The sequence below is a fragment of the Lygodium microphyllum genome, chromosome 1 (genome assembly GCF_053477565.2).
Source record: "Lygodium microphyllum isolate KBCC chromosome 1, Lygodium_microphyllum_v1.1.10, whole genome shotgun sequence".
Classification (NCBI taxonomy): domain Eukaryota; kingdom Viridiplantae; phylum Streptophyta; class Polypodiopsida; order Schizaeales; family Lygodiaceae; genus Lygodium; species Lygodium microphyllum.
In genome coordinates this window covers 44,349,028-44,421,116 of record NC_141135.1, presented here as the reverse complement: position 1 = coordinate 44,421,116, position 72,089 = coordinate 44,349,028, and the positions used below count along the sequence as shown (strand labels likewise).

The 72,089-nt window shown below is 41.1% G+C and overlaps 1 protein-coding gene and 1 non-coding gene across 34 annotated transcripts; one reads left to right on the top strand and one right to left on the bottom strand.

The window, feature by feature from the left end:
• Positions 1-22,253: 22,253 nt before the first annotated feature.
• On the bottom strand, positions 22,254-37,623 carry LOC148041055 (uncharacterized). Of its 33 annotated transcripts, none has more exons than XR_015690602.1 (17): positions 36,552-37,621; positions 34,663-36,395; positions 34,411-34,580; positions 34,100-34,317; positions 33,944-34,012; positions 33,661-33,733; positions 33,362-33,518; positions 32,980-33,271; positions 32,780-32,894; positions 32,517-32,680; positions 32,261-32,335; positions 31,109-31,424; positions 30,895-30,974; positions 30,300-30,555; positions 23,081-30,214; positions 22,847-22,974; positions 22,254-22,740 (listed from the first exon to the last, which is right to left on the bottom strand). XR_015690602.1 is itself a non-coding variant. In XM_087676165.1 (13 exons), the coding sequence occupies exons 1-13, from the start codon at positions 37,344-37,346 to the stop codon at positions 31,418-31,420; spliced, it is 3,957 nt and encodes a 1,318-aa protein (XP_087532291.1). In that variant the 5' UTR covers positions 37,347-37,622; the 3' UTR covers positions 31,283-31,417. The 33 variants fall into 33 exon arrangements, 3 of the variants coding, with proteins under 3 accessions (XP_087532291.1, XP_087532300.1, XP_087532308.1); XR_015690607.1 differs by having other exon boundaries at positions 22,847-22,968; XR_015690610.1 differs by having other exon boundaries at positions 22,847-22,922.
• A 20,093-nt stretch (positions 37,624-57,716) lies between these two features.
• Positions 57,717-57,788, top strand: TRNAG-UCC (transfer RNA glycine (anticodon UCC)). The gene has a single exon. It is a non-coding gene; the product is annotated as a tRNA-Gly (tRNA).
• The last annotated feature ends 14,301 nt before the right edge of the window (positions 57,789-72,089 follow it).

The window sequence follows — 72,089 nt, the reverse complement described above, 5'->3', positions numbered from 1 at the left end:
CTGATGCAAGTCAGCCATATTTGGGCACTTTTGGCTATATATAGCCTGCTCCTCCCATCATTCATTCATCTTCCTCCTTCCTTGGCAGGTGTACACTCCAAATCCGTCATCTTCCTCTGTCTTCGGTGCTGCAGTCATCATTAGCCTGATCCGGTGCCCTCGCTGATGCTGTGGGCTGCGTGTAAGGACTGATCAGTCTCCTTCCGCTTTCCCATTTGTATCAACATTCTTTCTTATTCAATGCAAATTTCATTCTTCTTTTCTTGCAATCTCTCTCTGTTCCTTTGTCTCTATATTTCCATTCCTTTCCATTGCGCTCTCTCGCATGGTATCAAAGCATGGTATCATTGTGTAAGAGAGACATAGAGCTGATTTCTTGCGGGGGAGACCACCCTGGACTGCAAGGCAACCTTGCCACATCAGCATTTTGCTGAAAATGCAGCTTTCTTCTTAAAGGCAACAGCTTCTTTGTATAGGCGACAGTGTTTCTCCCCCAAGCGGACCCCTCTACATCAACTTGTGATCCTATAGCCGTTTCCTCTTGTTTCAAGGATGCCTACTACCAAAACACAAATTTCTTATGGGCGTCTTGTAAGATTTTGAAGATGTCTTACCACCAATTCGCGGCTTTGGTGATACAAATGAGGAGCTTTCTCAACAGTCTTTTGAACGGCGATGAGATTATCGCACAGATCGTGAAGAACCAAGGTCATCTAGCCCGGTTGTTCGAGAACCCTCTCCTCCCCGTTCTCTCCATGTCTCACAGAAGGCCCATTCTATTGGCCTTCATATGACATTCATGACACCCTCTATACAAGTGCCCGTACTCCCTTCTTTACCCAAAGAGGACTAGCTTGATGGTTCAAACTACTCGCTTTGGTTGTATAAGGTGGAGTTGTTAGAGTGCAGCGATGCAGAAGCGTAGGATATAGACTGAGAGAGAGTGAACACAGAGAGAAGAGAGAGAGAGAGAAAAGGAGTGTAAACGCAGAAAATCTGCAGTGTAGTATGCTGTATAAGAGTGCAGAAATATACACGGGGGCAAAGGAAATATTTTGAGTGTGCCACCAACTGGCTATTTATATCCAGAAAATAGGAAATACACGCACCAAGTCTGCAGCCGACTGCAGTAAAAAACAATAAAAATTTTGTCCGACTGCAGACAGTCCAACTACAGTTGCTGACGCGGCATCGTGCTACTAACGTGTCCTCTGCCATATGCTGTATACTATTGTACTGTGCAAAAACCCTAACATAGCCTATCCAGGGGATGACTCTACCTCTTAACACCCCCTCTCAGATCTTGGACGAGGCATCAAACTGAGGAACCTAGAATGCTGACGAAGTAAAGCCTAGGGAAGCGCCTTCGTGAACAAATCTGCAAGATTATCCTCCGTCTTGCAATACTCCACATCAATGGTCCCATCTAGAAGCTTCTCCCGAATGAAGTGATACTAGATCTCAATGTGCTTCGTCTGGGCATGGAATACACGATTCCGCACCGAGGCAATGCAACTCTTATTGTCGCACCACAGAAGAGTAGGACGAGTTTGGGGGCATGGAAGCTCCTCCAACAATCTCCGAAGCCACACAACCTCACATGTGGTAGAAAACACAACACGATACTCCGCCTCAGTAGAAGAAAGGGCTAGCATGGGCTGCTTCTTGCTGCTCCAAGAGATAACACTTGTACTCAAGGTAAAACAATAGCATGTAGTAGACCGTCGGTGGTCCACATCACCAGCCCCATCCGAGTCCCTCCAACCTGCAAGAACAAGATCAGAAGCATTTGTACCTACGAGATAAGAAATCCCTAAGTCAAAAATCCCCCTCAACTACCGAAGAATCCTCAGGGCAGCCTACCAATGCACCTGTTTGGGTTCAATCATGAACCCTGCCAAAAGACCCACAGCAAAACAAAGATCAGCACGAGGGTTGAGAAGCCAAATCAAGGATCCAATCAACTGACGGTAGCATGAAGCATCCATCAAGGAGAATCTGAGTGTGAAGCGGCCTTCCAATTCCGATCCATAGGAGTAGTAATGGGCCAACAAGTCTCCATCTCAAAAGGCACCAAGAGCTCCTGAATGTACCTCTGTTGAGAGATGAAAATCCCCCTCCAAGACTGATAAATCTCGTGACCCAAGAAGAAATGAAGAAGCCCCAAATCCATCATCTCAAATGCCTGATGTAAAGCTGTCTTGGTCTCTCGGACCTTCTGTGCATGATCCTTGTCAAAATCAAATCATCAACATACAACACACGACCAACCTCGGAAGTGTGCACATAAAGCTGCGGATCAGTCTTGGAGCGCCGATATCCCAACTTCGACTGAAGAAACGAGTCAATCTTCTCGTTCCATGCGCGCGGAGCCTGCTTAAGGCCATACAAGGCCTTCTTTAACCTGTAAACTTTCCATCCGAGGATCCAAAGCCAAGAGGTTGCTCAACATAGATCTCCTCCTGCAAGTCACCATTCAGAAAGGCCGACTTCACATCCAACTGATAGACAGGCCATCTCCGATGACCAACCAAGGAAAGAACAGCTCAAATAGTCACCATACGAGCAGTGGGGGCAAAAGTATCATGGAAATCAATGCCTGGTCATTAAGCCAAACCTTTAGCAACAAGGCGAGCCTTGTGCTTGTCCAAAGAACCATCGCTAAGGTACTTGGTCTTGAAGACCCACTTGACACCAATCACCTTCTTGTGAGAGGGACGAGGCACAAGAGACCAAGTGCCATTCCTCTCAATAGCCTCCAACTTGGCTTCCATGGCCTTCCGCCAATGATCAGACTGCAAAGCCTCCTTCACTAAGTGGGCTCTCGATCCTGCATAATACAGGTCAACAAACAAGAGTTGGAGCAAACAAGCTCTGAAGAATGTGTCTGGTTGCTCCGTGACCTCCACATCCATCCTCCGGTTCCCACTCCTCAGGGACCCCTCGATCCTTGAATCTCGGAGTGTGTCATGAGCCCAACGAGGAGGAGGACGAATCTCTCCCCGTCGCTCTCTATCTGCTGAAGACTCGGGTACATCCACCGGCGGAAGCTCCTGGGGGGTGACCGGTGGAAGATAAGACTCTGAATCAGAAGAAAAATCTCCATCAAAAGGCTCGGGCTCCAAAGGAACTGTCTCGGGAGCCCAACTCTCCCCTGTATCTCCAAGAACGCAGTGCTCCTCACCCCCCTTTGTGGCCGGAACTTCCACAAACCGCACCTCGCCACTTCTGTAGACATCCCGCTTGACGGGATCGAACAGACAATAACCTTGTGACTAGGAGCTATAGCCAACAACAACCTATCGTCGAGAAGCCGGCTCGAACTTGTCACGCTGTGTCTTCAGGATGTGCGCATAAGCGTCACACCCAAAGATCCTGAAATAAGAGACATCAGGCTTAGTCTCAAAGTAAGCCTCAAAAGGTGTCATCCTATCAACGGCCGAAGTGGAAGATCAATTGAGGAAATGAACTGCGGTAGCCACTACCTCGGCCCACAGAAACTGAGGTGTCTGTCGGTGCTCCATCATGGTGCATGCCATCTCGATCACACGGTTCTTCCACTCCAAAATTCCATTCTCCCGGGGAGTGTTGGTGTTAGCAAACTCCCAGTGAATGCCCCTATCTGCACAAAAACGAGCAAACTCATTAGACATAAATTCACCTCCCTTGTCTGAATGCAAGGTCTTCAGTCGCCAGTCAAAACGGTTCTCTTCAAAGAGAAGCCAATCCTTGAAGTGAGAGAAAGCCTTTGACTTCAAAGTCAAGAAATAGGCCCAAGTCATCCTGCTGTAGTCATCTACGATCAAGATGAAGTACAAGCTTCCCTTCACCGACTCGGTCCTCATCAGGCCACAAAGATCCATAGATACAAGCTCCATAGATGAAGCAAACCGCCTAGTAGCTTTGTTGGGAATCGCATCATCCCGATGCAGTTTCCCACGAATGTAGGAGACACATGGCTGATGGCTCACCACCGTATCCAGCAATCCTTGAACAAACGACCCTCACGGCACCTTTCAAAGGTACTCATAGTTCAAGTGGCCAAACCGAGTATGCCATAGCTCGGACTATGTTGGAGAAGTAAAAAGAAGAGAAGTAAGAGTTGAAGAAGACTCCAATTTGTAGACGTCATTCTCCTCATACCCTGCAGAGAGAACTTTTCTCGATCCACGATCAAGGACTCGAACAATATCATTGTCAAACTCCATCAACAAGCCAAGAGCACAAATCTTATGGACCAAAAGTAAATGATACCCCAAACCTGGCACATGCAACACCTCAAAAGTGTGGGTACCACCACGTCCATCTGGAATAGGTTGCATCTCACCCCGCGCAGCAATAGACACAGAAGAGCTGTCTCCAATGAGAATTTGCCCACGTGAAGGTCACAAATGGGCAACACCAACGGGAGGAGTAATGTGTCGGGAAGCACCACTATCCATGATCCACTCACGAGCCTGGGGAGCTACATCGCAGCATCAGAAGTCTTCGATGTAGAGTCCTCAATGACTGCTAAGTGTAGAAAACCAGTTGATGAGCATACAGCCACCGCTCCAGAATCCTTCGTGTCCTTCTTAGTATCCTTCTTGTCTTTGTCGGGGCAATGCTTCTTCCAATGACTGGTCTTTCCACAAATATTGCAAGTCGATTCCTTCTCCTTGTCCTTCTTGGATTTGTTGTCCTCCTTTTTCTTTTGGTCCTTGCCCTTCTTCTGAGAGGCTTAACCAACCTAAGCCTCCGATTTGAAACAATTATGTCTCTTCAACTGTTCCTCCTGTTCTAAGACCATAGGAACCAACTCTTCCCACCGAAGAGTCGACTCCCGCCCTGATGCAATATGAGCAGAATAAAAGGTACCGAATCATGGCGGTAACTAGGACAATAAAGTGATCGCCATGTCTTCGAAGCAAATAGGCTTCCCGCATTTTGAACCTACATCTGAAGCTACCGAAGCTTGTTGATGTGTTCCCGAAGCGAAGAAGACTTATTTACGGACAATGTCCATATCTGCACCTCCAAAGAAACCCTCTTCATCAGGGTCATCCGGTTGTACATCTGATCAACCTCCAGTCATATCTCTTGAGCCACCATCAAGTGCTCGATGTGAGCTATCATGGCTCTAGTGCAAGACAGAAACTCAAAAGATCGAATCCTAGCATTCAATTTGTCCCAATGAGACTGGGCCTTGTTCAACTCCACACGAGCATTGGAAGAGAGTTTCGATTCATCCCTCATCAAGGGCTTGTTAATCTCCTCCGTCACCAGTTCCGCCAAATCATAAGACCCCAAAATGGCCAACATCATCACTCGCCAGATGCAGTAATTGTCACCATCAAGCTTTAGATCTGATGGAAGATCCGGTAGGACAGGCACCTTCCTGTCCATGATCACCTGGAACTCCAAATCAGTCTCTATAGACATGTTAACCTGCACAAACGCCAAATCAGCCCCCTCTGACAGTGAAAACGCAGCCTTCAAGGGCCGGTTCCTCCGTTGCCCAAACCTTCTTCACCCGCTGGAGGCGATGAAAGGTAAAATCTGCGATGAAAGGCCTCAAACGCAGCCTTCCTCCCCTTCAAACAGCAATAACCTGCAGCAAATTCACCGATTGGACTCCTTTCCCGCACGCCCACGCTCGCTTCAACCTTGATCTGATGCATAGCCCTCCCGCTCGCCCTCGAATCTTGGAAACGCAACCTTGTGTCGCGCTGAAATCTCCTCTTTAGATAGGTTCAACCCTCAATCACTCCATCTTCACTGCTTAGATACCATGTCAGAGTGCAGCAATGCAGAAGCGTAGGACATAGACTGAGAGAGAGTGAACACAGAGAGAGGAGAGAGAGAAAAGGAGACAGTGTAAACGCAAAAAATCTGTAGTGTAGTATTCTATATAAGAGTGCAGAAATATACATGGGGGCAGAGGAAATATTTGCGTGTGTCTCCGACTTGATGACCTCGATCTCCCTCAGCCCGAGCACAGTCTATCTCAACCAACAGATCTCAAGACCATAATCTGAAATGAATGAATGACTGAGTGTGCCACCAACTGGCTATTTAAAGCTAGAAAATAGGAATAACAGCACTAGGTTGGGTGCATTAAATGCACTCGACTGCAATTAAAAAACGATAAAAAAAACTATCCGACTGCAGACCAATCCAACTGTAGCTGCTGATGTGGCATACGTACTTTGCTCGGGCTGACGGAGATCGAGGTCATCAAGTTGGAGACACACGCAGATATTTCCTCTGCCCCCGTGTATACTTCTGCACTCTTATACAGCATACTACACTGCAGATTTTCTGTGTTTACACTGTCTCCTTTTCTCTCTCTCTCTTCTCTCTATGTTCACTCTCTCTCAATCTATGTCCTACACTTCCGCATCGCTGCACTCTGACAGGAGTGTATCCTTGATACCTTCAATCTTTGGGAGTTTGTTACCCACCCTATTCATCAACCACTGGAGCATCCCCCTCCTAGATCATCCATGGATGGTGCAACCTTATGGGATCGGCTCACCTCCAGAGCCTGATCTTTCTTCTTTATGAACTTACAAGATTCTATCCTAGTACATGTGCACATGTTACAAAAAGAAGCAAAGTGCGGACAAAGCTTGGTTCTGTGTACCATCAAAAAACATTTGCCCACAGAATTACTCTCGACAAGAAATTATGGATGCTAGCTCTTGATGATTCTCCTTCCATAAAGGATCATATTAACAGGTCGGAGGATAGGAGAGATGAGCTTGCGTCCCTTGGCAAGATAATCTCTTCAAAGGATATAGCTATGATTCTTTTGACTCAACTCCCATCACGCCAGTTTGATGTCTTCTACACCAACCTTTTTACATCAAGGACCCGTGATAAGCTTCTATGGAAGAAGCTTACCTCACTTGTTTTGGAGCGTGACGAGCACACCAAAGAGGTTGTCAGAGGATGCACCTTCATTAAAGCTTTTGTTGCAAGTTCGAGACGGAAAAAGAAGAAGAAAGGGTAGTCAAAGGCTAAAAGACAGGAAAGTTGTTCAAGCTCTCTGACTCGGACTTGGAGAAGCCTAAATGCTCATCTTGGGGGAAGGAGACACATCCAGAGGAGAAATGTTGGAAGAAGTATCCTCATCTTCGTCCAAGAGCGAAGGATGGAGCTAAAACATCTGAGCCTTCTACCTCTACTCTGGCTGTTACCCATGAGTCAACTTTCCTTCATATTGTTGAGTTGGAGGAGCCTTCTTCAATGGTTGCCTCGTCTTCTGAGAAGCCTTGGCTAGTTGATAGTGGAGCTTCTAGTCATAGAACTCCACAAGGTGATTTGTTGCAGGATCCCTACCCTTCTAAGGGTCCAGTCACTGTTGGTCACATTGTATCTATGCCTATTTGTGGTATTGGCACTTTGCCTTTGCTTCCCGACAATACCCCCTTCCATAGGCCCTTTATATTTTGGACTTGGGCTTTCCAATCCTCTCATTTCATGGCCCTACTAGACTTGGTACCCAAGTTGTCTTCACTGAGCAGACCGTTTGTATTGAGGATTCTTACAAGGACTGTTATCACAACAGGTTGGTAGGAGAACGGACTTTACACGCTCCATTCCCCTCCTCTTATGTAGGGTCCTCCAAAACAATTGTCTATTGCTACACCCCTTCCTGCTTGTGCACTATCTATTCCACACGTTCCGTCCCGTTCCCCATCCCCCCCCCCCCCCCTTCCAATGGTTTCCTCATACCCCCCATTCCTTTTAGAGGGGGACGATCTCAGTAATGCGGTTGTGGATTTCCTAGTCCCTACTGTTTCAGAGGGGGTTTCCCATGATCGTGAGGAGCTTCTTCATCAACAATCTACATCGACACACTTCATCAACATTGGCATTCTTCTTGCCACCCTAGGATCCGTTTCTTCCTTGGCCTTTCACCACATCCAGGATTTCAGAGGGGATGTTAGCAATCATGTTTGTCATGCCTTGTCATCTCTTGCCTATGAGCCTCAATCTGAGTCAAATAAGGACTTTAGGAGCTTTGACATGTCTATCACTTGTTTTGACGGAGAAGGTAGCTCATCCTGCAACACTTAGTTTATTATCTTTCAATGCATTTTCTCCTCCAATCAAGATTTTGTGTGCATTTCTCGAGCAGTTACTAATTTCCACAATCTCCCTACACTTGCCAAACATTGTCATTGTCAATTGGGATTTTTCCAAGGTCACCCCTATTTTTTGGTATTTTATTCGTCATTGACGAGAATTTATTGCAGATTGGCCAGCATTTAAGCTTTCCTCTCATGCAATTTGGCCACATTTGGACATTTTTGACTGTATATAGCCTACCCCTCCCATCATTCATTCATATTTCTCTTTCCCTAGTAGGTGCTGCCGTCATCATCAGCCTGATGTAGTGCCCTCCCCGATGCTGTTGACTACGTGCAGGGACTAATCGGTCTCCTTCCGCTTTCCCATTTGTATTAGCATTTTTTCATGTTCAATGTAGATTCCATTCTTCTTTTCTTGCAATCTCTCTCTGTTCCTTTGTTTGTATGTTTCTACACCTTTCCATTGCGCACTCACACTATGAGAGTCATCCTTGCTCCCTTCCCAATGAGCAACATATTACATCCTATCATACCCATTTGATGGAGCTTGTGATAGATTACTCATCACTCAACATGATTGTACACTTATAGCATGCCACATAGGACTAGACACAAGATGCACTAGACTATGTTAAATCTATTTTCACTTGTACATTAAACTTGAGACTTGGATTGCTTGCACTTTTTTCAGCCCAACCATGCATCTACTTAAGTATATACTTTACCGTTTGCTATTGGCTGGTTTCAATGATTTCTTGCACTTCAAAGAAACAATGGATTGCCCAAAGCCTCAACCTTTAAATTGAACATTTGAGTGTTCAAAGCCAAAGGAGGGGACCCTACTTGCAAGGGTACATGTACAACAAAGTGGGCAATAGCTTCGAATTTCGAATGGCTACGAATAACCAAGGAGTTTAAGACAAAGCAAAAAGGTAGTATGGAAAATGTTGGCGTTGTTTGATGTATACTACAATAAGGATCCTTTACGACATGAGGATCTTAATGGAAGAGTTGATACGGTGAGTTTGCTGAAATAGTTCAACTATGAAGCTGCATTTTGCAACGTGGGCAAAGGATTCCGATTTAAATGGTGTTCCAATTTGTGTGATAACTCTCGGGCATGATAAATTTTAGCACATAAACACAATGTGCACGCTTATGGCTTAAAGTGGCTACCATCCACAAGATATTGGCAGTCTTGACATAGGATCCAAAGTCATTTCAACTGATTTGAGCTGATGCAGTCGGTTTGGCACTTCATCACCATCCCTAAGAAAGTATGGAACCCTGTCCGACCCAAAAGAATGTATTGTGTAACCCAACTAAAATCAGGAGAGTTGTGTTTTAACTTTTGGCTACGCAAGGCACCTAGTGCTTGTTTTTATCTGCGCTGATTTGGGAGACTGCTTCAGTATTTTGGGGCAGCAGGTGCAGGTGTATCTAGACCAGTAGCCAGTGAGGGAAGAATCGAATTTTCTTCTCCAAATTGTCAGAGAAGGTCTTTCTCCAAGCAATCATATGCATCCCGCAATCCCATAAGAACATGATGGCTGATCACATACATTAAACGCCCACTAGTCAAAAAACAAATGAACGCTCAAAGAAAAGAAAGTTACAATTGGCAAGCCACAATAGCCCTCAGTCACCACAACCCTGCTGCAGCCCAAAACACAAGTGTTGCTGCTGCTCCTACTGCTCCACATCGTTCATGCTGCTGTCCCAATCTAGAACATAGGTATCCACTGCCCATGAATTGGTTGCTTCCTTATATATTGCTACATGTCGTCATCATGCTGCCAATATTACAAAATGTAGCCCATGCTGCCTGGTGTTTGGACCTTGCTGCCAAAATTTTGAGTCTTCAGGCTGCCATGCAGCCTTCTCTGACCCAACACTGTTGAGCAACCAAGTCATTATGTGCATTGTATTATATTAACTCCTATTTTAGTTTCCATTTACATCCCCAAAAAGGTTTTATTTGTACCAATTATGTGTGTCAGCATGCCACCCTAGACAGTTCAGTGCCACATGCCTTAAATAGGGCATGGGCATTCATTGATCTACACAACTCTCTCCCATTTTTCAGGCAGTCTCCTTCACAACTGTTGTTCCCTTTCTGCACCAGCAGCTGTGCAATGCTGCATTTTGGTATTTCCAGCTGGGCAGCAGCTCCACATGTGGGTCCTACCAGTTGTCCCCAGACTCAACAGTGCTGTGTTTGCAGTTTCAGACCTGTTCACACTCTGCTGCTGCTGCATTTCCGACATCCGCAGGCTGCCCAGCTGGTTTTCTACCCCAAAAGAGCACTCGGACTGCTAGCTTATCATCTTCTTCATCTCCAACAGCTCTAAGGACTGCACTTCACTCCCCCTACTGCTGTCTATCTTCTTCTAGCACATACTCCAACATTCTACTTCCCGAAGGCCTGCGTTTCACTCCCTCAATAGAGGAGCTCTTTTCCTCCTCATCGACAGTTCAACCCAAAAGACTGTCTTTTGCTCCCTTCTCCGCTCAATTGAATCAACATGATTCAATGTTCACATCATTGTTCATTCTTCTTCTGTGTCTTGAGTTTTCTTTGTCATAGTGTTGATGTACATACTATGTTTCCCCTCACAAACCCTCCCGTTACTCGACATGGTATCAAACCAAAGGTGCTCCAAGAGCTAAAGCTCCTCATTCTTCAAGGAGGTGAAGACAAAATAGTGGGATCGGCACCTCTCTCAAATTCTAGACTTTTTGAATGCACCATCAGCAGGGGAGATAAACATTATCTTCTCCCTCCCAACCTCCCTTTAAAGGTTTGACACACTGGTGTTATGGCTTCCCCAAACACAAAAGCACGGACTACTCATTGCTCCTACTATGGCAAGAATGAACAACCCATTGAAGACTATCATCATCAACCTTTGCTCCCTATGCCACTGAAGTATATGTGCCTTCTCCCCAACACTTCTTGCGCCATCTCGCCATACTAGGTGACAAATATAATTCTGCATCACCTATCACAGATTTATGTTAAAGGCAATTAGATTGTACAGCACACATTAGGCCCCTTGCAAGCAAAAGGAGGCTCTAAGACTTCACAAGGGCGATAAGCCCTCTTGGAGGCCCCTCCAACAAAGGCTTCTTCCATCTATTTTCAGAGAGACGTCGTTGCATACCACCTTTTCTGTGGTCAGCTTTACTGAGAGATAGAGGCTGTTCCACTCCCTTGGCTTTGCAATCCACTCCATTGCATGATAGTGGTTGTTTGCCACCAACTTCAACTTTGCAATCTACTCCATCAAGAGACAATGGTTGTCACCCACCCATGGTTCCATAGGAGCTCTCCATTCCCCCTCTCTTGTATGGCTCCACAGACACCAACTTCAATGAGGGCAAGGAGGAGATTATCTATGATACCCGACCCTCCCATCCCTCTTCTTAGTTTCAAGAGGCTACCTCTGGGAGTTGTCTAGCCTCTATTCTGTTGCAGCCTCACTAACATCAAGGATCTACAAGTTCTACCTAGTTCAAGGCCTTGGATGTTTCAGCCATGACTTGGTGGCTCTACCTTCACATTCTTACTAGCATAAAAACACAGAGCTAGTGGCTTCTCTCCTAAGGTCAAGTTTCAAGTATTGTCCGCACACTTTATTTATCGTTCTTCCTCGTAGGTTTCCTTTCAAGGCAAGTTTCAAACTACCAACACCCCTTATCTATTGTTCTTCCTTGCACATTTCCTTTCAAGTGGAATAATTGGATTACCAGGTGGAGAATGTCTCTTTCACTCCTAGGGCACCTTTTGGGCTTGAGAGAGGTTGTTGAGCAACCAGAGTCATTAATTGCATTGTATTGTATTAATATCTATTTCGGTTTCCATTAACAGCCCCAAAAAGGCTTTCTTTGTACCATTTACTAGTGGGGAGGCACCACCATAGACAATTCACTAGCTCATGTTCTTATAAATAGGGCATGGGTATTCATCCATTTAGACAACACACTTTCTCCCATTTTTCAGCCAGTCTCCTACACCGACTGGTGTTCCCTTCCTCCCTCCCTCATGTGCTAGTTGCTGCCCACTAGTGATGTTCCCTTCCTCCCTCATGCTGGTTGCTGTCCACTAGTGCTACCGCCCATGACAACTAGCTGCTGCCCAATTAGAGGCTGCCAAACACCAGCTTTTTCAGTCTTTTGTGACTGCCCAGCTCCACTAGTAGATTCAGCAATCTTTGCCACATATGGGAGGCCTTGCGTTTGCTGCCTGCAGATCCTATCTGTCCACAAATACCTGCTGCTTTTGCACCAGCAGCTGTGCAACCCTAATTTTGGTGTTCCAGCTCCCACCCTGCTCCCAGCCAACTCCATGTGGCTCCTACCAGCAATCTTTGGCCTCGCCATGTTGCTGTTGTGTCTCTAACTTTAGCAAGCCACCCAGCTGATTTTCTATCCCCCAAAGCACACTTGACTGCCAATTATCATCTTCTTCATCTCCATAGTCTCCATAGCTCTAAGGACTGCATTTCACTCCCTCTACTACTGTTCCTCATCTTCCAATGCAAGCAGCTCTTTTCATCATCATTGATAGCTCTGCCCAAAGGTCTGCATTTCTCTCCCTTCACAGTTCAAATCCCTTCCAAGTGATGCCGCCTGATCAGCCAAGGCAATGCAATCATCTCCAAACTCTGCTACATTGTATTAGCATGATTCAATGTCCATCATTCTTGATTCTTCTTCTATGTTTTGAGTTTTCTTTGTCACAGCATTTGCTGCACACTCTATGTTTCTCCTTGCAAACCCTACCCTTTCTTGACAAACACATCATCTTACTAGCCAAAGATTTCAGAATTTGCTACAGCCACATGCAGATTGCCTTCTTCACTGGCTTCCATACACGCCAATTACATGCCTCCTTAAGAGTGCTAGTTGGCTGCTCTTCCTCAGGATCCTTGTAAGTGATGCCACGCTACATGTGGGCTTCTTCAAGAATAATTCTGATTCAGTTTTTGGGGCTGTGAATAAATTGGCCATAATTTTGTAACTGATAAACTATAATTTTGACCTGATTTTTCATTACTTATAACTAAGGTGTTTCCTCGCCCACTCGTCAAAATTCAAGAGTCCTAACTACTCCACTTACATCATAAGCCATCTCAGCTCCAGAAACCACATCTGGACTTTAAGACCCTTGTTATCAAGCGACACTAAGAAGCTGGTTCTTCTTAAAGCATGAGGATTCATCCCAAAAGGACGTGGCAAGGGTGGACAGTAGTTGCAGCCATACAAAGCTGGTAGCTCCTAGAGAGCTAGAGATAATTCCCAATCCATTTCCCTTAATAAAAAGCTTTTTCTCTCTTCTAATCTAGCTGTCGTAGTACCTAGAAACCCTTCTAGCTAGAGATTTACCGAACTCTTTGTAAACAAAGGACAAGCAAGTAATTGATCTCCAATTGGGTAAGGATGCATAATCTAAATAACCCCGTTTTTTGTGTTGTAGGCATGGGCATTATATTATTTCTTCCCTTATCCCTAGCAATTATGGCTTGCGCTTATCTATCAGTTATAGCAACCCTTCTAGTCATTAGAACATCATCTTGATAATTGAAGAAGTAATATTATCACTGATATATGTGGCTAGAAAATGCTCTTCTCTAATTTGCAATCTAACTACAATGATGGAAAGCTGCCTTCTCTCTCCACAGCTCCCAATTCTTGAACATCAAAGGCCAACACAAAAATGTCCAAAAACTGTCACTATGTGCTAGAAAATGATATGCTCTATCTTGCAGTCTGACTGATCCAGATCTCACATAAATATGTGGAAACTAAAACCCCCTCTAAAAGACAAAACACTCTTCAAAGCCACCTTGGAAGCTCTTTTCTAACATGCCAAACTCCTTTTCTTTGACAAGCTTCCACAACTTACGTGCAAGCTGATTCTTGATTTTGTTTCAAAGGTTTCAACCAGCAAGCAATTGTTAAAGGACTGCTCCCTCCAACAATATAAGAGATATGAAGCAACACAATGGCCCTTGTACTCCATAACAATGAGGACCTACAAATGTAGCACTCCTCTATCTTTAATATATCTTGTTAGCTCCATATCTCAACTATGCTTGCAAGTATACAAGGATTCAAAAAGTCATATTGGGCCTATGTTACATTTTTTACCAGTGTCATATGCATGTCCATGTATGCCTAGTCTAATGTGAGCCTTCCTCAAATGGCCTTTGTAGATATTTCCTAAGATGATCCTTGTAGAGGGGCATGGGCAAGTTTGTGCCCAACGTTCCTGATGAGATCTAGATGATATACATCCTCATGACTAAGTTTAACTCAGCATAGCTGAGCCACTCGGTAGGTGCATCTAGGTTGCATTTCGAAAATCATCTAAAGGGCAATGAGCATAAACTAACTTACACACATGAAACTGATCAGCAAATCAACAAAAGACTCATTAAATAAGAGAGCTAAAATGCTCTCACGATAGCATTCAAACCCAATTTTGAGAAGCATTTCCTCTCAACTTTAGTGTGTTTAAGATACATACAAACACTTTGGCTTGCCAAACCCAAAAAATGATAGCATTTGAACCCAATTTTGAGAAGCATTTGCTCTAACAATTGTCCTACATGCAATATCACACTATTTCAATCACAAAGAGAGCATAATGGAACTATGAAAAAATCACATTTTTTGCAACAAAGTTATCCAAAAGCACACAACAATCAAGATCTCAAATGGAGAAGTGAGGATCTCAACACATGTTGTGGTAATCTATCTTAATGAAATTTAGATCAAAAACAACAATATAGCTTGTTGTAAACGGAGTTACCAAGTTGCCCAATTTTCAAGAGCATTTGCTCTAACCATTGTCCTACATCTATTTCAAAGAGAAATTTCTCACAATAAAACTATGAAAAAATCACCTTTTTCAAAACAAAGTTATCCAAAAAGCACACAGCATTGAAGATCTCGATGGAAAATTGCGGATCTCAACACATGTTATAGTAACCTATCTTAATGAAATCTAGATCAAAAACAATAGCATAACTTGTTGTAAACAAAGTTACAAAGTTGCCCAATAGATTTCCCATGCCTAGAGAAGAAGATTGATTGCTATCCTCACTCCATAGATAATGTCAACTCATATTCCATCGCTGAAACCCGCAATTTTTGCAACAAAGAAGAAAACAATAGCCATTTTCAAACTTCAGCTTCTCAAATGAAAGAAAGAAAGAGACCTTGAAATAGTCTTGTCTTTGATTAAGAGCTTGTTAATCCTTAGGTCCTTAACCATAAGTGAGCTGCTCACTAGAGCACACTTAAGCTCAAGATCACTTTGCTTAAGTGAGCTACTTACTAGGCAAGACTTCTAATGTAACTCAATTCTAGAGTATCACATTGCACTTTGTTTCTTTTGCATTGTACGAGTATTGCATAGCATATACACTTGTCCATTGCATGTCCTAGTGTCAAATCCTTTACACTCGCTGCAATGGTCACCATGGCACGCACTAGGGCACCAAAATTAGTGTTCATTTGATAAAACTTTTGAATCAATTTCTTATTCTCATGATAGCATTGTAATGGCCATTATGCATTCCATCTAGCATAGTTTAAGTGCCACATATGACACATATACCTAATAATAAGATTATTCATTTTTTTTCATGCCTACATGATAATAGAAAATTGAAATAACGAATAAGTAACACTAAATATAATAATTATTCAAGATTGATTACAACATAGATGCAAAGAAGAGATGAAGACAAACTAGGGGTTGAAGATAGGCTACCCTCCCAACAAAGAAAATGTATTACTCCTCAACCCAAGCTCCTTAGGGCTATCCTCAATCAAAACAACCTAACATTGAGAAGTATTTACTCACTCTCACAAATCACACAAGAACATAGGGTAATCACGAAACTTTTCAGCCTTGGAATGTTCACCCCTAAAATGCTCGACATGAAATGTTTTCCTCCTAGACAGGTTCCACGTGAAATGCTAATGGATCAACTAAGTAGTAAAATTAAACACATACAAATTTAAGGGTGAGTTACATATATCTTAAAGTGAAATGGCCATACATTTCACCTATAGACTGAAATGTTACAGTCACGCATATATATTACTATGCAACAAATCAGCTCATTCTTTACAAACTGAACAGTAGGAGAAAGAAAAAAATCAGCCTTTCTTCAAAGTTGCTGAGTAGTATATCAATGGCTTCCCCAACAATTCGCAAGCCAAAAAAGAGAAGCACAAATGCTTTGAAAAAGGTATTGTAATTCAATTCACAAGTCTATTATTTTAGAAAACAATAGAGAGAGAGAAAGAGAGACAGAAGAGAGCAATTGAGAGATTTGATGATGAAAATATTGAAGATAAAAAAGGTGATGGTTTTGACAAACTTAGAGGTTTTCTTCACCTGTTTTACACAAGATCAGAGTCAATAGGATGATTGAATGACAAGTCCTGATGCTTGTCACTCTTTGGCTAAAACTTGTCGAGAACAAAAATAGCTAGCTTTAGTATCAACTGGCACAACCCAAGTGTACTATTTTTAAAACATCATTTCCATGCAAGCAGCAGCAACCAATCAAATTGAGATATCCATGACTTAAAACAACCAATATCCAACAGTCTCAGCTTTTCCAACTGCAATCATAATTGTGTCAGTTAATGCCGCATGTCAAATAGCAAGAAAATGATCAATCCAATGAATAAATATAAGCAGTTCGGTTGTATGCATCTGCAAAAATTCGTGGCAGCACCAACTTCGACCCCTCTTGGTGACTTTTGGTATCAGACAGGCGAATCACACTTCTACTCTTCGAATGTTACATCCGACTAATCGAGTCTTCAACAATCGATTTTAGAACTGGACAGCAGTTCAAAACGAAGTGTAGACAACAGCTGAAGCAAAGTCTTCTACAGGTGCTGTTGGGGAAGTGTGCTTTGGTAAATCCATTGTGTGAATTTGTGAATTCATTAATACATACTATACTTTAAGCAATTGGTTTTCTTTCTTTTTAAGATTGCAATGAAGTAGAAATAAAGGGAAGATAACAATGCAAGAAAGGGAAGGGAATAAACAAATTACAAAGGATCAGTCTATGACTGATCCAGAGATAGAAATTGAAGGGGCTTTGGAACATTCAGATGACCACCTAGCTACCATGAGCAAATTGAATTGTTCATGGTTTGTGTGAATAGCATGGAAATGCAAATGCAGGTTTTCAAACATTGGACACCATGAAATTGCAACTGACTCATTTTGTGTAAATGGCTGAAAATGAGAAGGGCAAACGACAAGAAGTTCAAGATATATATGTCAAAAGATGAAGGTGGTGGTAGTTAAGATTCAATAGTCGTGTCATCAAAGGGTCTGTCTAAACAATCTCAACCACCAAGATTATTATCCTGCGCATAAAGATACAAAACCTTCCTAATTTGATGGTGAACAAAAGGATAAGGAAAAAGATACAATATTCACCTTTCACCAAAAATGGCAAGATTGGCAAAAGTTAAAGACACTACCAAAATGTCAAGTATCTGAGGGCAGTTGTCTTTAGAACCAAAAGCATATAGGAGAACTTTAAAGAAGGCCAATACAGATCCTAAATTTTGGATTCAATTTAATTCTGTCCTTTTAAAAGGATTTTTTCCAAAAGGATGAAAAGAAATTGGGAGGATTGGGATAAGTTCATGCAAAGGGGTCAACCCTTGCTAAGTACCACCAATTAATGCTCAAGTTGGAAAATATTGATGATTTTCAAAGACTAAGGATTTTTTAGGGGCTCGAATAAGACCTCTAAAAGGGCAGTAAAGAGGAGTGCACTAAGACTCTTGGGAAGGCAATTAAATTTACCACAACTTAGCAGGTCCTGCACTTGCAAGGATCAACACAGGCCAATTCTTGCTAAGCACCTTGTTCAAGAAACTAAGAGTAGGCAATCATCAAACAAAGGAGACAAGACATCACCATTGCCATCATTGCATGCTAAGAGGAGACAATCATCAAGAGCAAGAAGGCTGGCAAGCACCATCGCATCATCCACACATAGCGTTTTATTTTTTGCTTTTAATTTGATTTTGATGGTCTTGTAGGTAGCGATTAGGCTTAGGCCTGCTCGTCTCTTGTAGACACCCACTCAAATTTAGGGTCACATAAACCTGTAGTCAGACTAGGGCATCACCATCAGATGTGGTCACAACTGTTGCATGTGTGGCATCACCCAATCACAATCATTGCACTTGTAGTGCAATTGTTGTTTCTTGGCACTTGCCCACATAGTTGGCACACAAGGTCTCATGGGCATCAAGATAATACACACTTTCGGTGCATTCAAGAAAATTGCCTTTCACCACCAATAACAAACCATCACCCTTTGTTAAAAAACAGAAGTGTAGGGCCTTAATTAAGTCAACAACATTATGATAATGCCAAGAAAAAAACTTTGTTTACAATGTCTATCACCAAATCACTCTGCATGGAACAGTACTAAAAAGTAAAAGGGAAAAGATAATAAAAAGGATTAGATAAGGGCAAGAAACACAAACAAATCCATATAATGCAAACCTTGGAAATCAAGGACCACAAAAAGTACAAGTCTTTAGACAAACAACACACACAAGTGCAAAATGTCAACATCCACGTGGTATGAGCCTACTTTTGCACTAGATGAGTAGGTTAGGATGCACGGATTTGTTGGAGGTCACAATGTTAGAATCGTGATAGATGATCCAACTAGCTATAATTCTATAAGTTATGCTCTAGCCAAAAATTCAAATGTTCCCCAACTATATATTCAGTATCATATGCAGTAAAGATGATGCAAAGACAAGATACTATGGTATGGGCCAGTACAATGCCCGATTTGGCAATTGAAATTCAATAATACTAAGATAGACTCAATTTCCAAATAATGAACATAAATTAGGCACATATAGGTTTAGGTGAAGAGTGGCTTTGGAGTTTAAAGCCATCAAAAACCACTATCACCATGAAATGAATCAAAATGTAAAAAAGACAAAAGGGCTATTGTAATTCAAGGTGAACGTGATGTATCAAATTCTCCTATTATTAGCTCACTCAAGTTACCAAAACTTGTGGACAATCTGCAAACGTATGTGAGATATATATGATTTAGAGTTTGCATGGTTTTTTTTGAAAAATAAATATTATTGTGAACAATGAAATAGTTGCAGTATTGAACAAATTTCATTGTATTTTTCAATCTCATTTGCCAAACTGGTCTACCACAATAGAGAGGGGATGTATTTGAACTTTATCTAGTGTTAGGACTCTAGAATTAGCTACAAATAGCCCAACTGATTAATCAGTGTTATTATAATTTATTTCTTACAGGGTCTTGAAATTTGATCATCATTTCTTCGAGTTGAATTTAGGAAGCTTGACGCTAAACTTAGCATAAGAAACCAGACCATCTACAAATCGATGGGCAAACAAAAAGGGTTAACCAAATCCCAAAGGATATGCTTTGCATATACGTAAGTAAAGGATAGTAGAGTTGGCATATAACAATGCCAAGTGCTCTTCCACTGAACAATAGTCCATTTATGTTCATGTACAGGTTTCAGCCTATAGCTCCTAATGAAATAGGATTGCAAAAGGCAAAGGTTTAGGCAACTAAGAATTTGTCAGAAGATGAAATGCTAAGATTAGCTCAACGCAGCATTAAGAAGGCAAAGTACAGAGCCAAAACCTATGCCAACCCAAATCAAGCGTTGCTTTCATTTGGAGGAAGAAAACTTTTCCTTAGCTTGTTTGAGTACTCTAAAGCAATCTAAATGAGACCATGTCCAAAATTGTTAACAAGGTATCATCCATTCACAACACTTCACAAAAAAGGAATGAGAGCATGCCCAAACAGGAAGGAAACTAGGAAAATGAACACCACAACTAGGTGTTAGGCTAAAAAAGGTGCATTTCACAATAAAACTTAATTAGCTCATCCAAATAGCCCCAAAACTCAAACTTCCAACACCAAAGAAAGTTTTTGTGTACCATACACCAACTCCCACAATTTAGTTTACTCCTCATCCATAAATAGATGGCGTGCCCAATCACCTGGCATCCCAAGGTGCCGTCTACAGCCTGGCACCTTGTTTTCAGCTGTCACCAAAAATCGTCTGGAGAAGATTCTATCTGCTTTGCTCTACTCCAAACAGCTAATATCAGCACTCGACCCTGTTGAGAAACCACATCTTTAGTTTACACGCTTCATTTAGGGTTTTGCACTGACAGCCCCAAAAAGGGCTGGTGTCCACATTTTGGCCACTTTTTCAGTGGGCACTCACATAGTGGTGCACCACCCTAGACAGCTTGTGCCTATAAATAGGCAATCACTTCATTCATTCTTTACCTCTCTCTTCAATCATCCTTCACCACCTTCTTCGTTCACCACCACCACCTCCCTTCTCTCACTAGCCCCTTCCACTACCCTCACACCCCTTCACAAGGACACTGTGGTTCATGGCTCGGGGCTGCCTTCACCCTTCCTCTTCTGCTTCAAGTGCCCTCTTTCATCATCATGCCTTGCATTTGGGGCATCTTTCACCTGGCGCCACCATCATCTCCTTGGCGTCAACACCCTTCTCCTTCAAGCTCTACCTTCACCTGCGTTTTTCAATATGGTGGAGGTCTTCTCCTTGCCTGGCATCATCATCTATAGGTTGGCATCAGCATCCTAGCCTCACGCAACAAAGTACACCACCTAGCGTCAGTGATTTCATTATTCGTCTATCGCTGGGACTACTAGGACCAACGTTTTTGCAGCCCATCTCATCCTCCATCATCTGGCATCGCCATTATCCACATGGCATCATCTAGGCTGCTCTCTCTACATTTGAGAGCTCCAACACTCTGGGATTTGCGTTTTGTTGGACAAGTCACTCCTCGGTATTAGAGGACTACGATTCACTCCCTTGACAGCTGGTGATCATCTTCCACATCTCCGATGGCATCAAAGGACTGTGATCTACTCCCTCGACAGCTATCTTTGACCTTCCAGAGATTTACTTCCATAGCCGACTGCTCAAAGGACTGTGTTTTGCTCCCTTCACTGTGCGAATTCCCACAAGTGCTACGACCCAATTCAAGTAGGACAGTGCAGTTATCTTTTGTGCTTTGGCTCCATTGTATCAGCTTTTCTTCTCATAGCATGATTTAGTTCATCATCACCATATTCTTGCGTTTCTGAGTTTTTCTTCTCTCTCAATGTTTTCTGTACACAATGTGCTACTCCCCGCAAACCCTACTATCTCTCTGCACTATCACTTATTTTGACATGGTATCAAAGCATACCTGTTATTTTGACAAGCCCATTTATATGACCTATTCTGCTTGTGTTTTTGCCATTTACAGCCAGGCGGCAATCTGTTGATCACTTCTTACGCATCGGACAGCTTCTCCAACTATCACAAGCCCTGACTCGTTCTTCCAAGCTGCCTGCCAGCCTGCCCATTTAGCCTTGATAGACAGCTGCATTTCCAGCCTGATCATCTGCCCTTCTGCCATATTTCCCTTAGAGGCCACCTTACTCAAACACACTCTTGCAAGCTGTGTTTTCACTGCCTGCCCACTCTATTCAGCTCTGGCCGGTGGTTATAGCACTCGGAATCCATCTCTAGTGGACATCATGCTCCAACACTACCTTTGAGCATTCTGTACAGACACACCACAACCCTCCATATGTCAAACAGTATGAACCAAATCTTCCTCTCCAATAGGCAGGAGATGAACCTATGATGGGAAGACTCCAAACTGGTAGTACAAAAGCAGCAGTTACCATTTGAAATACGGCACCTAGAGAGGGCGGAGGCACAGGGCAGGCCACCTATCAACATTCTCCAAAGGAAGACTTGCATTTGAACAGGGTCATATTAGCAGTTGATTTCCACCATTCCTTGCTTTTGTGTAAGCCCCAAACAGTATTGATCTTGGCCACTAGCCAATAATGATTCATTCTCTCTCTCTCTCTCTCTCTCTCTCTCTCTCTCTCTCTCTCTCTCTCTCTCTCTCTCTCTCTCTCTCTCTCTCTCTCTCTCTCTCTCTTGGAGATTAAAATTACAAGACTGTATACAATGACGGTCATTGATACCAGTTAGCCAGAGCAGAATAAAGCATACAGCTCAGACAATCCAAAAGCATGCTTGGACATGTAAAATCTAAAAATGACTGATAATTATAAAATTACTCCAAAAAATAGTTATGCAGCAGTGGCAAGCAGGCTATAGGAGGCCTCAAATATATCAGCTTTGGGATCATGGACATAGAGATTCTAGATCACTCAGCACTGTGCCTTTGCAAAACCTGCTGTATTGTCACCCTAGAAATCTCCAGAGCAGCTTGCCTTTGCATAGAGCAGCCACATCTCCACTGAGATCCAGTCAATACAGCCTTTCTTTCAAAACTGACTTTGGGAGAAGCCACCAGACAGAGAAACGTGTAATTCACAGATCAGCCCCTCCTCTTCTGAATCATAGAGTCCACAGTGTTGCCTGGTGTATTTCAGCAGATGAGGCTTCACCTTTACCCACAAGGACTCCAAAGAAACTTGTTTCAGCATACAAAATTATGTTCCTGTTCTATTCCACGTCTCAGTTTTGGGTTAAACAACAGTGTGCTAGCCTAGACTACCTCAGATTGCTGCAATCTCCAAAATAAAGTAGCTTTAAGTCAGTGTTCATCATCCACCCCATCATTGGAAGCAGTCACCAAAGATCTGTACCACATTTGAATTTTACAGACTTACCATTAGAACCAGTAAATGATGTCTTTTGAAGAGCTTCCCCATCATGAAGTCAACAACCTTCATTCGTCTAATTCAGCTGATGGAGTTGCATTTAGATCAGTAATGCCCAAATGTAAGCAGATCTACAACTAACACAGAATTGTGTTCTCAATCCCAGACCACAGAACACGGATCTGGACTCAGTGTCAAAAGCAAACAGACATTTTCCAGGGCATTGGTTCAGAGGTTCCTTACAGAAGCCATGAAGGACTCTGAAAAAGGCTGAAGAGCACATCTCACAGGAAGCTACGGGACAGGCCTGAAAAGAAGCCATTTAGCAGATGTCCTATTTCCCATGAGGAAAACCCTTGATTTTCTAGAGTTTGATTCAAAATTTTCAATTCAGCCAGCTCCTAGCCTTCACCAACAATTATTGAGTTTTCAATCTTCACACACAACTGAAGGACTGTTCATGTGGAAAATAGTTGCACCCTGTTTCTCCAGCTCTGGTGGGTGAATCCCTATCCTCTTCCCAACTACTTTTTGATTCTACCTTTTTAGAAGCCTGTCTATTTTTTCAAATAAGTTTGAATGAAAGACACCCATGGTAAGAAATTCATCCAACCTCCATTCCATAAATCCATTAGAGCTCAATTTCCAGCAGTAGCATTTTACAATTCTCCTTCATTAGCAGTCCTTTTAGTTTCAGTGAATTCAAAACCTTCAAATGCAGAATTTTTCTTCTTCGGAATCTTCTGCAGTCCCCTCGACCAGCTCTCCAACCCCAGCCCCTGATTCAGTTCCAACTCGAACAGCTGCAAATCACTTTTCACACTGGGCAGTTATGGATCACTTCATTCCCATCATAGTTGAGAGAACCAAGGAAATGGAAACAGAAACAGCAAGTTTTGAGGATGAGGAAACAGAAATGCCATGTCATCAAGAAAAAAAAAGGGGGGGTGGGGCGCATTCTCACAGAGAGAGAGAGAGAGAGAGAGATTAGTGGGATTCCTCAGTTTGTTTCATGCTCATAACTGAAGTTTGTTGGCAAGTGGACTGGAGGGGAGAGAGAGAGAGAGAGAGAGAGAGAGATGATCTACGCATAAGAGAAACCAATGATTTATACTATAGAAGATAAATCGGGTGAAAACATGCCTTCCTAACATAGCCAAAAGTTTTGTCAATTCGCATTGCATAGGGTATGCCATTGTCGTTTCGCTAAGGGATCCTATCCAAACTATTCAAAACAGAGGTCTATTTCTTGTTACCATTGCCCCTTGGAATTAAAAGGCCCCACAGAGAGAAACTATCTGTTTGAAACTTAAAAGCTATCAGTATTGAATAAACATCAACCTGCTTATGCAATGATCTACTCCAAACACATCGATTTCAGTCATCGGACTGTTTGGAAAGAATGTGCATGTGTGGACATGATGGCCCATCCACTTGAAATGCAAACAAATCTCATCTAGTGGTCACATGCTTTACCTGAAACATGGACAAATTTCGACCAGTCATCACAATAAGATAAGTTCAAATGAAACATTCTATGCTTAAAAATATTACACAAAACATTCTAAGCTTTAAAAAGCATGACTAATGTAACATATTTAAAAACTTTCGGTCATGTTGGGAAAACAGTAAAAAGGGAAGCGTTTAACGCCAGCTATAGTCCCAATAACAAAAAGACCAGTATTGGACTCACATTAGGATTCAGCTAGTAATAAAGCCATTAATTGTGTTGGACGAGCCCATACATATTTGATAGATATGAAACTTTTAGTCAAAACCACCAAGCTCCTGAAGACAAAAATCAGATATTCGAACATTGATTTGGTGATTGTTCCAAGGAAAGGCTTAGGATATCCACTTGTTGTGACTCATACAGGTATGAAACATATGCTAGGCCGGGAATCCCCCTTCCTCCCTTTGTCGGAAGATTCTCCATGTTGTTAGTATACACCTAAGTACACGAGATTGCAAACAAGCTGGATTCACAAGTAGCAAGTTGCATGTCTTTGGAGGAGGACATTTAAGGATCAAGAGAACTATAGGTGTTTAGATAGGCAAGTGACCTTTAAATGGCACACACAAAGATATGCAACTAAAGAAAAGGGAAGTGAAAACAACTGATATATTAAGTTGCAGAAAGAATGAGACCAAAATAGATGATTTGCCTAGATGATGAACCTTGTAATAACAAACAACAAATATACACCCAAAGACCTCCAATCTCTCCACAAACTATGTCACAACATCTTGTGAACAAGTTCTCCAATTGAGAAGGCCAATACCACTGCGATATTGCTCATCTAAAGAAAAATGCCATGGAGCAAATACAAGACCAAATGCTTTGCCTTTCAATCTCAAATACGATTCTTAATCTTTTCATCCAACCTTACAATGCATTTGGTTTAGCACTACTATTATTATTAATATCGCTGCTATCGTATACAAATAACATCTTTTCAATGAGGGCAAAACACTTTTGAGCCTAAAACATGACTTCGTGTTATCTACACTAGCTAGATCCATGGTAAGAGTATCATGTATTCTGAAATCAAGTCTAGGACCTCTTTACTCTTGAAAATTTTGCAAACCACAACAAAGTATTGTCTCAACGTTCTTTAAAAGATGACATTAAATCGATAAAAGTAACACCAATAATCCCATAAGGGCACCTGAGAAGATTACTCATGAACATGAGCCAAGACCATACTACAAAACATTACTTTGATTCTAAAATATTCTAAATAGAAAGGCGTACTTGAGAAACATAAATAACAAGTTATCAGCCTACGTTCATGCACAATGCACATACATACATATATGCTTTTTTTGTGAAGCCACTATTTATTACTTCATTATGTATGTGTAGCGTGCACAAACACACACATAATCCACCAACTATGACCACACTAAAGACCTAGATTTGCAGCACTCTAATGTGAATCTTCTCCTTACTTAGATCACGAGCAAGAAACAGTTGTTGCTTCTTGTCCCATAGCCAAGTTCCAAAAACTCTATGATGCTACTAGGGAGTCCATCTATCTTCACCAAACTCTAGCTAAGATGCTCTTTCCATTCTTCATGGAGTAGATGGTATCCTTGTCACTAGAGCCATTCCAAGTGCCCACCATTCTCTGTCACTAGCAGTATTAGGTATTTGGCACACTTGTCAAACCTAACTATTTCCTCACATCCAACAATCCCTACATCATACAATTGTACAAACTTACTAGCCTGATGTTCAAGTGACTCAGCAAGAGCATTCAACTTGGGGCATAGTAAGTGAAAACCACTTGAGGGCACTACTCTTGTGAAAAATCCACCATGTTGCATGCCAAATTTGCATTTCCCTTGCTTGCATCTTGTTTGAGATTTGGGGATACTTAACTCGTCAAAAACTCAATTCGGTAGCCTTCCAAGTGAAAGCTCTTTGGAGGTGCATAAGCATTCTCCCTCTGCAGCAAGCAATTCTTATGGGCCTCATTCCCATATCTTCTACCCTTGATCCTAAGCTGCAAGCAGCTTCCCCTCTCTTGGCAACTAAAACCAACCTTCCTTCTCCCAAAGGGTGGTAATGACCTGATTATGCACTAATACAACAAGCATAATATTCAAATAAACCGAAAATACAAATGTTACCAATCAATCTTCGACAATGGACTCCTAGTTGACCCCAAAATTGGTGCCCCTCACAGTATTTCTTTAACTTCTATTAAAATTGGATAAAATACACTAAGATTTGACTCCAATCTCCTTCACTTTCCAATGCTATTTGCTGTCAAAAGATGACTAGCAAGCCTTCAATCTGATTTGGCCCTTGATCTAGCAACGGATTGGACAATAATTGACCCTTGGCTGGTCAAAATGAACCATGGCAAACATTTCCTGTTTAGTCAAAATATTTATAATAAGATTTCTACCTCTTCTCATTTGACTCGTTAAAAGCCGATATGAAAGGTGCACATCTCTTGGAAACCTGTATCATAAAGGCACTATTCTATAGGGCTATTCGAACCATATTGGGTGGGACATCAACATCAAGCATTCTCGAGGAGGATACTCCTTCACCCTTAATCAAAAGACTTATTTGTTGGTTGGGCTAAAAGCAACCCACCTACCTCCAAAGTTGGTGCATTCCCAAGATTAGCTCACCATCATCTATTCGAACCAAAGTTCTATTGCCCGAGCCCATTTGAAAATCAAGCACATTGGGTTCATCATCATCTTGGTCATGAGTAGATCACATGGCTACCCTCAAGTTGGAGGCTCACAATGTGAAAAGCTTCATTATATGTTTGGCTTGGGACCTAAACCCACAACCTCATGATTATGAACCCTAGTTCTAACCACTAGGCCGTGACCATTGAAACTAATATGCATGGGAACAAGCAACATGTGGGATCTAGCTAGTAATATGTGTGAGAGACTACCATAAGATTTGGAAGACATAAAGATGTTCATTGAGAGAATCTACTAACTCCAAATGGCCTTTTTTCGGTTGTACTTTTTCAAATTGTTGATATTGCTTTTGGGGGTGTCATACTTGCACATGTATGCTATAACAACCTGTGGAATTTAAGGACATCACATGTAGTTTTAGGCCAGGCTAGAACAAGCAAACATGTATGATCTATCTAGCAACATGTGAGAGACAACTCTAAAATATTGAAAACACAAAGAGGTTGGCTAAGACTACTATGGACTTCAAAACCCTTTAAAGATTGTGTTGTTTTATTTCATTGACATTGCTTAGAGGATATTATATTTGCATACTTTGTGCCATGAAAACCTATCAAAATGGAGATTTGAATTAGGCATTTAAATTGGATTTCCTCCGAGATTGACTTACAAAGCAAGTGGAGTACTAACCCTTACTCAATCTAACTATGTGGTTGCACTTATTGTAATATTGACAGCCACATAATTAGAGTTGATTAAAAAACTCAACTAGTGAGAGTCCTTAACACTCAAAGATAATTGTTCAATTGCTGAATATGAGATATATTTGACACTACACATTGGACAACATTAGTTATCCAAATTCCACACAAGCTTAGCAAGAGCCTTAAAACAAACCATATTTAAATTGATCCATTGACTCTCTATGAAGGTTATTAGAAGCCGACAGCATAAATCCCAAAACCAAATTTTAGTTTTCCATGGTCACCAAGAGAGAAGAGAAGCAGCAGCATAACTACACCACTCAAGCTACAAGGTCCTCTCTCCAAAAGAGTAAGAAATTTATGCAAGCAAAAAACTATGTTTCTAATGCTATGAGACTATGCTACTTGAAGGTGTTACATTGTTGCACATTCAAAGAGTGGCAAAGGGGGGATCCACAACTTCGAAGTTCTCCTTTGTTTTTCCAAAGCTCTGGTTATCATCAACAATAAGAAGAGCATTGCAACAATCAACATGAATAATGAGGAATATGTTATCTCCAATCAGCTTGTCAAAATACGGATTGCATATTGCAACCATACAATGATTCACTTCCCTTGCAGACAAGCTGGCAGTGGCTCTCCAATTTAGAACTACTGATGTCTTGTGAATGTTGATTGTGCGTAAGGCCATTTTCTTCATTGTTCCAATTCCATTCTCTTCATATTTGCAAAACTGTGCCCCACCAAAAGTTTTATCTATGAATAAGGCCTTTCATAACAAAACATCTCATAAGTATTTTCATGCCACTAAGGCCCTCAAAGACTCTAGTGGTACAAACACAAAGCTTTATCTGTGGTAGAATGTGACATCTGTGGTAGATTGTTTGTCACGTCTCTTTATCATTCTGGGGATTCCTTGGTTGAAAGACTCGTCTGTCATTCCCAACACGCATGGCTTTATTCAGTGTGACTGTCACATCCCCAATAAAATTGGTAATGCATTAATTCCCATAGGCACGACTAGAATTCATGTGATCATCCAAAAAGTGATGAAACATGTCTCAATTAACACCAGTCACCTTGAGCTGAAGAATATCATTTCACCTTTCTTGGGCTTTCACCCATATCAGCAGCAAAAAAATGTGAATCTTGTCCCTTTCTATCCAGAGTATACTCTTAGTTTAACTTACATTTTCTGAATTATCAGTTGCATACTGGACACATCATAGCGTGCAGTTTTAGAGCAACTCTGAGCTTGCATTCACTCACAAGCTTAGTACCCACATCTTGGTATTATTTCACCAATGGCATTTTCATGCAACAAAAAATTGGTCTTTGTTTGCCTCACAACTGGTATTCAGGTTTGTGTTCAGTGTTGCAGCCATTATACTTCTACCTTTGAGATCTGCAACCTAAACATGAGGGAGAACTTGGAACAACCATAAAGAAACAGACAGACTTAAAGCAAACACAATCTTGTCAGTGGCATAGGCCCGATGCTTGCCAGCATTTCACACATATTCTTCCAAGTCTCAAAAAGAGGCGTTGATCAAACTATTGTCATCATCTCATGATGTAAGATAAAGTAGAACAGATGCTTGTCACAACACATCTCACAAACTTCAAGTCTGCCTTCATCGAGGCTAAAGTACAACAGATATTTGTCACAACTCATCTCGCAAACTTCAAATTTTCCTTCAAGGCTCCAGCAGTCTACCATGGGAAAAAGACAACAGTAGCTTGATGCTGTAATGTATCTAACTGCACAGCTGACAGTGACTGTAACACGGTAGAAAAGGACTAATGAAATCTACTATCAGCATGGCTGATGCAAGTCCCAATCACAAACAATACAAAAATAAGGGGGAATAGAGAGTGGAGAGAGAAAGAGAGAGAGAGAGAGAGAGAGAGAGAGAGAGAGAGTGTGTGTGTGTGTGTGTGTGTGTTTTTGTGCATGTGTGTAAGAACTGTTGAGAAATAGAAAAGAAGGTATTATATAGCATAGAAATCCATGCGTCACACTTGCCTACCTGCTTTGAATTTCAATAGACGTACATAGGCCATGAGAAAACTTTTCTATAAACTGTCTCATGAGAGTGTTATCCACCCATCTTAGACCAAAGGTAGGACACACTCTGAAAACCAACTATCCAGTTGACTTCTGAAGGTTTGCTTTGTCAATGAACAGATACATTGAACCCAATTAAGTCAGCTTTAAGTAAATAGACTGCTAAACCACTAAGAGGACATCCAAATAAGAAAAATATATTGCGAACAAAGGCTCATCTTAGGAAAAAAAGTGATGCAATCCACAGCACATTTCTGAATCAATCATAGAGACTTACCTGCCATTATACACACAAGGCTGTAGGACAGTTGGAGTTGGCACTCGTTTAACAAGGCAAAAAGACGAAATTCCCAAAAAAAATGGCAGATCAAGCAAAAGGGTAAATCTTACCAATTTGTTATTATTGTGGAAAGACACCTCCACCACTCTCTGCTGCAACAAAAGTTCAATCAAGTTGTAACACCAAAAAATCCCATAACAAATTGCCATAAAACAAATAGAGAGAAATTTTAACCTAAGAGTAACTGTTGCTTCTTCCTCGTGTTCTTTTTGATGGAAGCCCATCGCTAACACACTTTCAAATCTTTTAGCCTCACAGCCTGCACTTCTTGCCATTGTATCTCAGCAGTTTTTAGCGAGCCTTAAAAGGCCATATAGTCATGAACTCATTTCTTTTTCTGAAAAGTAACTTCAGTACCTTATAAGCTGTTACCTAGAGCTCCTAAGCAGCGAAACAGGTTGGCCTGATAAGATGAACTCTCACTGCATCCCTGAAGAAAAGGTGATATTAGAATTCACCACTTCCTCAGAAAGATGATCCCTTAAGGTTCATTGCACAAACAGATCCAGTAATTATCTGCCTAGTAGGCATCCATACACTTAACAAAACAAAATACAGGCATGTACTGTTCCAATTGACAGAAAACAGTTCACAAGAAATGTGTGATTTATTGAAATTGCACACAATACAATTTAATGTTGAGCCCCTTCCAGTTACGACTTGGCCAGAGCTCAAATGGTTGGCATACAACTGAATAGTGCACACAAATAATGTTGGTTCCCAGAAACAACTGTACAAGGAAAAAAACGCCTTTGGCGAGTTGTCTTACAGCAGGAACCAAGTTTGATCCTTTGATAGGAACGCCCAATAGTAGTTGTTCCTCATAGGCTCCCCATCTCGAACAGTTGCCTTTTGTGCTTGGCACAAAACAGCGATTGGGATGCGAACCACCAACAAGGATAAATGTCACATTGTTAGGCGAATAGTCTCGGGAAACACCCAACTGTGCCAACATGCTCACCTATCAATTCAAAAAAAATCACCTTCTTCCTGACCTGTACCACTGTAAGTGATCTATGCAGTATCTTCAAACTACTGCCCGATGTGCACTATTCAGAGAGAGATCGAACTTGCTCAAGTGAAGCCAAGTCCCCAGCATAGACTTCACTTCGAATGAATAAACGGATGATTTAAAGCCTGAGACACTGTTATACGCTTGTCTGGATCCAGTATAAAGATCTTCTCCAAAAGGTCTTTGAAATTGGCTAGTAGCTTCTGATCTTCATCAGTGGTTCCTGTGCCTGTAATCAACGATCCAATATCCTTTGGTTTGACATTCACCAGTACACGTTTCACAGTCTGCAACATAAAGAAAATATGTGAGAAATTCACCCAAACTCTTGCATCTCAAATAATCTGCAAACGGTATCACACAAGCGAAAAAAGGCCCATCTACTTTCTAGATCTACAAAAATGCAACTGAAGCAGAAAGACATAAATTAACCTCAAGATGAACAACAGATATACAATGAAACAAAAAGGCATAACAGGAACCTTCCACACTGCCAGACCATAAAACAGGCTAACAAAAATATTCAATAATGAGAATAGTGGACTTATGGAAATCGTCAGATATGTGTTTGATTGTGAGAAGGCCCTTTTAAAGGCTCGCACAGGGACAAACCAAAACACTAGACCATGGTTTGCCAATTATATGACAGACCCCAAAATTATTTCAACGATCCCCCATTAGAGAGAGCACAGTGTAGCTCTAAATGTAGCAACTCTGGAAATATACGTGCAGAACTTGTAGTTGTCTAAGTGCCTATGTATGAATCTCAGCACAGAGACTGAGTGCATCTAGACATACTTGCCTCCTATAAGAAACCTCGGAGTCAATATTGCCTTGTGCTACATGATAAGGATCAAAACCATGTGAGTAATAATCTTGCTGAGGCATCTCCTGCATCATAATCCACTACATCTTATGTCTGTTCAGAACAAAAAAAAAAAAAACTATGCTGTCCAAGGAGATGTTCGGCCCTTCCAAAAGCAAAAGGCTGATAGCAATTATTCCCCAATTGTTGAAGGAACAAAGTTAATAGAGTTAAATAACAACATACCCTACAGCATTTTGTTACTAAGCATGTCACAGGAATATGCTAAAAGATTGGCCCAAAGCAAAAACAATTTACCGTCTTTGTGACTGGATCTTCTTCAACGGCACAAAAGTTATAGTCCTGATCAAAGTGCTTGGATACAAAACCCGCCTGGAAAGTGTAAAACACAGATGACTGAGCCAGAGGAATACTGATAACGTTATTTATTACTGATAAGGCATAAACCTAGGTATGTACAAAGCTTATGACACATCAGCTAAAGATAATAAGTAGGAAAATAGCAATTGCTCTTTGCATGTTTAGCATGTCATTAAACAAGAAAACCACAAACCTTCTTTAGCATCTTCTTAGGGAAAGGACCCTTCAACTCCATGTGCAGTCTCAGCATATCGTTGTTGGTTGGACCTGGAAAAAGCACCTTGCCAGTGTAGAACTCATAGAGACAACACCCAACAGACCACATGTCCAGCGCATGATCATAGGGCAAACCCAAAACTGCAACAAGTTGTGTACAAAATCAGTCCAATCATTTAGCTCAAAAGGATTGTGTCAGGGGATTGACATAAACAACCAATTTCAGTTTTAAAAACTTACTAATTTCTGGAGCCCTGTAGAATCGGCTAACAAGGTAAGGAGTGATTTCATTTTCTCCAGCAAACATGGCAGAACCAAAGTCACAGAGCTTCAGCACATTTTTTGCTTCATTAACCTGTAGACATGGCCATCAACTGTTACTTCCAACAAACCTCAAACTTCTTGTTCTGGATTCGCTAAAACACTGCCAAAATACCCACCAGCATATTGTCAGGCTTGATATCACAATGTAATACTCCACAGTTCCTTAGATGTTTCAAAGCGATAAAAAGCTGTTTTGCATAGGCCCGAACAGCATGCAAGTTAATGCCAATATTCCGTCCAAACTTCTTCAAAATTTCACGAAGATTCATGTGAAGGGATTCAAAAACCAAGCACAAATGGTTACGGTATTCAAAACTGCTAAGGAAGCGAACACAATGCCGCTTGTTCTCTGGGTCTGCTCCAGCCAATTTCTTCAAAATAACATGCTCTTGTTGACCAGATTTGAACCTGGAAGCCAAAAAACATTTGATCAGACTTTCAAAGTTCATTATCTAATGAGAGTAAAACTTCAAGAAGAAACTACTGCAGTGAGATTACATCAGTTCATTGCTGCGTATTATTTTAATTGCAACCTCCTCAGGCTCTCCACGTGTAGCTTTCAAGTCCCTGGCACGCACAACACTGGAAAAAACCCCTCTTCCATGGGACGCTGCGACTTCAAAGCGCCCATCCAAAACCTCACCAATACGATAGCCTTCAAAAATATAACAATCACAGACACATGATCAATAGAGTAAAGGACAATCTACTTATTTATGCAACTTACAATAAAAGCCACATTATCTACATATTACACCATTATAAAATTTTCAACCAAGGCCATGTCCAGAACGTACAATAGTATCCTTCAGCATCATCCCAATTGTCGGTTAAACCACTTGTCTCCAGAGCTAAACCATCACCTTTAGCCTGTACATTCAACCTCCAGATTCAAAATCCATGTCACCAATACCCATCAAAATGTATGCCTTCTATCAGCCTTCAAATCAGAGACCAGGCCAATGCAACATACTCAAAATTCCGCCTGACAAAGAGGCACAATCGTGCAACATCACCCCAACTGTGGAGAAAAGGCACACTTCAACCAAACACAAGACACCTGGAAATTTTGTGACTTACTAGTTTGCGACCACCAGCTGGTGAATCTCCAAAAATGTAGTCACAGAACATGTCATTAGACTTCTCACTCTGGAATGTGGAACATAGAAAAGAGAAATACTTTAGAGAAGTTCACACATTCTTGAGCAAACCCAGGCTAACAATGTCCATGCTAACCTTTGGTGTGCCTTCACCTAATCCACCAGTCCTTGGAAGTTGGTTGAGCAGAACTGTCCCATCATGTGGCCCTTTTCCAAGGTCAAAAGATGCAGATTCAACTTTTGAATCATCAGCATCAAGCACTCCATTTTCAGCCAAAAGCAATTTCGTATCTCCAAAGGGAGAAGCAGCCATTTGGGAGTCAAGTCTCTCTTTCTTTTCCTGACTTTTAGCACCTGCAATGACTTGCAATGCATGAGATACACCGGAAAAGCTAACCATCCTCTAAAAACTTAGCTGGAAATAGACAAGTATAAATAAGGGAAGACCTTCTGAGTCTATCTGTTCACTAGTAGACGGCTGCTGTTGAACTTTGTATTTTTCTAAGATTGCTTGCCTACGCTTGCGACTTTCCTCCTTGATTTTTTCGACATCGTCTTCCTCAGTTGTTGGCTGTAAAGCAACGCTTTCTTGGTGTTCATCTTCATCTTCCTCCATCCTGCATTATTTCAAGTACAGAAGTCAATTGCAGTCTTATGCACCATCACTTTCAGCACAATCACAATTTTTTCCAATCATACCTTATAACCTTCTCAATGTCTTTGGAGATGTGGTTAGTCCTTGAACCCAAACCGGGCTCTTCCACTTTAATCTGCTGGCTATTGCCACCAACTCTGTAGTCACGAAAACCATCTTTGGACCTCGAACGTCTCCTCCTGTCTCTCTCGTCCTTTCGCTCTCTCAAGCTCTCCCTAGATCTAGATCTCCTCCTCCTGCTGATGTAGTCTCTTGATAAGGACCTCCTCCTCCTGTCCAAACTATTACTACCATCCCTAGACAATGATCTCCTCCTCTTCCTGTCCAAGCCATCCCTGCGGTCCCTTGACAATGATCTCCTCCTCCTATCCAACCCATCCCTGAGGTCCCTCGACAAGGATCTCCTCCTCCTGTCCAAACTGCTCCTGTGGTCCCTGGACGGTGACCTCCTGTCCCTGTGGTCCCTTGAAGGTGACCTCTTCCGGTCAAGCCGATCCTCCCCACATCCACGGCGTTTGAGAGCATCTCTTGACTTTGAACGCCTACGTTCTGGTTCAGCGCGGTTGTCTCGTGTATGTCGTGATTCAGGTTGCCTTGCTCTTTCAACCCCACTTCCAACATCTACAGAATGCTTCGATTCCCGCACAGGTTCCCTGGACTTTGATCGCCTACTCCGCTCATTCAGCCCAGTCTCTCTAGACCTTGATCTCCTTGAATCCTTTTCAGAACTCCCTTTAGTGAATTTGTAGCCACCCCCTTCATTTGATTGTGATTGTCTACCTTGCAACGAGTCGTGAACAGACCTGGAACGGTAGTCTGCTTCCCTTGACCTTGAACGTCTTCCTCGTCTGTCCTGCCTATCCCTGGCATTTCTGGAATCGTACACATTTTCCCTAGACCTTGATCTTTTGGCTCTCCTGCTCTCAATATTGTCAATACTATATTTACCATGCTTAGAATCAGAAAAATCTTCTCTTGATCTTGACCGTCTACCTCTTTCTCTATTTTCATGGCTGTCCTTGTACCTGTGATTGTGACCAGCAGAATCCTTTGAATCATCAGCTTTATTATTACTCTCCCCCTGATCAAGTTCATTTTTCTTTAACCTTCTTACAACTTCAGCATCCCGATGCTGGCCGTCACGAGCATGCATGTGCTGTTTTGACTCTGGATCACGATCTCTGTGCCTTTTCTGGTCTGTGATACTAGCAGTCAGTTCCTGCTTTCCCTCTTCCTGAGCTTTAACACTTTGTTTGCTCCCACCAGAAGGTGAATGCTCCTTCTTGTCTTCTTTATCCAGAGGAGACATTGAACGCTTTCTTTTTTTAACCACCTTTGGATCCACATCAGGAGAACTTGATCCTTTTGAGATTTTGCTAGAAGGAGGTGATGCATGCAGCTTGGAATCATCTCTGACAGTGCCTCTTGCAATCACCAATCTATCATCATCATCTACTTCAGAAAACGATCTGGATCCATGCTTTTGTCTTTTGCTGGAGTGGTTGTCTGTTTCTCTTTGTCTCCCGCTAAGGTTGCTAGCCAGCTTAGTTGGAGAAGGTGATGTAGGTGTATCATGTATAAAATCGTCTTTAACTGATTCACAGCAGTTAGAGACACCTGCCCTTTGTTTATTAATTAAGTTATCTTCTGAACCGGACTCGGAATCATAAGCTTCAGCAATGCTTTGTATACTGTGAAGAACTGGAGCACCATCAAAGACTCTCTCTCCCTGCTCTTGTTTGAAATATGGAGCTTCAGATTCTTCAACAGGTAGCACCTGCATCCAAGGCGACCAGCATGATATTTTCTTGACAATATCACAGGAAATAAGAAACCAAACAGCACAGACAGATGGGACATGCACATTACCTCCACACAGACAGCTTATGTACAAGCACTTAACAGAATGTTCACAAGAAAAGGAGCTACAAACCTTCTGCATCGGAGACTTGCTACATGTGAGGCTCATTTTGGCACCTTTCCTTTCTCCTGTCTGAATTTCTCCAGATTCAGCATCTGAGTCTGCACCCTTGAGAATAATTTCTTCGTCATCGAGAATTTCTCCCTCCTCTTTTTCATCCTCGTCAATATTTTTATCACTTTTAGTGAACAAGTTGGTTGTGTCATCGCTCCTGGCAAATTGGCTTTCAAAATCGATATTACCATTCTGAATTGGTGTGTTCACAGGAACCTCTGCTCTTTCAAGTTGCCCCTGGCGCTCTGACACATTGAGGCTACTATCAGGTTCTGACAATGTCCCTGAGCTGGGAACCAATCGTTTACTTCCGGGTTGATGAAGCTCACTATTATGAATATCTGTCAGAAAATTGGCCTGAGTGGTAGTTTCTCCACTATGCCGCCTTTCTGAAGCTCCAGCTTCAATAGGTTTGCTGTCCTCCTTCTCTTTTGCATCTTCTAATCCAATATCATGATACCTAACGTCCTCTGTCTTTTCTCCGTCCTCTGATCCAAGAAACTGGCATCCATCATCGTCCTGGCCGGTCACAGTTTCGTCATCGGCATGCTCTTTGCGGTGCTTTCTCCGATGCTTATGCCTGTGATGCTTGTGTTTGTGCTTCGAAGGTTTACCTTCACGAGCGTCCTTATCTCTATGTTTCTCGCTGGAACTCCTGCGTTTATGCCCCTTCGAGGCGTCCTCTTCCGCCAGCGGATCTCTAAGAGGCTCGCTGTCAGAAGCTGTCCGATGCTCGGGCGTGCCGATCTCCATGGAGAACCTGTTGCTGCTGCGATGAGGACGAAGGAAACGCAGGAATCGTGGAGAACCTGTTGCTGCTGCGATGAGGACGAAGGAAAAGCAGGAATCGTTGCTAGCTGTTTGCCCTACAAATTTCTTACCGGGGTTTGGACGCTCGAAGGGAAAGGGTCATGATATGTGGAACTCAGAGAAAAGGCCGACCTATGGTGTGGGAGAGACCCATTCAAGAAAATAAGATTTGCATGCTGTGCCGAAGGGAAGAGGAGGTAGCTCTCTCCGTCATTTATTTCCCTTCCTTGCTGAAATAGGGTCTACGCGTGAAAGACTGCTATTATCCAATGTGAGGAGCAAAGAAATAAACCTCTCTAAAGAAGCAATTGAACCTATAGACGAATTCAATTATTCCCTTTCCTTGTCATAATAGGGTCTAGGTGTGAAAGATTGGTACTTATCCAAGCAATTGAACCAATGGGCAAATAATTACCTTGTGAGCTTTCAAAGGTAATGAAATATTCAAACATACGATAGTCGATGCGCATGTGAAAAAAACATTAAGTCTCTTTAAGAGCATTTAAAGAGCACTAATTGTATTGGCATGTGGCTGCCCCACCTCATGCATGCATACATGAAGCAACCTCAATCAAGTCCCCTCCCCTTGTAGGCAATGGTGATGCAAGGGTGAGTGGCATGAAGCCCATGATACAAGATGAGAACACCATGGGCATGGATTATTTGGGGACTACTCAAAATGCAAGCATTGGCATATAGGAGGTTGAAAAGGCTATGAATCTTGACCAATTGGCTTACAACACTAAGAAGCGGTCTGACATGGTTACCACACAAAAGAGATCATTCAAAAGTCCTATTGCCCTTCCTATGGCCCAAATCAAGTAAATGTACGTTAAGTTTGCAAGCTTAGGCCTATACTTTTATTTCATGGGCAATCCTCCCTTTGAGGAAGACTTCAACAAATGGTTTGCTCGTGCCTTTTGAAATGTACCCGTGCACAACTTCCCCAACACACACAAACACACAATCTTCGTTGATCCTTGCCCTTGAAAGTCTGCACAAATGTCTTGAGATATGTGTACAAGTAAAAGAAAAATGGCACATGCACACACATTAATCATTTGTTTTAAAATGTCTTGAGATATGCGTACAAGTAAAAGAAAAACAACACACACACACACACACACACACATTAATCATTTGTTTTATAAATGTGTTAGTTTTGTCAATAATGCGAGTTAGTAATTAGTTATGCAAATTTATTAGTTAAGTTAGTTTTTAAAGAAGTTAAGTTAAGTTAATCAATATTAGTTAGTTAGGTTAGTGATTACCCTAGCCTAATTAGCTAAAGTGTATGAGATAATTAGTTTAATTTTTAAAAAACTTATTGGAACTAGTTAAAGGGGAGGCTTTAACATAAGGGGAGTATTAAGAGGGGAGAGCCAAATTCCACCGTCATCCTACCATATACACCCCCCTATTGAAAGATATGACAAATGATGTATGCTCTAGGAAGTGATGCTATGAATCCCATATGCATAATGAGATTGAATGCTAATATCCAACTACTACAAGGCAGTATACTTAACTATTGCTTTCAATGAGTTGAATGCAATATATCATGATGCTTTCTTCTTTCAATTAGTGTCATTGTTAGTGTTTTACACAAGATTGTGTTTATGAGTCTAAGCTTCCATCTTGGAACCTAATTCACTTGTGTAACAATCAATCCATTGTCTATGTCATCATGAATCTTATATTCATCTCCCAACCTCCATAGCTCCTACCATGCTCTATATCTGTCTTTCTAACACCCCCTCCCCCAAATCACCCCCCCTTACTTGTTAATAGCCAAACGACTATACTCCTCCCCTCATCAACTTTAAAGTAGCACCACTTTAGAGAAGGGAAGCTTAAATCTCACCTCCCCCCCCCCACCTGGCATCATGTACTCCTCCACTTCGTTGCTACTTCCTCTTCTTCATTCCCCCCATTGTACCTCTCCTCCACTAGTTTGCAAACATATGGCTTCCTCACCTGCACCAACTACAACACCCCCTCTACCCTTCATGTGAAAATCATGTTCCCCATCCCTTTCAGTGTAAGTGGTGTGTGTTTGTGGTCACTATCTAAAAGAAATCAGAAGGCTACGACAAACACCCCCCCTCTCTATGTGGTGCCAACTTGTAGTAGTAATGTGCAGAGATTTTAAATCTCAACTTGGAACTAACCCAAGTGGCATTGATGTGGGTACTCCATGACTAGTTTAAGGGAGGTTTCTCCCCTAAATAGTATGGGTTATCTATCTCTGGTTGTGCTATAGGCTTTACATCTAGCGATGCCCATCTCCTCCTAGCATAATCTGCAAATCCACTCACCTGTGGGGATGTGGCTTGCCCTCGTAGTCTAAATCTCGAGCTAATGAGAGGATACCTTGACCTTGCTAATGGCTACTCACCTCTCATATGGCATGTATACATCTAGGTATCTAGGCCATTGAAAGAAACCTTCCACTCTAGTCCTTGTGAATTGGTCTATGTAGTATCACATCTTCAAGGAAAGGGGAAACCTAGGTGAAATCCATGTATGTTATATATACAACTAGTAAAGGTCATGTCACATGACTAAGTTCCTCTTTGTGTGGGAAAAGTGCATGAAGGGGGGAGTCAAAGTCATATTGAAAGGGGGGAGATGGTCCATGTTGATCCCATATCCTATAAGCCACTACTTGACCTATACATACCATGAAGTCTCCTGTCATGCTGCCTAAGCTAACTTCCCGAGACCTTGAATGCTCCTAGGCAGTCTATCTAGGTGCATGTCACATACTCTGTGTATGAATCTGATAGTCTAAAAAAGGGCCTCCATCATCACGGGGGTGCAACAAACTCAACTCTAATAATCTCATGTGGTACTAATGGTTTGTTGCGGGTCATCCATGAGAGCATGATGATCTGTGGTCTCTAGATTTGTGTCCATAGATATGTAGCCAACAAGCCATGATCCAAATAGGTGCACCATACATTGTGGCTGGTGTGACCAATGTGTCAATTAGCTATCTTTGTGTGCAAGGCTCCTAGAAATGTGCCTGGTGGCACTATCTCTCCATTGTCATAGCTCATACGAGCAAACCACCAAGACCCACAAACCGCTTATTGCTTCAAGTGTTTCAAGCCAAGAGCTATGGCTACCTCTCACATAGCCGTGAGCACTCTTCCACACACAAATGTTGCAAGCTTACCTTTGAATTTTATCAAGTGGCTCCTCCCACAAATCCACTGATAGCTCCACGATTCAAGATGTGCCCTCAAACAAGCTCCGTCTCCAAGCTCTGAGCTTCAACCTCCATAGCCATGTATGCAAGAAGGGAGAAGAGAAAAGTATGAAGATGAAGAGGGGAGGATAAGAGCTTCTCCATGGTCCCTCACTCTCTCCCTCTCTCACACTCCCTCTCTCATGCACAAGAAGGAAGCAAGATCAAGAAGCAAGAGGAGAACAAGTTTGGTCACACATAAGAACGAGCTTCTTCATTCATTTTATGACTTTTATACATGTCCTATCCTCTCCTTAGGTGGCCATCCCCTTTTTGGTTCTCAGCCTTTGTCCATTCCTCTACTCTCTTTCCTTCTCCTTCTTATTAGCATAGGCCTCAACCCACGTCTCTCATTCTTTACAACTTGCACAGGAGAGAACTCGATGCTCTTTTACAAAGTGAATTGCAATGTGCCCACCACTTTTCTTGCGAACATATTAGGGTGCGCTTATTATTATGTGCTTCCTTTTACATTTCACGCTTTTTCTTGTACTTCATGTCTTCATATTTTTTTACTGTGTCTATGTCTTTTGTCTTCCTCTTGCCTTGGAACTATCTTCTATTTTTTATTTTTTGAATTTTTTGACTTGGTCTTTCAAGGGTGTACCATTGTCCCCTCTCTTAGTTGGGTGCTAGTTCCATGGCACCTAATGGTATGGGCTGAAATTGTAGAGGTTTAGTGTGGAATGGTTCTTGGGGCCTTTGGAGAGGTGGATCACATTGGTGGGAATACTCTGTGAAGTGAGTTTGGGAGGTTGTAGATGGCAAAGATATATGATTGGTTGAAGGAGGCCTTTGCAAGTGTTGGCTTGTTGCACTGCCGTACAATGTTCATGAGAAGAAAAAGAGTACACTTCCTAGGGGGTTGTGTCTACCTTACCGTGCAATGCACTGTGCAAGTGATGGTGGAACTGGGAGATGGGTGAAGTAGTTGACATTTCCAAATGTGGTACCTTCAGCCCTTGGCACAATTTAGCATTGGTTGTTATTGCTGGCCTTTTCGTTCCTACAAGGGAGGCTCCTTTGCTAGGTGCATGCATAGTTTCTTGCACTTTGCTCACTAAATATTGCACCCAAGCCATGATGTTGCTTTCATTGACTGTCTCTTCGGCAGTTCATTGTAGTGGTGTGACTATCAGGGTGACCATGACAAGCGGGATTGTATGTAGAGGGACCTTTCCCTTGCCTTGCGCCACTGGCCTTTGCCCATCCTCTTCTATCATAGCACTCATGCCTGGCACATCTTCTTGAGTGGGGCTCATCATTTCTAATTCTTGAGATTGGGAGGATTGCTCCACCAATCTCCTGATAGCTAGTGCTATTTGTTCCTCTTCCTGTTGCCTTAGTTGCTCCTCCTCCTCTTAATGGGAATTTTCAGTATGATATTCCTACTCCCACCTTGGCTTAATAGCTTTGAGCCTCGCTACTCATCACTTCCATTGACTATCCTTTCAATCGAGGTTCCCTGCTACTACTGTTGAGTGGGCCGGTTAACCTCCTTCTCTTTAGCACCTCGTTTTGTTTTGTCCTACTAATCCCTATTGAATTTGTTATCCCTCTATTCTTCTGTTGAGAATGAAATAGATGGGTTTGTTGGAGTGGGGGAGCGATGCTCCTTTGGGATCGGTGATGGTTTCGGGGTTTCCTCTACTACTTATTCTATTTCCGCCTCCCTGAGGGCTTCCTAGATTATAGCTATTAGTACCTCTCCAAACCCTACGTTTGAAACCTTGGAAGCTGGTTTTTTTCATTTTTGATTCGTTGTTGTAGCCGGAGACTCTCTCTCTACTACCCTTGATGCTATTGCTAGCATGTTTGCCAACACCTCGATTGTTTTTCGGACATAGGCATTTCAATTTACCTCATTCAGTGCATTTTCTACAAGGCTCTCTAGCAATGACACTCTTATTAGGTTCATGAAGGCATTGTATCTTTATCTTGAGAAGAGAGTATGGACCATTTTTACTTGCAGTCGACGGATGGTGGGTTTGAGAATGTCAGCCAAGCTGATTCTATCATTTGTGTAGACTTTCTTTTTGTCCATCCCTAGCATCTTGTAAACGTCCCTCTTCGGCCTCTTCTTCGGCTTGTCCACTAGTCCCAGGGCCTTCTCCACATTTTATGGACTAAGAGCAACTTCTACCCTTTTGGTGGTATCTCCTTACTTAATTGTTACTGTGCCACCATTCCTCTGGGCATCAAAGATCCTCAGGAACTCAATGCATTTACAGTGCTTGATGTCTTGCCCCACCTTCTCCAAATACTTGGCCAAGTTTCATTGTTCTATTACTTATTTAATGACCTCTTCAAATGTCGCCAATCCCTCCAGATTGTGGATGTTGCAATATTTTAGTTGGTTGAATGCGCATATCTCCATGGCTAAGCCATCCATGTTCCTCCTCTGAGAAGGGGAGCCTGTTGGCTTTATTCTGTTGCCCTACCATTTGGGTTCATGTCGCCACATAACAACCCACAATTAGTTCTCCTTAAAAAATATTTATTGCACAAAAGATAAAGTGACTAGAAAGATTAGTGTCTAATGATGAAGGATATAAAGCACAAAATGAGAACTCCCACATTGATCGATCCATATACTTTTACACAATAACTTCGAGGAGCATATTTTACCAGGAGAGAAAGAAGCATTCATTCTTCCCTTTTCCTTTAAAATTCCTATTTCAATTATTCATTCATATGTAATAGAGTAAAAATGCCTTAATATCTTAGCCAATATTTACCCTACAAGGGTTAAATATAAAAGGCTAAGTTGTAACTAGCCAATGATCTTTTTGCCATTTTACAATATTTCATGTTTGAGGTCTCAAGCTCCCACCATCTAAGAGGGTGCATACTCTTGGCCACCATAGCTTGGGGTGTATACCATGTTGCAACCTTTCATTACTTGATTCTCAATCATTAATAGTAATATCATTTTAGCCTAGCCACCTTGGCTATGGTTTCTTAGCATTTTAGTCTATTTCTTTGTATTTCCAATTTGTATAATAGATTAAAAATGCCTTAATACCTGAGCCAATATTTAGCCTACTAGGGTTAAGTATAAAAGGCTATGGTGTAACTAGGCAAGGATCTTTTTGCCATTTTATAATATTTCATGTTTGAGGTCTCAACCTCTAACCATCTAAGAGGGTATATACTCTTGGCCACCATAGCTTGGGGTGCATACCATGCTGCAGCCTCCATCACTTGATTCTCAGTCCATTAATGGTAATATCATTTTAGCCTAGCCACCTTGGCTATGGTTTCTTGGCATTTTAGTTTATTTCTTTGTATTTTCAATTTAGTTGTTCCTTGTGGGAATTAGCTCCTTTATATTGGTATCAGAGTACATATTAGATCCAATGGGTGTACATATTAGATCCAATGGGAATGTCAATTTCATGGTGAATCTGGTTACAAGATTAGGCACAGGGTAACTGGAGGACAAGAATTAGTCACTAGACTTGACACATTTAAAACCGTAACTAGTTAAGGTTCTCTACAGTAAGTCGTGACTAAATTTAAAGATCTTAAAGAGGGCCTAAATAAATAATGACGGATTCAAGGTTGTTTTGGTGGTTTGTGGTCAATTTGGGGCCATTTATGAAGGTTCTTGGACTTAACTAGAGTCTAAGCAAGATTTAGAATAGTTAAATTGTGGTCACTTTTTGAAGGAGGCTTCTCTTTCATCTTTTCAAGCTTCTTTGTGAAAGCTTCCATGGAGTTCTATTCTCATATATCCTTGCCATGGTCATATCTCTTCATGCAACCTACAAGGGAGGATTCATGATGCCTTCGGCAATTTGTTGACTACCCTATTGCTCAATCTTCATTAAAGTTTTGACCACGTGGTGCAAGAGGAGGGCCTGGATAGTTTGTGTTGATTTTCAACCCCTTCTCTTCCTAGAAATTAACATTCTTCTCCATCAATGAAGCTTCTCCTTCATTTGATTGACCAATGGTAGCCCTAACATGAAGTACTTGCCTTCTACTACTTGATCTTTCACTCTCCTTCAACCTTGAAGCTCTTTCATAACCATAGCTATGGTTAAAAATGAACAACATGAAGATTTCAAAAATTTCTTGAAGTTTTGAGTCAATCTTGGTGCCTTTTGGCTTCAAGAAGTGAAAGGCAAGCATCTATAACCAACATTGGGCATATATTGAAGCTTTGAAGCAAGATTGAAGCATTTTCCCTATCTCAAATTGGGGCAAAATAGGGTAACCATCGATCTTCATCAAATTTTGCTTTCTTGAGGCTTCAATTCATGGGGCTTTTATTTTCTACAACCCTGGGAATGTTTGATTGAAGCTATTCTATCAAGAATGGGCTTAGATTGAAGCATTTCTTTAAGATTGAAGGCATTTTTAGCCTCTTGAACATGGAAATATTTGAAAATTCTTGGAATCCTTGATTCTATCATTGTAGACTCCTATTCAAGCATTGGATTCTCTTGATGCATTGGATCAAACTTAATGATCGAGAGCTGAAATTACATGGAAGCAATCATCATGGGATAAAGTCTTCTTGAAGCCAGCCTTATGATCTTTAATGTTGATCCATTGATGATGGATCATATTGAATATTGATTGATTGGGGTTCAACTACTACTCTTCATCAACATTAAGAGGTAATTCTATTACATTTAGTAAATCTTTCTTTTCATCCAATTGTTGAACCGGTTATATCGTTGATAAAGAGAGATTGAGTGTAATAGATCCTCTTAAATTCCCATTGAAGGGCATGCAGAATTCAATCTAGGAATGATTGTGATTGCTTATGAAATTTCTTTCATGGCCATTCATACACTGAAGCCAATTTGATTGCATAAATGCTACTCACTGCCTATCAACTTGGAATTTTGTTGGATGATTGAACATTGATACTATAGGACTGAAAATAATGATGAAAATGGTAAGTGGAAAATTGTAAAAGTAGTGAGTCACTACAAAAAGGGTAATGCCCTATCCATAGCCCTTTAAATTCAATCATTTTCTAATACCCACTTGCATTTCATTAAAAATTTCAAAGGTTTTTCAGCCAATGCATAACATTCTTGTTTGATTAGCCATTAGAATGTACTTGCCATGTTGATTTCTATGAGGAAAAAAGCAAATGCCATAGAGTCCGAAAGACAATAATGAGGCGACCCTCCGTTTCTAATTATGACCATGAAGGGGTGCACAACCCAGCTTGAGGAACTTTGCACACCCCTCAAGTCTCAAAACCCATGTGGTTTTCAAGTTTAGGTGTAAGTACATTCTCCATTGTCAGAGTTTGACAGTAGCACAGTAGTGATCATCCCTATTCAAAGTACTACAGGTGGTTGAGGTTCCATTGGAAAAAATTTGGAAGAGGTGCAGGGCATCTCCTATTCTCTGGATACCTATAGGTGGTCACAATTTTACAGGTCTTTACAGCATGTACCTAACAATCTACAAGTTATCCTTAAGCCAGCCTAGAGGTGCCCCGTAACACTCCTCAAATTGCTATAGAGGTTTACAAGGGTTATTTTCACTCAGGGTGCTCCCACAAGGTCAAACATGGCACTTACAGGTTGTGGATAGGGTACATGAAACTTTTGTTTAGGACTAACGATCCTATCACAGAAAATTATGTCCTGATCAATATTGAGAACTTGATAGCTCCATTTGAAGAGGGGATCCTAAGCTTCGATTTGAATTCTAAATTTTGTTAATCCGATATCAAGAGCTCAAGTTATTGCTGATTTACTGTCAGTAGGTACACAGACAACACCTAAATAGCATACAAGGGGACATTGTTTATCATTGTTTCACTTAAGTCTCCAACCCAAGTTGATATCTTTAGAAATCTGGTATATCCCCATAAAAAAAGCTTCCCATATAACTATTAATCATTGGGATTGGTGCTATATTTTGAGAGAAACAAGGGATTTGTTGACAAATTGTCTACTACTACAACACTATTTTCTAATGGCCAGGAATAAGAAGAAAGACCCTATTATTGAAGCATTGAATGAGGGTGTTAGGAACTTCCAAGAGGATCAAAATTATTCAAATGAAGCCAATAATTTTGAGCAAATCGATGAGGACCTAAGCATTGGAATTGCTTACATCACACACCAAGAAAGGGATGACACACATAAAGTACATGCAATGAATGATTACCTATTACTGTCAAAAAATTCTGGATATGTGAATAAAGGCCTTTCTAAGGATTCGAAGACTTTGAATGAAGGCTTAATACATATGAATCAAGATTTGTTGCAAGGGATGGCACAAGTAAACAAGGGTATCTCTGATCCACAGCAAAGCAACAAATATTTATTCTAAGGACTCATTTAAGCCATAAAAGAATTTGGTAGCAAGCCACAAAGGGAACCTCAAACTATTGAAGACCTACTTTTGAAAGAGGAGAACCATCAAGAGTGAGTGGTAACCATCACCCTTCATAAGTCCATGGTATTTATACCACCAAGCCTCAATTTAGCAGCCCAAAGGATAGTCTTAGACATGAATGGGAACAAGATAACAATCAATCGGATGATGATTATTATGGATGCGACCCCTTCTACGAGTCTTTTTACCATCAACCCTCTAATGTTCAAAAAGGAAATGTAGTTAACAATCAAGTTCATGAAGGTGGAAGAAGTAATGAGAGAAAATGCCCATGATCTTTCAAATAAAGAGCATGCTTCAAACGGTCAACCCTCATCTCATGGTTTTGGGCCACCTAATTTTAGGCAAAACTCATGGAACAAAGATTCATGGAAGCAACATTTTTATGGATAGCCATCTTACAATGAAAATGAGTATAAGAAAAAAGATCCTTGGCTAGTTACAACTTAGCCTTTTATACTTAACCCTAGTAGGCTAAATATTGGCTAAGGATTAAGACATTTTTACTCTATTACACTGGTTGGTGGCTTGGGTTTAGTGTGACCGGATAAGTTGATATGTGGTATTTTTGCTTTGGGATTCTCATTATGTGTGGTAAGCTAGACTTGAGAAGTTTGGAGTTCTATTGATGCTTTATCATCGGGTTTGGCAAGCAGTGGTGGTCACCTTAGAGTCATCAAAGATGAGCTCATTCCAAGAGGGGTTGCCCATGGACTCTTGGTTGAGCTTTGGGTCAATAAACCATTGAAGCACTCATGGATTGAGCACCCTTCCTTTTGGTCTTTCTCCTCCCCTATTTTGGTTGACGTTTCTAGGCCTTGGTTTTTGGAGCATGAGATTGAGGATCATACATGATACTTAAGAGTTTAGGCAGCCACATCAAGGTGTTACCTTCGTAGTAGCCCTGGGTGTTGCAAGAAACAAGGATGAGAAGGGAAACAAAATTTTTTAATCTTACCACTTTCCATTAATCTCTCTCGCAATAGGGCTTTTGGGACTCAACACTGCCTAGTCACTAGTGAACTATAGGAGCGCCAACTCCATCGTTTAGGCCTAGAGTATGAGACATGAAAACTATGAGTTCAAAGTTGTGGTCTATGTTTTGGAACCCATTTGAGCATTTGGTTCGTAGCTTTGGATGTTGTTTCTAGATGCTGGTGTGACTCTATTATGGGAGTAAGGTGGACAACAAGTGAGCAATCACTTCACCAATGAAATATGCACCTTGGTCATTAACCAACTCTATGGGGCAATCAAACCGAGAGATTACTTGCTTCTAAAGGAACTTTGCCATGGTCCTAACATCATTTTTGTGAGTTGCTGGAGCTTCCGCCCACTTGGTGAGATAGTCTGTGGTGGCAACAATGATGTACTTGGCTTTAGAGTACTGTGCTGCATGGATGATTGAACTAATGAAGTCAATTCCCCATTTCTCAAGTGATTGGTGTGTGATCATCGGGGGGGTCAACTCCATTTTGTCCTTACGAATAGGGACTTTGGTCTGTTGGCACTCATCACATTGCTTCACAAACTTAGCTGCATCATGGAATAGCATTGGCTACCACCATTGAGATTGGAGCTTCTTGCATGCTATGGTCTCTCCACTAAAATATCCTTTAGTAATCCCGCCATGTGCTTCCTTGAGCACATCATTCATTTCATGTTCGCAAACACATCTTCTTAGGAGTCCATCCTGTCTATAATCGATACAATTGACCTGCAATCAACTGATAGGGTTGGATCTTCAAGATTAGTCTCCTTAACCTAGCTTTTTCTATGGGTTGTTTAGGCAATCCATTCTCTAGGATACGGACTATGTCATCTACCCAATATTGCGTGAGGTCTACTCTAAACAAATCTCATTTGCTTGACATTCTAAAAAGATGTGCATCTGGTAGATCATCAATGATGCCTTGTCCAACTGCTTCACTTATGGTTATGCGAGACATGTGATTTGCCATGAAGTGATTTTGCCTTTGCATATGACCACAGAGAAGTCAATTTCCAAAAGTAGAAGTGACCATTGAGTAATGCATCCTATTGTGTAGGGTTTGTTCACAAGATAAAGCAATGATTGATGATCCACAAAGAAGGTAAAAGGTATCTCTAGAAGATAGTGTCTAAACTTCTTTATGACAAACACCATGGCTAACCCTTCCATCTCTCTTGTGGAATAGTTCACTTCCATATGAGTGATTTTGTCTACCAGCAAAGCTCACTAGATAGTCGAGGTTATGCTCACTAGGTTTGCACAACATTGCCCCCACGGCAAACTTTGATGCATCAATGTACACATGGAAAGTAATGAACTAATCTAGGGCTCTTAAGATAGGAGCTGAAGTTAGAGTTTGTTTAAGCCTTTCATAGGCTTGTTAACATTCTTCGGTTCACTCAAATACTATCAATAGCTTGTACAAAGGTCTAGCAATCAATGCATAGTTCAACACAAATTGACCGGTAGTACCTTGCATGGCCTAAGAAGCATTGAGCTTCCTTGAAGTTGGTTAGAGGGGGAAGGTCTATAATTACCTTGATTTTCGAGGAGTCTATGGCTATCCCATTCCTTGACACAATGTTCTCTAAAATACAACCATACTCTATACCCAAAACTAGACTGTATTGCCGACACCTTTCAAATACTGTGCGCAACTTTTCCAAGTATTCTTCATGGCTGGTGTGGATGCACAAGTCATTGACGAAGGCTTCCAACCATTTTCTGAGCATGTCCTTGAAGATGGCACACCTGAGGTGTTGGAAGGTAGCATGGGTGTCGATCAGCCCAAATGGCATGACTATGTAGGCAAACAACCCTCATTTGGTGGCAAATGCCATCTTGTACCGATCATTCGAATGGACTTGCACTTGGTTATAGCCTGAGAAGCCATCCAAAAAACTATAAGCTTCCTTTCTTGCCACTCTCTCTAGCATGTGCTCAATGTATGGTAATGGGTAGTTATCTCTCTTTGTAGCTGTGTTGACCTTCTTATAATTTACACACACTCAAATCTTCCCATTTTTTTCATGTCTATGACTACGGGTGATACCCCCCAATCTGTGTGCTCTATCTCCTAAATGAATCATGTCTTCAATAGCTTATCAATCTCTTCATTCATTGCATGTGCATGCTTAGGATTCATTGTGTATGGTCATTGCTTGTCTGGTACTGCATCGCGGGTCATGGGAATATTATGAGTCACAATACTAGGATCCATTCCCTTCAACTCATCTGATGACCATGTAAACACATTAGTGAACTCCCTTAAGAGATCTATGATGTCGTTCTCTTCCTCCTTAGTTAGGTTGTCTGCTATGTACATGAGTCAAGGCTTGTCCTCTTCCCTTGGTCCTGGGGTTTCTTCTATCATTTAGCTTTTGAAGACTTTGATTGTTTCTTTCTCTCCTCCTTAGCCTCTTTGGAAGAGGCTATCTCCCCTAGTGGTTGCAACTCTAAGGTTGACTCTACTCCAAACAATGGTGTGGTGCAAGCCTGAACTAATCCCACTTGCTCATAATCTACATCTCTTAGCATTTTAGCTAAGCTCAATCACAATCTACCTTGGCAACTCCTTTGTTCACTCTAAACATGTTGACCTCTTGAATTTTAGTGTCTACTTTGATTTTCTCAATCACTCTTCCATCCATGTCATGTTCTATGGTCTCTACTTCCTCTTCACTTTCCTCATTGATGGAGCCGTAGCCTTTTGTACTCATACTCGGAATCCTCATACTTGGACTGTGCATCGTTTTCAAGGTTTATGTTTTCAAGTTTATTCTCACTTATCATGAGAGTCTAGTTATATGACAAGTTAAAGTCATGCATCTTAGTCCATTGCCGCTCTTTGATTTCCATAAGTTCCTTGAGGGGCTTTAAATTGGCAGCATCTGGGTTGCTAGCCAACTCACCTAATGGGTACTCAAATATCTTATGGAGTTCCCATTTATTAGTTGAGACACGATAGGTGATTGGCATTGATTGGTTGATGGAACTCGTGGTCATCATGCACGAGGGCACTGTGGGTAAGTTAGAAGTGATGGCATTGGTAGGTTTGCACTGAGTCTATAGCTTGCCTATATTCATCCTCATCCTTCAAGAATGGGAGATCAATGGTTACCAATACATGCATCTAGTCAAGCTCATCCTCAAGGTAAGGAATGTACCTTGTTATAGGTCCATGATCGCTTCTAGCCCTTGAGTCACCCTTTAGCATGGTAGAGATGGCATCTAGGTCCATTGGTGATGTTTTCCAAGTATCCATCTCTACTCAAACTGCTTCTGATCTATTGCCTAAGAATATTAGACCATTGCCCCAGTCCTCTATCACTCTAGCATTCCTCATCCAACATCTACCTAGTAGGAAATCGTAATCCACTCCCTTCATGACTATGAAGTTTATAGCGAATTAGATTCCTGCTATCCTTACAGGCTAATTATTTAGGACTCCAAAAGGTCTAACCTTAATCCCATTCACTAGAGTGATATTGAAACATGCGGTTTCCACCGGTGGGTTTCCCCAAGCTTGCAGGATAGCATGGCTAAGTATACTAACCCCATGCTCCTATGTTTAGTATCCCCTTTTGTGTAGTATCTCCTAGAGCAATGAGATAGGTAAGACTGCGTGCATCTTAGTTCCTTCCCAAAAGGCATTCACTTGTGGGGACTTAGACATTGGATTCAGCATTAGGCTTGGTATATGCATCAGGATGTCATGGTCAGCAAGCCTTGTGGCTCATTTTTATCAATTTGTTCTACCCATAGCTTCAATCCTTGCCATAGTGTGAAGTTTTGCCTAAGCAATTCTCCAAGTGACAATGCCACTGGAGTTGATATTAGTGTAGTTAGCAAATTGCCTACCATCTTTCCTTCCTCGACTACATGTGCTTCCTGCCAATGCTCTTGGCCGACCTGCTTATTTGCAGCATCCATGCTTTGCCTATGTTGTTGTTCATGTGGTGGTGTTGCCTCTCCTGCTCTCAAGTACGTGGGAGAGATTGGTGGACTCATGGTTGAGAGTTTGTGGATCTCATCCTCAATGATAGGTTCAACATCTCGCAGGCGAGCTTGTGCTTCTTTTATTTGTTTCTTGACCTTATCCATAGCCTTTAGCTACTGGCTCTCCAACATTAATGCTTCCCTTCTCTCTCATCTTAGGAGTATATATTTTTGCTTCAGCATCAGTGACTTGTTTTCCCTTTGTTAATGTGGTCTCATTCTCTATCTTGATTGTTATTTTTGCTTAAGTCCTCTTTTTTCATCCTTCACCGGCTCTTCTTTCCTATAGAATATGCATCTAGGTTGCTAGGTCTAGGTAATGAGATACTGACTTGCTTTGTTTGAGCCTATGTCATGACATTTATGGGGATAGGTGTGGCATCATTATCAAGTGGCTCAACACAAAAGAGCTCGAGCAAAGCAAATAAATAAACATTGCCAAACAAAGCATTTCCTTAGATGGTAAGAATCTTGATTGGAGAGTGGCACAAATGGCATGCTTGCTGAACTAGTGGAGGGTTTTCTCCTAGGGAAATTAGAAAATAGGTGTGCAACTCTACATTTAGGACACCTTAAGTTAGCCTTCTCTCTATTTTCTTGCTCCTTTTTATGATAGCGAGATGAGATATGCCTTAGATGGCAACATGCTATGGGCTCATAGTTTTGAGCTTCTCTTAGGCCTCTACCTCTCCCCTTGCCTAAGGCCATGACTGACACAGGCCTATAGTCCATTAATATGGGATTACCCTATTCATCTCATAAGAGACATAAGGGTTCATGTATGAGTCTTCCTCGAGTGGTTCCTCCACAAAGTGCATTGTAGCATCGCTTGGTAGATGGGTCATGATAGGTCATGGCAGTCTAGGAAATCCCGTTGGGTTGATGTCTATCCTTGGAGCAACTGGCTTTGAATCATTAGGTGCAAATAGAGTCAAACCAGCTGCCCTTCCAAAGTATGGTTGCCTAATTCCTAGATAGTATGGCTAAGTGTAAGGTTGCTAGTAAGGCAACCATCTTGGCAATTGGTAGTGCATGGTGATGCCCGAATCTTCCACAATTGGCACAAGGCCACAATATGTGGTCAGGACATTTAGATGGTAGGTGGTTTCCTCCACAGTGCACATGAGATCGTATCGACGTTCATATTGACTCTTGTATCCTAGTCAACTCCTTAGCTATTGATTGGGTCTGGTTGATACTCTTTCCTTTACCTTGTTCAATGGGAGCTCCTCATTCACTAAATGTGGTAGTTCTCTTGGTGTTTCTAAAGATGTTGCTCCCTTGTTGCGTAGCCCTAGATCTTTTCTCCCTATTAAGCAAATCTTCCACCCATATGGCCTCCTTAAAGACTCTTGCAAGCACATTCCTTTATAGGTTCAAGCTGTTCATTAGGGCCTTGTAGAGCTCTTGCAAGAACTTTCCTTTGTAGGTTCAAGTTGCTCATTAGGGCTTGTTAATGAATACGATAGAGACCGCTCTCTCATTGGGTCATTCAGTTGTGCAAATATCCTCTTGTAGAGACTCCTCATATGTGTGACATAGTCTCGTATGTCCTCTTTGTTCTTTGCTTGATGTTCACATTAGCTTAACAATGAGGTTATTGGAGTATCTTGCCTCCAAGAATCTCTTGATGAAAAGATCCTTTAGATGGGTGAAATTATTGCATCGGCATCATCAAAACTAGTAAACCAAGCTTGTCCCTTGTCTCCCAAGCAAAGACCGAACTCTTATGGTCGTTGAGCGGGGTCCATGAGGTTGTTAGCCTCGCACACTTGCTCAAATCGCTTGATGAAGCTATAGGAGTCATGTTCTGTGGAAAAAAGATTCTACCATGGCCAAGCAGTAGAAGGTATTGCGAGACAACCAGAGGCAGAAGGTAAGATTCGAGGTACTTTACTCTTGAGTTTGGCTTTTATGGAAGCCCTTACAATTTATGGATTTGCAACTATGGGTATTTTTGTTTAGCTCCTTGTATTTGGGGTGATTCTCAACCCAGCTAGCAATGATGCCACCAAGGCTACCCCACTTTGCTTGGCATTGGTATTGTCTAGCAATATTTTTATGAGTAGCTCGCTCACTGTAAGGTCAGCTTCTAAGGCTCTCTCCCTATCAACATTGCCTCCTATTCTATTCCTACCTAAGATGGTTAGGATATTGTGGACTCATTGAGCTCTCTCTCTTGGCACAACATCTGAGCCCCCTTTGCTCCTCGTTGTAACTTGCAATGTGCTGCAATGCTATCCTTCCCAGTCTCCTCTCCTCCTCAAGGTCAACTATAATATCGGCTATTGGTCTTCTAGAATGCACTATCCTTGTTTGCTAGTCATACTGTGTGACAAGTCACCGAATGTCATTCGGGTACCCTATCACTTTAAGGTCAAGGCCAAGGTCGACGAGTTCATTCTCATTCAAGTCGGTGCCTACAATTGTGGTTGTCTCTTGATCCACTAGCACTTCTATAAGGTCAACTAGATTGGCTAAAGATACGTCTCTAATCTTGGCGAGTCCCTTCTTCCCTCAATAGTCTGATGGTTTTGTCTATCCTAGATGTTTGTTCTTGGTGTCTTGGGTTGCTCCGTCTAATTCCCGAGGTTGCACTCCTACTCGTGGGTTCATTTTTAGCTTAATCCCCCTTAGTGTGTTTCCTTGTTAATCCAAACACTTATACGCTAGAGCGGTGCGACTTGATGTGAGTTGTGAGAAATCAGGCTTTCTAGCTTTCACATGCGCTTAAGTGTCTACAAAATGTAAAGTGTAACCTTTGATGAAGTCAAATACATCCAATCAGTTTCATGCCTTGTAGTTTTTTTTTCATGGATTGTGATTATTCCTACCAGTTAGTTTTGGGTTTCTCATGGGTTTTGATAGGTGGTTTGATGGTGGGTGTTCAGCCAAGTTGGTAAACTCATGTCTCTATCCAAGGTAGCAGCCTTGTGGTTAGTTATTCCAGTCACTCTTAGACTACCAGGTGAAGGTTTTTGAGTGAAAACAACTCTATGGTCTCACGTGTTGTTCAGATTCCAATCTGGTTTTGTTGGACAACTTTGATAGTAGGCCGCCCTAGTAGGTCTTAGAGTGGTAAAAAATAGTCAAAAGTAGGGTTCTGGACAACTTGTTTGAGTTTTAGACTTAGCCATCCAAGTCCCATATTTAGTAGTTCGAGTGGACTCCTATAGGTAAGTGGCTATTCAAGTGGTCAAACTCGAACTCTCAGATGAGGGGTGCCCATTTGAGCATCCGAGTTGGCCATTTGAGGCTTGACTTTGGTCCGAGTCCAAGTGGACTCTTATTCGAGTTGGCCATCCGAGTGGACTTAAGTGGCTTAGATGTTTGCGCCCATGAAAGATTTGGCCATCTGAGACCTATGGGTTGCCATCCGAGCAGTGCACATGAACATGTCCAATGGCACAAATATTCACTTTAACAACATCATGGACAACCTCTAATGCACCCAAGGTTTTGAATCAGCACAACAATCATCAATGGAGACTCGGGGCATACCTGGAATGCCTGAATGTGTCAATGCCAAGGAGGTTGGTATTGCTGCCCCTGGACCTATTACTCCCTATCTCTCTCTCAATATCACAACCTGCAAATTGAGCTCTCTCTTCTCCCTTTTCACCTTTAGTGTTCTCTCTTTCTCCCCTTACACTCTACTTTTTTTCCTAGATAGAAAAAATCTTTTTCATTTCTTCCCCTCTTCCCCTATTTCTTGGTTATATAGAGAGTTATCTTTTTCTTCTTTTTCCTTATTTCCCAAACCTTAATGTCTCAAATCTGATCAAAACACACTTCTCCTACTCTAAACAATGCACATAAAGATTTTTAAAACTAAACTAATCCACAAGAGAGATTGAATGGCCTCTGACTCCCTCACTTCCTACTTAAACCAAGTGCCGTTTCAAATATAAACTCCTACTTTGTCATTTGACTTGGAGTGTACAAGCACTCAAGCTTGAATCCATTTGTCCTGGAAATGGAATCAAAATGTCATAGCTCTTGTGAGCAAACCACCAAGACCCACAAATAGCTTATTGCTTCAAGCATTTCAAGATGAGAGCTATGGCTATCTCTCATATAGACGTGCGCACTCTTCCACACACAAATGTTATGAGCTTACCTTTGAATTTGATTGAGTGCCTCCTCCCACAAATCTGCCAATAGCTCCACAATTCAAGATGCGGCCCCAATCAAGCTCCATCTCCAAGATCTGAGCTTTGACCTCCATAGCTATGTGTGTAATAAGGGAGAAGAGAAGATGATGAAGATGAAGAGAGCAGAAGAAGAGCTTTTCCATAGTCCCTCATTCTCTCACACACACTCTCTCCCTCTCTTACACTTCCTCTCTCATGCATAAGAAGGAAGCAAGAAGAGAACAAGTTTGGCCACACACAAGAATGAGTTTCCCCATTCATTTCTTGACTTTTATACATACCCTATCCTATCCTTGGGCGGCCATCCCCTTTTTGGTCGACCTTTGTCCATTCCTCTACTCTCTTTCCTTCTCCTTCTTATTAGCACAAGTCTCAATTCACGCCTCTCATTCTTTACAACTTGCATGGAAGAGAGCTCAATGCTATTTTACAAAATGAAATGCAATGCGCCTAGCGCTTTTCTTGCTAAAATATTAGGGTGCACTTATTATTCTGTGGTTCCTTTTACATTTGAGACTTTTTCTTGCACTTTGCGTCTTTAGATTTTTTTGAGTGTGTCTTTGTCCTTCATCTTTCTCTTGCCTTGGGACTATCTTTCATATTCGATTTTTCAAATTTTCGGTCTTGGTCTTTTGAGGGTGCAACATCCATCATGGCTAATGCTATATACCCTCATGTGAGTTGGTCTCTAGTTGCCCGTGCCATGGTGAATTTCCTTGTAGATGTAGTGAAAGTGATCCCTAAGTAGGCATACAAGTCCACAACCTCCACATGTCCAACTCCTAGTGTGAAGTCTAATCTCCTTCTCACAAGGGCTGATGTGTGAAAGATTGGGACCTTCATTTTCCCACAATTAACCATCAATCTACATTATTGTGTACAAAAGTCATGAAGGATGTGGAGATGTTGCTATGGATCCTCAAGTGATTCAAAGATCATAACAATATCATTAGCATAAATCATAATAAAGACCAATATACATGCTATCTCCACCCATCAATGCCTCCTTGTGTGATGTGATATTTTATCTCATTGATGTAGAGACCAAATAGTGTAAGGGAGAGAGAACATCCTACTTCACTCCAATGGTGCTAGAGACCATACTTGAAATTCCTCCTGGCCAGTGCAAAAATTCCCCAAATCATGTCTAATGGGATCGCCAATGTTTGCAGCCTTTGTAAATCAAACGGAACATTGAGCATATTTCTAATGTACATAAACTTAGATGAATTTCTTGTCTTTTGAAGAAGATCAAAGAGTCTACCATCACAATTGTCCTCCAACTCCTCTTGCTCCATTTCCTTAAGGGATAGCTTTCTCTTTGACATTCTAATCTTGCAAAAACAAATAAATGCAATGTAGACCCTAATGAGTAAATTTTTTTGAAAAATTAAGTTGATGGAACCTAAAATCGGCCGGCACTGGCTCGTGCACTAGCCGGACCTCTATCTCACGCGCTCAACAACCCCACGGCCTCGCGGCTAGGAGCGCTGATGACACATACATTGCCTTCCTAAATGTCTTGCGTTTGTATTACGGCGTTTGTAGTCCAACGGTTAGGATAATTGCCTTCCAAGCGATAGACCCGGGTTCGACTCCCGGCAGACGCACCACTGATGGAACCTAAAATGAGTCGGCACTGGCTCGTGCACTAGTCGGACCTTTATCTCACGCGCTCAACAACCCCACGGCCTCGCGGCCAGGAGCGCTAGTGACACATACATTGCCTTCCTAAATGTCTTGCGTTTGTATTATGTCGTTTGTAGTCCACTCTTCTCTCACCCACTACTCCTCAGAGGGAGTCCCTTACACATTGCCTAATGGCACAAAGCACAAACATAGGGGGTCCTCCAACGGCTGAATGCCGCCACCCCTCTGCGACTCTCCTACACCTTGGGGATTGGCCCCTCGATGCGTCGCTCAACATATAAATATGTCGCACAAAATCCACTCAAGGTACCATTTAATCGTATACAGAAATGAACCATTTTCCTTATTTCTCTTTCCCCTAGACCCCACGACTAGCCTATGGCTTAGGGTGTCCTGTCTCTCACTCAACCTGTGTCAAGGTCCTAATGAAAGTAATTGCTGTGCATCCAGGATTTCTAATACCTTTAAATATTTCCATGATTTATGCATATTGTGGATGCTAAGTGCTCAAACAGTTATAAAATCAATATTGTGCACATGTGGAAAACATCCTTTCAATGGTTTTCAACTACCGTTCTTATGCGGCATTGCACAAACCTAGCACCAAGGAAACCCTCGTGCTACTAGGCTCTTATTTTATAATTATTCACCGACCTATATGGCATGCAAACAAAAACAACAATCTTTTCATCATTTTACTTCGCATTTAGACACATTTTAACCACTCTACCCTCCCATCGATCAAATGTTGCATTGCTGTATGGATTTATAGGGCATTTTACCATCATTTTATGTGTAAAAAGCGGGAAAAACACACTAGAACAAGAAGGTGGGGATGAACTGAGGCAAATCCTCATGCTTCAGTCCCCACAAACATTCACAAACATTGTTCTTAATTATCATTAATTTTCCACACCCAAAATGCATTTTTTCCTTATTTTTAGTGATTTTCCTCTATTTTCCTTGTTTTTGTATTATTTTATTACTTAAAATTCAAAATAGGTTATGGGCTATGGCCCTTAGTTTCTTCTTGCAACAAAAATAAAAAATTAGTTGGTTTTCCTATTCATTTTCCCATTTTTATACCCAAAAACATCATTTCCCTTGATTTTCCATATTTTACGTGTTTTAGTGTATTATTTTGAGTCACAAGATGCATATTTTTCTGATTTTTTGATTATGATCAGCAAGTACTCATGGAAAACAGCAACATAAACAATTTTTAGCCCACATGAATAACATTTTATCAATCAAAAGTCATGAAATCTCAAATTTCCTTTGAAAAAATTGAATTACCACTTATTTGCGTGTTTCGGGTTTCATGTCCATGGCTGCAAATCTGAAAATCAGCAACACTTCATGTCCAACACAATCACAAACCACCATTTCCAGCCCGTGGAGCAATCCGAGCCATGCCGGACAAGCCTCCACCATTCTTTCTTCTTCCTTCCTCTTCCCACATGAACTTGCCTTTAGAAGAGAGAGAGTGAGGAGAGAGAAAGACTAGATTTCTATCTCAGCATTCAGGCCATCAATTGAGGAGCGAAGGACGGCGATAAGATCCACAGACAGGAGGGAATGAAGCCCCATAATCCATTAGGCAGGGTGTTTGTAATATCCATGATGCCCTATCTCCATCCATGGCGAAAAAACGGCGCCCTCTATTGATCACGTTTTTTCATCCCTCTTCATTCTCTCTCCACGTTTTTTGATCAATGTTGCATAAAATTTTTAGTGGGGGGGTCTAACTCCCAAAGGCCCAATTTGGCCTCTCAAATGTCCACCTTTTCATATCTTGACCGTTTCCTTGGCCATTTCCCTGTCCGGACTCGGAATTGAGCTCTGAAAAATCCTGGGCGTCCGGCTTAGCATCTCGTATTGGCCGATAACTCTTGTCAACCCACACGACTGTCTGAAAAATTATGAAAAATCAACAAGTGTCACTCGGGCGCCTTTAAAGCACTTTGGCGCTTAAAATCGTCCTAGATCGAGCCGCCGCCTTTGACGTTGAATATTTTTTCCTTGATATTCATAATTTTTAGCTATTTTTAATCACTTTTCGGCACCAAAATTTCGCTCTCATTGGCGACCACGGGATAGGGTGACCCAGCTCGTCGAATCCACAAACATATCTGCACATAAACAACCAAAGAAGCATCAAGCTGATACAAAACAAAGATATAATAAAACTCAGCACAATGCTCCCCCTACCCCCGGACAGAACCAAGGCATGACATCCACAAGGAGTAGGCCTAGAATCATCTAATAGAAGATCCGAAGTGAGTCACTAACCAACTGCTCCAACACAGCCAAACTAAAAAACCTATCAAAGCGGTTGCCCGAGATGGTAATCTGAACTACTTACCAACTAAAGACAACACAACTAGGAGCTCCTACAAGGCGAGGACTCCTATAGCCTGATCAAGGAGTATTCTCTTTCAACACAATTTTTCTTTTAGGGTTTGTATTGTATGAACATACTTGGGCATGTAAAAAGGAGGGAGCTGAGCGTAGTGACCTAAGGAGAACAGGGCATCGGTCTCAGGACCTGTCTCGACACGCAAGAACCTACCGAGCCCTCGCAAGGCGACACTTAATCCTTTTCTAATGCTCACTTTTATTTTCGCTCCAACCTTCCTTGTTTTGTCTTTTTTTTTTTCCAGCAAGAAGCCACCCCTAGGAAGACAAGGTATCGGCCCCGGGTCTGACTCGTCCCCAAGAACCTACCAGGCCCTCGCAAGGCAATGATCAACTGCTTATATATTTCCATTCCTTTTCTTTTCTTTTCTTTGATAGGGGTTAGAACCCCTTTTTACACACCTTCGTATTTATATTCATCTTTTAGGATGTCCAGGGTTTCTTGGCATCATCATTTTTATCTTCTGGCAGGCTTCTCTAACTGCCTCACTACTAACAAGAACTACTAAAATGGCTGCCTAGCAGGCTAACAGAACAGGGCCACTAGGACTTCCTTCTAAAACAGGTCTTTCGATGCCTGACAATGTCTTTACAGGAGGCAAGGACTACTCCGACCTCCCTCAAACATACTTAGCCTAACCCTGGGACTTCATGCCTTGGTTGTCGGTCCCCAACACAAATATATCCCCTCGACAAGTACAAATACACATATAACAGGAAAGAAAGGTACTCGTAAAGAAGAGATATCACCTGGATAGGGCCACAATAAGCTTTCACACAACAAAAGGCTCCTTTCAAGCTCTTCTTCGAACCTGTCTAGCACAGAACTAAAAGAAGAAACCATTAACCACACCCGCACTAAACAGACGACTGGCCCTCTTGGCCTAACGAGATCTGGACGTAATCTCCAAAGCAGCTAGCCTTCCTAGCTTAAAACTAGATAGGTCATTTTAGTCCACGTAATACTGATATCCTTGGCATATACATCACACCCTCTCAGACTACCCAGGGTGCCAAATATAGCATATTATAAGTCGACTAACCCCATGCTACTCATGCAAGTTAGCTAAAAGCTTGATCTTGTATTTTTTTTCTTTTTTTCTTTTTAATCTTATGGTTTTCTTCTTGTAGAGCTACAAGTCCAAGCCTTTCCATAAATAACTCATCAATAAGACCGATCCCTTCTTGTGGGCACTATGAGTTGAATGAACAACCTTAGTGGGCTCGCATGTCCCACATTTACTGTAATCTGAATAAACTGGTCATTCAAGCAACTGAGTGGCTCCTTTGGGAGAAATAATCATAGCTTTGTACTCATTCGAACCTCCTCTATTTGGGTTTTCACATAAATCAGTGCTGCGACCCAAACTAGGTAGAGCTTCAAGCATAGGCACATCACATGGGTGTATCCCAAGGCAGTGTATATGGTCAGATGTATATCCAATCTTATCCTCTTGGGGGTTCAACATAATATATCCAGATGGGATCCTTGGCCTTGCATCCGACATTCCTACCACACTTTTGGAGATTTTGGGTCTCCAAACCCATCTCACATTTCCCTTAATATTATTGCACTCCCTCAATTTGCTGCACTGGTCTAATGAACTCAATGCAAACTTATCCCTATGGCTAAATGGCCTCACATCCTTATGACCTTTGTGAAGCACAGGTGGACTTTTAGCATTTTGCATCCTCTTTACAAAAGATGTCTTTACTTGTTTACGTCCATATTGCAAATTTTCTTCCATAAGAACCATGCTTTCACTGGAAGGAACAACATCCACCCGGAAGCATGATTCACTTAGAGATGATAAAGGTCTCTCAAAAGTCTTACTAGCAACAAAATTAGAACGACACACAGAATTCTTATCAACACTCATAGGCCCATTGGTGCGATCCATATTTTCATCACAACTATCTCTCGTGGAAGTGTTGCAAGCCCTACTGGGACTTACATGGCTTGGAACCTATTCACTGAGAGGCATGTCATTACTACTCATAAGATGACCATTTTTTGCTTTGAAATTTTGGCCACCAAGGTTCCCCTCATAGGCTACCTTGGTATCAATAAGTGAGCTGTCTTCTTGCAGAAATGGTTGGAAGCTAGGATGCACGTGTATGAGCGGGGAAAACTCCAAAAGTTTTCCCAACATCTCTGAATATGACCCTCATAATCGATGGCATGCATTTTTGCTTCCCTTAACGACTTAGGATTCCGTAGTCCCACTTGAATTTGCGTATGAATCTCTAAGCCATTCAGAAAGAGCTCACATAGCACATCCTCTGGTAGTGCACTGGCTCTTCTTGGCCAAAGCCTAAGAATACTATCAAAGGCTCTAGCATACTCTTTAACAGAAGGATAAGACTCCTGTCTAAACTGCATAAGCTGCCCTAAGACTTGAATCATAGGGGGCTTCTTTTCATACTCATCTAGAAATCTATCACAAGACTCCTCAAATGATTTGATCGACCCTCTTGGGAGGTTCCAGTACCATTTCCTTGCCTCCCCCTTTAGGGTACTTGGGAATACAAGCATCCGATGTATATCGTCAAACCCACTTGCAATACAAGTTAGGTCGTATTCTCTTAAATGAATCATCGGATCCTCATTTGGCAACCCATAAAACACTAGGAGATCCCTATAAAGAGGAGGACATTTAGTCCTCCCTTTTGGGATCAAGACTGGGTCATTAAAATCTTCGTATTCCTCTTGACCTAATATCAGTGTATTAGGGTTTTTAACCTCTTCCATTTCCACCTTTACTGGTGTGGAAGAGTCACTAATTCCATGAACTTCCCTTTCCGCCAACTCACAAAGTGGTTTAGGGAGTCCGACACTATGCAATAGGGAATCTATCCCATTATCTGCTAGTGGTGTTCTACTAAGCCTATTCTCATCTACCACCACTTTGCTAGAACTTAGGATAGGTCCTAATGAAATCTTCCTTACTAACAATGGTTTTCCACACACATGGACATCATCCAATGCTTTATGGATCTTGGCAATCACACTACGGCACCCAACTGCATCGGGCACTAGCATCGGATGTATCTTTAGATCATAATCATCCTGTCCTCCTATGTGCATATTAACCATCATTTTCACAGTCTTTTCTATGACATTATCATCATGAATTATCATAGATGCCTGTGTCATCTTAGCACTACTTTCACTTCCCCATCTTAGAGGTAGCTCCATGGGTATTTTCCCATAGGGACCCAAACTCAAGCATGGTATCACTTCCAGGGCAAAGGGTAAAATAGTCAATCACCCAACGTGTTAAAGATCCCACTAGACTGTTCAAGATAGACAAAGTATCATTTGGGTGTTGGGAATTTCTTGGATTGACCGTCATACTAATGACCAAAGTTTTTATCAGACTAACTTGATATCCACCGCTTCAAGGCGGCTACCGACCAATAAAACTAACAGGTCCCTTATGAGACCAAGATTCGGAGACCTCCACTTACCCACTACTCCTCAGAGGGAGTCCCTTACACATTGCCTAATGGCACAAAGCATAGACATAGGGGGTCCTCCAACGGCTTAGTGCCGCCACCCCTCTGCGACTCTCCTACACCTTGGAGATTGGTCCCTCGATGCATCGCTTAACATATAAACATTTCGCACAAAATCCACTCAAGGTACCATTTAATCGTATACAGGAATGTACCATTGTCCTTACTTCTCTTTCCCCTAGACCCCATGACTAACCTATGGCTTAGGGCGTCCTGTCTCTCACTCAACGTAGGTCAAGATCCTAATGAAAACAATTGCGGTGCATCCAGGATTTCTGATACCTTTAAATATTTCCATGATTTATGCATATTGTGGATGCCAAGTGCTCAAATAATTATGAAATCAATATTGTGCACATGTGCAAAACATCCTTTCAATGATTTTCAACTACCATTCTTATGCGGCGTTGCACGAACCTAGCAGCGAGGAAACCCTCGTGCTACTAGGCTCTTATTTTATAATAATTCACCGACCTATATGGCATGCACACAAAATCCAGCAATATTTTCATCATTTGACTCCACATTTAGACACATTTTAACCACTCTACCCTCCCATCGATCAAATGTTGCATTGTTGTATGGATTTATAGGGCATTTTACCATCATTTTATGTGTAAAAATGGGAAAAACACACTAGAACAAGAAGGTGGGGATGAACTGAGGCAAATCCTCATGCTTCAGTCCCCACAAACATTCACAAACATTTTTCTTAATTTTCATTAATTTTCCGCACCCAAAATGCATTTTTCTCATATTTTTAGTGATTTTTCTCTATTTTCCTTGTATTTTCCATTTTTTTGCATTATTTTATTACCAAAAATTCAAAATAGGTTATGGGCTGTGGCCCTTAGTTCCTTCTTGCAACAAAAATGAAAATTTAGTTGGTGTTCCTATTCATTTTTCCATTTTTATGCCCAAAAATATCATTTTCCCTTGATTTTCCATATTTTACATGTTTTAGTGTATTATTTTGAGCCACAAGATGCATATTTTTCTGATTTTTTGATTATGATCAGCAAGTACTCATGGAAAGCAACAACTTAAACAGTTTTTAGCCCGCATGAACAACATTTTATCAATCAAAAGCCATGAAATCTCAAATTTCCTTTGAAAAAATTGAATTACCGCTTATTTGCATGTTTCGAGTTTCATGTCCATGGCTGCAAATCTGAAAATCAGCAGCACTTCATGTCCAGCACAATCACAAATCACCATTTCCAACCCGTGGAGCAATCCGGTCCATGCCGGACAAGCCTCCATCATTCTTTTTTCTTCCTTCTTCTTCCCACATGAATTCCCCCTTAGAAGAGAGAAAGGAGAAGAGAGCGTGGGAAAAATGGCGCCTATTTTTGCGCCCAATTCTTGGAGATGGAGGATGGAGCCTGCAAACAACCCCCATCGCTGATCATTGGCCTTGCTTCCCTCCTGGATGCTGACTCTATTGCCGCCTCTCGCCCGTCAAATGATGGTCTCTTTGAAGATCTCTGATTTCAGTCTTTCTCTCTCCTCCCTCTCTCTCTTCTAAGGGGGAATTCATGTGGGAAGAAGAAGGAAGAAGAAAGAATGATGGAGGCTTGTCCGGCATGGATCGAATTGCTCCACGGGCTGGAAATGGTGATTTGTGATTGTGCTGGACATGAAGTGCTGTTGATTTTCAGATTTGCAGCCATGGACATGAAACTCGAAACATGCAAATAAGCGGTAATTTAATTTTTTCAATGGAAATTTGAGATTTCATGGCTTTTGATTGATAAAATGTTGTTCATGTGGGCCAAAAATTGTTTGTGTTGCTGTTTTCCATGAGTACTTACTGATCATAATCAAAAAATCAGAAAAATATGCATCTTGTGGCTCAAAATAATACACTAAAACACGTAAAATATAGAAAATCAAGGGAAAATGATATTTTTGGGCATAAAAATGGAAAAATGAATAGAAACACCAACTAAATTTTCATTTTTGTTGCAATAAGGAACTAAGGGCCACAGCCCATAACCTATTTTGAATTTTTGGTAATAAAATAATGCAAAAAATAAGGGAAAATACAAGGAAAATAGAGAAAAATAACTAAAAATAGGAGAAAAATGCATTTTGGGTGCGGAAAATTAATAAAAATTAAGAACAATGTTTGTGAATGTTTGTGGGGACTGAAGCATGAGGATTTGCCTCAGTTCATCCCCACCTTCTTGTTCTAGTGTGTTTTTCCCGCTTTTTACACATAAAATGATGGTAAAATGCTATATAAATCCATACAACAATGTAACATTTGATCGATGGGAGGGTAGAGTGGTTAAAATGTGTATAAATGTGGAGTCAAATGATGAAAAGATTGCTGGATTTTGTGTGCATGCCATATAGGTCGGTGAATTATTATAAAATAAGAGCCTAGTAGCACGAGGGTTTCCTCGGTGCTAGGTTCGTGCAATGCCGCATAAGAACGGTAGTTGAAAATCATTGAAATGATGTTTTGCACATGTGCACAATATTGATTTCATAATTATTTGAGCACTTGGCATCCACAATATGCATAAATCATGGAAATATTTAAAGGTATCAGAAATCCTGGATGCACCGCAATTGTTTTCATTAGGATCTTAACCTACGTTGAGTGAGAGACAGGACACCCTAAGCCATAGGTTAGTCGTGGGGTCTAGGGGAAAGAGAAGTAAGGACAATGGTACATTCCTGTATACGATTAAATGGTACCTTGAGTGGATTTTGTGCGAAATGTTTATATGTTAAGCGACGCATCGAGGGACCAATCCCCAAGTTGTAGGAGAGTCGCAGAGGGGTGGCGGCACTTGGCCGTTGGAGGAGCCCCTATGTCTGTGCTTTGTGCCATTAGGCAATGTGTAAGGGACTCCCTCTGAGGAGTAGTGGGTGAGAGAAGAGTGGACTACAAATGACGTAATACAAACGCAAGACATTTAGGAAGACATTAATCTTGACATATGAAACACACAATGAATTGCAATCAATAGAGAACACCAACATAAAACTTACATTTTATATGGCACAAGACAACTTGACTGACAATAACTTTAGATCAAACACGATTAAAAGTCAAACTAACACACCCTTGGCTTTAAAAACTGCATTTCATAAGACATTACGATAAACATTGAGTTGTTTGATTTGGTGATGGATGCTTATCTTTTCTTTCAATAGGGCATAGGAGGCCTTAGCTTCCCTTTGATGGAGATATGAGAATATTGCATCTAGAAATGGCCAATTATTGTGAGCTACTATTCTTAAAAGACTCCCCCCCCCCTCTGCAAAAAAAGAGCAGTTGTTCTTGGAATTTGTGTCAAAAATGACATTTTTTCACCCAAAAAGAGAGCTCTAAATTGTTTGCTCTTCTAACTTTTCACATGTGAAGCTACCTAGCCTTTCTAGTAAAAACTCATTTTGATCTAGCCTTTCCAAGTCAAGCTTATTTCTAATACAACAAGCTCTCCATCTCTACAAGAGTATCCTAGCAAGAATCAACCCCCTATAAGTAGGATTCAACCCTCAAAGGTAGAAATTTCATCAAGTCACTAGGTATGAGTAAAAGAATCTACTGTTGCTAGTTTTTAATGCATAGTTATAGAATTAAATGAGGTTGAAGTAGTTGACCTTTTGCATGGAGTCCAAGGCTTGCATTTCATACACCTGAATCCTCTTACTCGCTTACATTGCTCTTATTGTGTGAAACATGAGATAATATCCATGCTTTGTCCTGTCACTACTCTATTTTGGCATTTTATACGTTTCTTGAGTAGACTTTGATGCTTGTCTGGTGAAACATGTTTTTGAGGATCCTCTTATTGTTACAATGTATTTTTTTGCATATTATACATCTTTGTGAAAATGAGTGGTTAGTAATTGTATTTCACTATCTTTTTCTTGCACTTGGTGTGGTAACCTATGGCTAGGACTGTAGCTACTGGAAGGAATAAGAAAATTAATCCTAGGAACATTATTGAGAAGATCCATTAGTCCTGCAAGCCATCTAAGCCACCCAAAAAGTATAAAAGAAGGATTTTATAGACCATGGGATGTCTTAGGGAGATCAAGAAGGCAATGAAGGCTCTTGTTAAACAAAACCGCCATTCTAAAGGGTGGTTAGGGAGATATATAATAAACATAGACTCAATAGTTATAGGGAGGTGGACAAAAAGTGCCCGCAATTGCATCCAAGAGGCTACAAAGCATCTCTTAAATGAAATTTTCCAAGATGCATACATTTGTGGTGCTTTCCATGCACATAGGGTGACACTTATGGACAAGGATATGATTAACTTAAGAAGATTGAGATATATATTCTCCAAGGTTTTAGAGCTAGTTTCTCTTACAGATAAGAAGACATACAATATTCTTAATATGCCACCATACAAGAAGAAGAAGGAGGATATAGGTCTAAAAGTGGAGGATGTCACATACGAGAGAGACACAATACTACATGAGAAGGAAAAAAAAGGCTATAAAGAAACAAGTAGATAAATAAAAGGGGCATAAGAGGAAGAAAGTAGAAAAAAAAGAAGCAAAGCAACTAGGACCATTAGAGGATGAGCTTTTTGATATGGTTGAGAGGGTTAATCTAATATATTTCAATGTATATTGCTTCTTGCTTAGTGACATAGCCAAGAGAAATGATGTTGTTGCTTTAGATTCAATATCCAAATCCTTAATAATAAAAGAAGAGAAGTAAATGACTCCATTCTTCTTGCTAGATTGAGGCATAACATATCTAAAAATTTCAATTCTTAGGAACGATAATTTTATAGCAATAAATTTTTTCATATATACTCATTATCTTACTACTTTTACTAGGTATATGATGCATGAAATCCCTTTTTATTTACATAAAAATTTTGAGATTCTTAATCTTTAATCTCCCATTGCACGAGGTTAAGTGAGTTTGAAGCAAATGCATTTGATCATTGGCTCGGTTGATTTGGTTTTGATACCTTGGAGCTTGTTTTCATTCCATATTATGAAAATAAATAGTTTAATATATATTTTTAGTTTCAAAAGAGTTTATTATACTAAATTATTTACTTATAATTCTTTCTAGATCACATTAGAGCCTGATTGCCATAAACTGTGTAGATATGCAATGTTTTTAAATCAATTAGTTGAAAGGAATCCACGGAAATGCTAAGATGTAAGTGGAATAATCTAAGGCTTCTTTATCATTTTCTTTATCATATGATATAGAGCTACAAAAAGATTGATTGAAGTGCTATAGAAAAAACCTCTTATGCCTTCTGATCTACTTGCACAAATCAAGTATAGACATGTTGTGGTAAATTTTTTGTTAAAATGTATCAAGATATTTGATTTCATAAACTACCATACATAAAATATATATTCTTCATTGTGTTGTTGGTTGTAGAGTCCTCATAAAGATGAGAGTCATTCTTATGGTTGGAGGGCAATTATAAATGCTAGGAGATTGGTTAACTTTATTTATCTTAACGATGATAAATTCATAAAGATAATATGGAAGATGTCTAACTTTAAGATAGTGTTTTACTCAAAAGATAGTGCATTGCAAAATAACACTGAACTAATATTTTTTTCTTTTAAATGTGTGATAGTTTTCTAATGATTCTTACAATAGTGAGCATGTTTGGTATGTATATTTTACCTTATAGGTGAAAACAATGCATTTACAGATTGAAACAAGGTGCAGGCCTAGACAGTTCAGACTGAAAGATTAAATTGCAAAATTTTGTGTCCTAAACCTATTATGATATGCTAGCTCATATTAAAGAGGGCATTGTTGGCTTTGCTTTTCAATAAAAAAGTTTGGGAATCGGGGCTCTTAGCTCAAGTTATAGCCAATTTTCTGACAGGGGGTACTGCAGGACTGCACTGTTATGGTAGGGCATAAAGGCAAAAATAAGGCCCAGGATGAGTATGCTCAGCAAATTAGAGATTCTATGCTAGATAATATATCCGAAGAGTGCCCTAAAGAGCCTTAAGAGCATGGAGAAATCAATGCACTTAACAATACCATGTGTGAATATGAAAGTATGCATGCCCAACGTCATATGGAGCTATTATCAAGAGTTGCACAGATAGTCTTGTCTATTAGTCAAACAAAGTCTTCCATTGAGAAGTTAGTGGATTCAACTACCCAAACAAAGGCTTCCATTGAGAAGTTAGTAGAATCTAATGCTCAAATAATGGCTCAATTCTCCTAATGGATACAGATGCAAATGGGATCCAAAGAAGCCAAGGAGAAAGCTTATTCAAACAGTGAACCCTTAATCCCACTTTAGCCTCCTAATCAAAATGGTCAAGGCCATGGGATCATTGGACGAGGGGGTATCCCAAATAGCCAATATGAAGTAGGCGAGACTTCACAAAGACGCGAAGACTTATTTGGGTAGTTTGAATGGTGCTAACTCCCAAGATTTTGGGCTAAACACCCAACTTCCTAGACGTTTGGTTCTCCGCCACCTATTGGGAGAGTTCCATCTCATTTTGGGGGCTCAATGCCTAATACTCATGACTAGCCTATTTTGGGACATCAACCCTTCCATGAAAGAGAGCTGAAAGATAAGATCATATTGGCTAAGTTCAATGGTCAATCATCTTCACCATCTGACATACAGGAATGGATTTCCAAATTGGAATCTTACTTTGATATATTCCCTAGAACTGATGATATGAAGATTCATTTTTCTTCCTTGCATTTGGAGGGATTTGGGCATACTTGGTGGAGGTACATTAAGAAGGAAAATGTACTTGTAGAGAATTGGGAAGTTTTCAAGACACATATGACTTAGGTATTTGTCTCTCCTCTTGAGGAAGAAAAATTGGCACAGAGATGGTATGGTTTAGAGCAAAGATGCATGAGTGTAAGGGAGTATACCACCTAATTTCTCAATCTTATGATGTATGTATGGTTTAGAGAAAAGATCCATGAGTGTAAGGGAGTATACCACCTAATTTCTCAATCTTATGATGTATATAGAGAGCATCAGTGATGAAGCTAAACTCCACAAGTACATGTATGGTTTAAAGCCATCCTTATTAGCTAATGTCATGGCACAAAACCCTACCAGTCTTTTCAAAGCTATTGAGCTTGCAAAGCTCTATGGAAGGAAATATAAACGAGATTCTTCATTTCAACGTGGTTATGGAAAGCCAAGGACTATTTTCAAACAAGGACAAGTTGGCAATGTTTATGGCAACAATCATGCACCATGTGGGGGACTTAAGAGTGCCAACTTATCCGCCATTCAATGCTTCAAGACTTCAAAGCAAATTCAAGATAGTAAACATTCCTAGAGTTGACTTCAAACAAGGGGACAACAAGCCTAAATCTATTTCAGCCAATATGAATCCCAAGTCTATTCCTATGGACCTTCATATAGAAAGAAAGAAAAAAGGCTTATGTTTCATTTGTGGGAAAAAGTATACACATGATTATGCCATAAAGTGTGTATACAAAAATGCAAAAGCCAAGGTTCATAGTATGTTAGTCTTTGAGGATTTTGAAGATGATATTGATGAGGCTAATGCAATTGCACCTAATGCTGAAAATGATGATCTTGAGAAAGAAGTTGGGGCAAAAGTACTTTTATGATTTGATCAACTCTTTTCCTTTTGATCCACGTGGAATTGTTCCTTTTGACCCAAGTGGGACTTATGATCAACCACTTGCTGCCACTAGTTGTTCCATTTCCATGGATGCTTGGATAGGATCTAAGAGCCCTAATGCACTCCATTGAAGGGTAACATTCATGGGAAGGTTGTGTTCATTTTGATAGATAGTGGCAGTACACATAGTTTTGTGAATAAGTCCATTATGGACAAGCTGAATTGTCTTCCCCACCGATTCCATCAATTAGTCACACTAGGGGCTAAAAAGGAAAACCCTCTTATAAACACTATTTTTAACTAACTACCCCTAGCAACTATCACTTTTTTTTTCTTTGGGCCATCATTTATTGCTTATTTAGGGTCAACCCTCTTTTCTAATAAGTAATTTATTAGCTAGATTTTAATCTCTTTAATATTTCTTCCCAATCTTTTACATTCCCATAAATTTCTTCATAGTTTTTTCTGTTATCTTGCCTAAAATGAGCGATCATGTAATAGGTTTTACTTTTTTTCCAATGATTACTATGAAATTTCCTATAAATTTTGCAAGATTTTATCTAAATAGTCAAGCACTAAAATTGTTTATGAAATTTTTCTAAATGGTCTTTAGCTTATGTTTATCTTATCATTTTCCTAAAACATTATTTCTTTAGTGTTTTTCTCAAAATACATAGCTGTTTTGTTTATGGTCTTTTACTAACACTTTATAGTTCTCTAAT

Bases quoted from the DNA above. Each gene is read 5' to 3' on its own strand.
- LOC148041055 (XM_087676165.1), bottom strand. From the start codon at position 37,346: ATGGAGATCGGCACGCCCGAGCATCGGACAGCTTCTGACAGCGAGCCT. The intron at 33,734-33,943 runs GTAAGTCACAAA...TTGAATGTACAG, and splicing joins CAGCTGGTGGTCGCAAACTA to GCTAAAGGTGATGGTTTAGC. The intron at 32,336-32,516 runs GTTTGTGGTTTT...TACACTTTCCAG, and splicing joins CTAAGAAGATGCTAAAGAAG to GCGGGTTTTGTATCCAAGCA.